Source organism: Castanea sativa, chromosome 11 (assembly GCF_040712315.1).
Source record: "Castanea sativa cultivar Marrone di Chiusa Pesio chromosome 11, ASM4071231v1".
Lineage (NCBI taxonomy): Eukaryota > Viridiplantae > Streptophyta > Magnoliopsida > Fagales > Fagaceae > Castanea > Castanea sativa.
This window is the reverse complement of record NC_134023.1, coordinates 61,037,760-61,109,848: the sequence shown is the minus strand read 5'-3', so window position 1 is coordinate 61,109,848 and position 72,089 is coordinate 61,037,760. Positions and strand designations below refer to the sequence as shown.

General features: G+C 33.8%; 5 protein-coding genes and 1 pseudogene across 6 annotated transcripts; 3 read left to right on the top strand and 3 right to left on the bottom strand.

The window, feature by feature from the left end:
- The first annotated feature begins 962 nt into the window (after positions 1–962).
- LOC142617513 (uridine 5'-monophosphate synthase) lies at positions 963–5,811 on the top strand. Its single transcript, XM_075790402.1, has 6 exons — positions 963–1,853; positions 3,343–3,426; positions 4,011–4,093; positions 4,180–4,267; positions 4,384–4,638; positions 5,487–5,811. The coding sequence occupies exons 1-6, from the start codon at positions 1,059–1,061 to the stop codon at positions 5,613–5,615; spliced, it is 1,434 nt and encodes a 477-aa protein (XP_075646517.1). The 5' UTR covers positions 963–1,058; the 3' UTR covers positions 5,616–5,811.
- A 7,914-nt stretch (positions 5,812–13,725) lies between these two features.
- Positions 13,726–21,991, top strand: LOC142617271 (putative ADP-ribosylation factor GTPase-activating protein AGD11). 2 transcript variants are annotated; one of them, XM_075790049.1, is made up of 10 exons: positions 13,726–14,042; positions 14,268–14,385; positions 16,294–16,374; positions 16,948–17,032; positions 17,664–17,739; positions 18,384–18,547; positions 18,628–18,847; positions 20,139–20,255; positions 20,348–20,443; positions 21,357–21,960. In XM_075790049.1, exons 2-10 carry the CDS (start codon positions 14,310–14,312, stop codon positions 21,636–21,638), a joined length of 1,197 nt encoding a protein of 398 aa, XP_075646164.1. In that variant the 5' UTR covers positions 13,726–14,042; positions 14,268–14,309; the 3' UTR covers positions 21,639–21,960. The 2 variants fall into 2 exon arrangements, with proteins under 2 accessions (XP_075646164.1, XP_075646165.1); XM_075790050.1 differs by having other exon boundaries at positions 13,848–14,042; positions 16,297–16,374; positions 21,357–21,991.
- A 1,305-nt stretch (positions 21,992–23,296) lies between these two features.
- LOC142618021 (uncharacterized) lies at positions 23,297–28,758 on the bottom strand (annotated as a pseudogene).
- Positions 28,759–39,580: 10,822 nt separating this feature from the next.
- LOC142617284 (uncharacterized protein At5g39865) lies at positions 39,581–41,264 on the bottom strand. The gene has a single exon (XM_075790069.1). It carries the CDS (start codon positions 40,969–40,971, stop codon positions 40,087–40,089), a length of 885 nt encoding a protein of 294 aa, XP_075646184.1. The 5' UTR covers positions 40,972–41,264; the 3' UTR covers positions 39,581–40,086.
- Positions 41,265–50,431: 9,167 nt separating this feature from the next.
- Positions 50,432–53,578, bottom strand: LOC142614781 (protein SENSITIVITY TO RED LIGHT REDUCED 1). The gene is made up of 2 exons (XM_075787416.1): positions 53,463–53,578; positions 50,432–51,601 (listed from the first exon to the last, which is right to left on the bottom strand). The coding sequence occupies exon 2, from the start codon at positions 51,538–51,540 to the stop codon at positions 50,680–50,682; it is 861 nt and encodes a 286-aa protein (XP_075643531.1). The 5' UTR covers positions 51,541–51,601; positions 53,463–53,578; the 3' UTR covers positions 50,432–50,679.
- Positions 53,579–56,514: 2,936 nt separating this feature from the next.
- Positions 56,515–71,601, top strand: LOC142617367 (flowering time control protein FY). Its single transcript, XM_075790196.1, has 18 exons — positions 56,515–56,944; positions 58,213–58,304; positions 59,847–59,915; positions 60,084–60,188; positions 61,322–61,417; positions 61,506–61,588; positions 61,729–61,800; positions 61,876–61,973; positions 62,636–62,695; positions 62,788–62,848; positions 62,932–63,019; positions 63,191–63,254; positions 65,337–65,415; positions 66,639–66,728; positions 67,781–67,869; positions 68,206–68,753; positions 69,772–70,020; positions 71,201–71,601. The coding sequence occupies exons 1-18, from the start codon at positions 56,698–56,700 to the stop codon at positions 71,270–71,272; spliced, it is 2,262 nt and encodes a 753-aa protein (XP_075646311.1). The 5' UTR covers positions 56,515–56,697; the 3' UTR covers positions 71,273–71,601.
- The last annotated feature ends 488 nt before the right edge of the window (positions 71,602–72,089 follow it).

The window sequence follows — 72,089 nt, the reverse complement described above, 5'->3', positions numbered from 1 at the left end:
TAAAAAATCAACCGTACAACTTTAGATTAGTTTCTTCAACAAATAGTTGCATAGCTACGGTATAATGCAAACCATACAGTACTACCATTATAATTAAGTTTTTTCAACTAAATTCAAATAAGTGGAATTTCTTCTTATTAAACTTAGAATACGAATGGATAGAGTATTTTTGATAAAATCCTATTCAAATTTTTTTTATAAAAAAATTGAAGGGAATATTCTCAAATTCAAGTAAATATTGGTGGCAATTTTAGCTTGCATGTCAAGCTTGTGTCATGTCGACTCATGAGTATTTGATTATATGTGTTAACACTAACTCAATATATTTATTAAACACATCAAAATTCATCAACCTTAGCACAACTTGTTTATTAAAAAAGCCAATCGTATCGACCCGTTCATCCGATTTTGTCAAGCAAAAAAAGAATACAAATTTTAGTATTAACCAAATTAATCTAACTGTTAAAACTTTTAAAAAAAAATTTAATATAAAATTCAGAACTAACAAGTAACTGCATCACAAATAATCATTTAAAACTAAAACATATTTTTATATCACAAATAATTAATCACAATATGTCAAAGAAAATTAGCAACAACAAGTCAATAATAATAAGTAAATTTTCATTTTATTAAACAGGTCAATTGTATTAACCCATAATTTAATAATTTCACGTAATGTATTACTGTACACTCTTGGTGCAGTGGTCACTTCACAAATATATAAATGCTTGTGGGGTGTAGGAAGTAAGGATTGAAGTTTAAGTTTTTAAAAGAAAGTTTCATGCACATATTCACTTAAATTAGATTAGAGTAAAAAATTTATATTTTATAATAAAAAAAATTGTGTAGTGTGGAATGTGGTTTGTGTCAAATTTTAATACTTGTTTATAATTAAAAAAAATGAGGGTGTTAATTGGAAAATATTAAAATTTAAAGTCCTTCGGAGTTATCAAAGCTTTTGTAACTTGTTTTCTATTTCCCACTCAAAAGCGCACTCCCTCACTCCCCTTCACAACACATTTCACTATCACTCTCACTCTCACAGCTTCGAAAAAATGTCATCGTCGCCGTCAATGGAGTCGCTGATCCTCCAACTCCACGAGATCTCCGCCGTGAAGTTCGGCAGCTTCAAGCTCAAATCCGGAATCACTTCCCCAATCTACATCGACCTCCGCCTCATCGTCTCCTTCCCTTCTCTCCTCTCCCAAATCTCCCAAACCCTAATCTCCTCTCTCCCTCCGACCACCGCCTACGACGTCGTCTGCGGCGTCCCCTACACGGCCCTCCCGATCGCCACCTGCGTCTCCGTCTCCCGCCAGGTCCCAATGCTCATGCGCCGCAAGGAAATCAAGGACTACGGCACCTCCAAGTCCATCGAGGGCGTTTTCGTCAAAGACCAGACCTGCCTCATCATCGAGGACCTCGTTACCAGCGGCACGTCGGTGCTGGAAACGGCGGCGCCGTTGCGCGCCGCCGGGCTGGTGGTCCGCGACGCGGTGGTGTTGATCGATCGGGAGCAAGGAGGGAGGGAGAATTTGGAGGAGAATGGGATCAAATTGCATTCGATGTTCAAGTTGACGGAGATGGTTAGGGTTTTGAGGGAGAAAGGGAAGGTGGAGGAGGAGATGGAGAAGACGGTGGCGAAGTTTTTGGAGGAGAATCGGCATGTGGCGGTGAAGGCGGTGGAGAGGCCGGTTAGGGTTAAGGGATTGGAGTTCGGAGAGAGAGCGAAGCTGACGAAGAATGCGACGGGGAAGAGGTTGTTCGAGGTGATGGTGCAGAAGGAGAGTAATCTGTGTTTGGCTGCCGATGTTGGAACTGCTAAGGAGTTGTTGGATTTGGCTGAGAAGGTATGGGAATTCTGGAATTCAAAAAAGTCTCAGTTTTTTAATTTTTTTTTTCTTCTCCAATTTTCTTGGGAAAATTTAGTTTTTGTAGGAACTGAAAATTCTAAACAAAACGGTTTTATTAAGAAAAAAAATTCTTATTGTGTTGGATTTGGATGAGAAGGTGTGGAAATTCTGATTTTGAAATTCTCAGTTTTGTTCTTTTCCCACTTTCTTGGGAAAATTTACTCTTTTTAGGAAAATGAAATTCTAGACAAACACTGAAAGTCTTATTAAAATTCTTTTCTTTTTCATAAAGGCTGATTTTTTATTTATTTATTTTTTCTCTCAGTTTCCCAGGAGAATTTAGTTTTTATAGGAAAAGGAAATTCTAAACAAACAGTGAAAAAAAAAAAAAAAAAAAACTTATTACCTACCATTACCATGACATTAATTTTTTTTTAATTACTTCTAAAATGTTCTGTTGTGATTTAAAAAAAAAATAGAATTCTGTTGTGATTGGTTTATAGTAAACGTGATGTTAGTACTGGATTGAGGTAAAAGTGATGTTATTTCAAAAATATTGTGTTTCTTGTTCTTACCCACCATGTCATCTTTGGTGAATAGCACCCATTATGATGACCAGAATGGTTTTTTTTTTTTAATTAATCTTAGGCTTTAATTTGTGTTCATAGAGGAATAGTGGGTACTATACCTCAAAAGGAAGGTATCGTAAATTTTTCTTATTTATAAATATGTTATTTTGGAGAATAATTATCTAAAGACAGGTTTTTTTTTTTTTTAATAGGTTTGACCTATAAAAAAGAAAAAAGGTTTTGTTGAGGTGTTTAGTGTAGACCTATATAAAAAAAAGGTTTTGTTGGTTGTGGTTGAATATGCGGATGACAAAATCTAAGGAAGCTGTTTTAAATGTTTTATTTTGTTAATTTATTGATGAAGACATTATACATTGACCATGCTAAGTACAAATTTAGAATATTATTTATCTATGCCTTACGTCATAAACCTCTTGTTGTCAAATGTCATGGTAACTGGAGATTTTATTTATTCTCTCATTGAAATAAAAAAGTAGACCGCGTACACAGGATGTGTATGTGGTATACAAATCTAAACAGTAAAGGAACAAGCATCAAGCATCTCAAGCATAGTATCAGGAGAGCATAGAGTGGAGAATTTATTAAGCAGGCTGCTTCTTGATTTTTGTAGTGGTACTTTTAACTAAGAAAAGTTTTTGTTTTGTAAATTACAATTTGTTTGTGAAGTTTTCATAAAAGGAAAGACCCACTTTGGGAAAATGCAGTTCAAATTTTTTAATTATTGCACAGTTCAAAAGGCACTTGAGCAAGTAAATAACTTCAGTAGTCAAACATCATAACTCATAACTCCATTTCTACAAGTGTTTCACTAAAAGCTGAGTTCATTAGTGAAGATTTGAAATACAGATTAATTGAAGTTGACCTTATTGGCTGACTCTGTTGAAATTTTAATGCAGGTTGGCCCAGAGATATGCATGTTGAAAACCCATGTTGATATATTGCCTGACTTCACCCCAGATTTTGGTTCTAAACTTCGCTCGGTATAACTTGCTTATTTCTTATTGTATTCCACTTTGACCAAGTTCTTATTTGATAATTTATAGGTCATTGTTGTATCCTTAAAGCCAATCTCTGATCATTCCTTTCATTTTTCCCTTTCCAAGGGTTAGATTTAAGTAATTTATGAAAGCATAACTTCATGGTAAATTCTGTTGGAGTGCAGATATTTTGATTTTACCTTCATGTTGAATTAACAAATGTTTTATTTCTGTCTACCCTATAGTTTTCTAGGAGTGTATATTACCCTTAACAACCATTAAAGGCTTAGGCTGATGCCTTTTTTCTAGTCTTCTTAAATTGTCAGACATTAACCTGAAAAGATGCTGTTTCGGTAGTTTTGTTTTTCCTGTAAGTTAATTAAATAACATAGTTACAAATCTCTCTTTTTGAATTGAAAACCTAGCTATTATTTCGAACTGTTTGACAGATAGTGGTCTTGCTAATATTTTGAAACTACTTACATTTCTGAATACGCTTCATCTATACTCTGTAATGTGGCTCTTATTATTTTTGTTTAATATACTTCACTGCTATTCATTGCTAATTGTGCTTTATTCTTTTGAAGATTGCCGATAAATACAATTTCTTGATCTTTGAAGATCGTAAATTTGCAGACATTGGTAACACAGTGACGATGCAGTATGAAGGGTGAATGAACTTTCCTCTATATTTTCTTAAATTCTTTTCCGTTGTATGCTTGCCCTCCTGACATCTAGTGGTTCTGTGGTTTGCAGAGGTATCTTCCATATATTGGATTGGGCTGATATAGTCAATGCTCATATAATCTCTGGTCCTGGAATTGTAGATGGACTGAAGCTGAAGGTTTAACTAATTGTTTTATGTTGACTTTAATAGCTTTTAATCTTTACTTTACTTGGTAGCTAAGGCCTCGTATGAATCTCACTCTAATTTTGAGCACTCTTTTGGACTGTACTCAGGGTTTGCCTCGTGGAAGGGGCCTCCTGTTGCTTGCTGAAATGAGCTCAGCAGGTAACCTTGCCACAGGAGATTACACAGCTGCAGCAGTAAAAATTGCAGAGGATCACTCTGATTTTGTTATTGGCTTCATCTCAGTTAATCCAGCGTCATGGCCAGGGGCACCTGTAAATCCAGCACTCATCCAGGCAACCCCTGGAGTCCAAATGGTTGCTGGTGGTGATGCCCTTGGCCAGCAATACAACACTCCATATTCTGTAAGTTCTGATCAGTGTTCCCTTGTTCTCTGCCTGTTGGTATAATTTTTTTTATTTTATTATTGTCTTGACCTGGTTGTAGAGTAATCATCATAAAGTGAATGTCATAGGTTTCAAATCCTATTCTCTTTCAAAAATATGCTTACACATGCATTCGATGGTCATGAAGACATGAACGCATGCCTCGCCTTCCATATAGAACTTATAAGGGAAGGAGGTACTAGTTCAAGTTGAGCTAGAGCTCATTGGCATACTTTTCCATCTTTATTTTCTTGGCAAAAAAGTGAAAAGACCTCTTAAGTGGAGTGGGGTTAGTGGGGGTGAGGGAGAACCAAATTCTGGCTTAGTCCAACATCATCAAGGTAGAGGGAGTTATTGTGCCTTATATGGAGGCCTTGGATTCTAATTAGTAGGAAGCATTTTAAAATCATGACGGATGAGGCTCTTTCACTCCCAAAGAGGGCAATATCTTGCCAGTAATGAGTTGGGGTGACAGAAATAACTAGTAAACCCCAAAAAATGGCAACTTGTTTTTTTGTATGTACTTTATTAAAAAAAATTATTCAAGTCCTTGAATTTGATATACTTTTTTTATTATTACTTCATAAAAAAAGATATACTTTCTTTCCTTTTGGCTAGATCTATTAGATTGCAGGACTGTTTCTCCATATGTTTTACTATTTATGATGCTTAAGTTTCATAAGTGGAACTATAAATACTTATCAAACTATGTTAGAAGATGGACTCATATTCCATGACTACTCTTCTCCTGACTTTTGAGTTGCATTTCTGTTTCTTGTTATTACAAATTGTCGCTGCTGTCATAACTGAGATAAATCATATTACAGGTCATCTATGACAGAGGTAGTGACATAATAATTGTGGGTCGAGGAATAATAAAGGCAGCAGACCCTGCACAGGCAGCTCGTGAATACCGTCTACAAGGATGGGATGCATACTTGGCTAAATGCATCTAACTATATTTAAATCTGCTCCCATGGTTTGCTTATGCTTGTATGTTTTGCTCGTTGCTGGATGAGTAAAATTTTTGCCTAATTTAATGCATTGATTGTGCAATAAGTTATATGAAAGACCTGAAGCTTGCAAGGTATTCTCAAAACATTATACGTTTAAGTGCCATAATTTTGTTGTGCTTGATAGCGTTTTTTGCAAGCATTTCTGCACTCACTGCTAGTAAATGCTTGTTAGTATGTATTTATTACTAAACCTTCGTTTTTTTTTTTTGTGGAGAATTTATTTTCTCCTTTACTTTCTCCTGCAATATATGTACATATTTGAGAGTAACCAACGACAGCTACAAAATGCCAGAGTTTTAATTTCAACTTCAACGCATAAAATAAACTATGGCATCCATTCTTGCGGTTTTATTTTTACCCTTGATTTCAGCTCTATTCCAAGGTTTTCTACTGTAACCGTTACTCCATTGCATTAGAGAGTCAGTACAGTATAGGAGACTTGGTTGAGGATTTAATTCTCTCGGATTTGTATGTCTTTTTAGGAGGGAGCTAATCTGAGGTGTGGTCTCTTGGGGTTTTATATACTTATTTTGGTTTAAATATTCCTCTTAAATATGGAGTTTAATATATGATGACTAAACAATAGGTCAAAATTTGGGTACAATTCTTTAAGTGAGAGCGTTAAAGTTCTCAAATTAAAAGAGAAGTTAGATTGTACCATCCTAAAGTATACTATTGATTATACTTTGTATCATAAACTTTTTAAATTTACGTTTTGTATTTTAAATTATGACATTTGTTACATTTTGTACCTAGACATTAAGTTATTTGTTAACTTATATGAAAAAATATGACACAATGTAGAAAAACTTAATTATTCCTCTTTTCAATACTTTAAAAACAAAAAATAAATTATACTTTACTACTATAAATTATACTCTTGATTAAAATTTACACCTTAACTTGGAAGAAAATTTAACCTTAGGGTCAAAGTGTAACAAGAGTTAGTTTAGGATGTAAAATGTGAATACAAAAAATTTAGGGTGTAAAGTGTAATATAATTATAATTTAAGGCCATAAAATTATGGCGGTAAAATATAATTTTTCCAAATTAAATTCAAACGTAGGGAAGTATTAGCCAATGCAATACAATCAGTTTTATGTTTCCTGAGGAGAATCAAATTAAATGCAGTTAGATATTTGAATGTAACTGAACAACTTAATGTTTAACACCTATCAATTTTTATAGTTTATTCACCAAAGTAACAGTACATAAGTTAAAGGCTTATCAATGTTTATAGTTTTTATACGTTCCTCTCTTTTCAACCTATCTTATTTATTTTTATAGTTTATTCACCAAAGTAACAGTACATAAGTTAAAGGCTTATCAATGTTTATAGTTTTTATACGTTCCTCTCTTTTCAACCTACCTCTAAATAAGATAAGTGATATCTTCTTTACTCTTCTCCCATCTTCTCTCTCTTTCTTTTAATTTTCCTTTTAAAATAAATATAAGAAAAAAAAAGGGACAAAGATTTGGAAACTCTTAACCCAAATCTAGATATACTCACAGCATGACTTCCCAACCGTCACAATGATTGGCCAACTCACCCCAATGCAAGCTGAACTAGCCATAATCCAAGCCATTGTACCTCTGACCTAAAATTCTCTCAAACTAAACCATCTGCCACCAATTTTGACATCATAGCAGTCTTACATGCTATCATTTGCTTCCCACCACCACCTCCTGCGGAGAAGGTCCTTGCCAATTGAAAAATCAATAATTGTGTCACACCCCCACCATTGTCGATAAACAACGCCCTTGTCATGCTTTTTGCCCAACTATTAGTTTTAGACCTCACAACCAACATCTCCCTGAAGTCCACCATTGTTGACTCTTGGACCACTACTATTCTTTTCCAGCCTGAATATGGCATTGTTTGATTGAGATCTCCAACCATACGAATTTTTAGCTAGGTACATTATTGACAATAACTTACTACTTCTTAGTATTTGTAATTTTTTTTTTTTTTTTTTTTTTTGTGTATTCAAACTAATTAATTCAAAATGCACGAAGTTTTAGGCCTTTTATAAGACAATATGAAAAAATAAAACTAAAAAAAATATCAATCGATATTTATAATGAAGTAAATAAACAATTGTAATTAGTTATCAGGAAAAATCTAATATAAAAACAAACCATAATTTATTTTTTCATTCTTAGTTTAATTTATTCAATAACTTTCAGCATTTTTTCATATTTTGAACTCATTATTATGCTCAAGATTCTCCATAATCTCAATTAACTTAAAATATATTTTTCACATCATTATAATAAGGAAACAAAGTAACCAATTCATAGATTTAAGGACATAAGATGATTTCAATAAAAAAAAAAAAAAGGACACAAGATGATAAAAACAATCATCATGGGGTGGATGCCATAGATTTAAATTTTACCCTATCTAAAAAAAATCAAAGCATGATATTGATCTAAATACATAAAGTTTAGATATTTGTTTCTATTTCTTAAAATAAATTAATATAAAAGTGTATGGAGTTGCTTTAGTAGGGTACAAGGACATTAAGTGTTTTTTTTTTTTTTTTTGTTAATTTCAAATATATTTTGTGAAAACATAGTATCATAATATGATTAAGGGGGCTAATTGTTTAATGTAGGACTCCAGGAGGATAGATTTTTGGCTTTGTCCCCTCCAGTCAAGCAATTTGGTTATAGTAATATAGTAAATGCTTTCTTGGGTCTCACTGTATTATATCAGATAATTTTTATTTTTATCTACAGTATTTTTAGTAAAAAATTTTCAATTTCAGCAAAATAAGCGGATCTCAAACCGACACTAAGTCCAAGGTTTTATCCAAAAATGTTAATATTTTGAATTTTTCTGACTTTACTTTGGATTTGTTGATACCATATTTAGCTCGGTCATAATCATTTTCTTATAGAAAATCTGAGGATTTTGAAGATTCCTTTCTCTTTGACTTCCATTTCATCATCACTACTATCAAATGATTTTGATCATTATTGTTGAAGCTTCCCACCATTTTATGCGAAACGCAAGGAAAGGATGGGGTGATACATGTTGGAGGAAAGTATTAATCTCACTCACAAATCTAAAGATACACTAAATTGGACCCCAAAAAATAAATTAAAGAAAAAGAAAAAGAATTTTGAAATTTCTATATAAAGAAATCATTGTTGTTCAAAAATTTGGAAGGATTCATTCACATATACACTGAGGCTAGATTAGAATTTATATCTTATATAAAAAAAATATAATAAAAAAAAATTGGAAGGCTTGCTTGATATGTGGGAAGCTAGATTTGCTTGCTTAATACGTGGAAACTAGATTTTAGTGACTCCGAAATCATTTCAAAAAATATTCAAAAAAGACAAAGGAAATATTATCTCTACGACATTTTTACAATATTTTTATAACAAATAATATGTAAAAGGTTATCACAAGTTGTTATAATTAGTGAATAAAAAAATAATTTCAGTAATAAATTTAAATTAGAACTCGTTACAATTTAATATTGTGGTAAAAATATCATTTTCCAAAAGATAAACCATTATACAATGGATTTTTTAATTTCTCATCGTAAAAAATAAAAATAAAAAAACTCCCATAGAAAAAGAAGACAAAAGTAAATAATAAAGAATGAAGAAATGGTCACAGCAATTGTCGTTGTTGTCGGCATTCAGACAGAAACGGTCGTTTATGAAATTGTGCAAACCAACGTGCTCAACACAATCTAATCTACACACGCGCACGTGCCAACTTGCCTGAATTTAAATTTAAATTTAAATTAATTATTAATATCAGTGGGGAATATTATTCCACTACTTGCATTGATCTCACGCGCCATTAAAGAGGGGGGGGGGGGGGGTAAGACAATATCCCTAATTTTACTAAGCTAATTGATAGTTTCCCACTATATATTCATGAACTATATAGTTTCCTAATTGTTCAGCAACTTATTTTTATTGGTTTATTTGCTTAAAAAATATGTTGAATAAAGTAAGGTTTCTACTTCTACCCAAATAAGAAAAAGAAATTATAAAAAAAAAAAAAATCTTTTTTGAAATAATATTTTTTTTTAAATTTATATATTCTCTTTTTTGATGAAAATAAGATGAAGCAAAAATACCTAAAGTAAATAATCTTATATTAGGGAGAAAAATTATGAAATTGATGCTAATTAGTTTTGTTTACCCTGTGTTTGGAAGTTTATTAAAGAATGAAATGAAATTGATGCTAATTAGTTTTATTCACTCCACTTCTCTTTGCTCCATGTGAGATTTTCCCATCCCGAAGAGGTGAAGCGGTGGGACTGTTTTTAGTTTTTACTCATCCTACATATCTTGCGCTTTGCCTTGAATGTGAATAGATGCTATTACTTAAAAAAGTTTTTTTTTTTTTGATAGGTAAAGTATTTGTTTAATACATATAAATTATATATTTTGTTTAATTTTTTTTATACATATGCTATTTATAATTGGGTCATGCTAACGGATGCCCTTAAAGCAATGGTTAACAATCCATTTTAAGAAAATTTTGACACCACTTTTATAGGAAATAGAAAAAAACTATCAAAATATTAGTTTTTTTTTATTTTCTTATAAAAACTTTCTTTAAATGAATTATTAACTATTATCTTAAGGGTATTCGTTAGTATTTCTCTTTATAATTTTATTTGTTATACATATTGAGTCCGTTTGGATAGAACTTATTTTGCTGAAACTGAAAACTGAAAACACTGTAGCAAAATAATTTTTAAATGTGTGAATAGTACCGTGGGACCCATTTTTAATGAAAAAATTGTTAAAAAGTGAAATTTGTAGGACCCATAAACAGTGCATTTGTGCACTGTTCATGGCTGAATAGTCAAACCTTGCGGCTGGGTTTGAAAAAAAAAAAAAAAAAAAAAAAGGAAGCAAAACGCAAACGCAGCCATAAAAGCTGTATCCAAACGGGCAAATTATATTACTATCTCGCAAAATGCTTATTTTCTCTTTCTTTTTCATATGTACCTCATTAATATTGAAGTCATTTGTTTATATATATATATATATATATATATATATATGAGAAATAATATGTTTACAATATTTTCACAACATTTTTATAACAAATCTTAAGTGATAGGTTATTACTAGTTGTTATTGTTGGGGCAAAATAATAATCTTAGGAATTAAAAGATTACTTCTAAACCACCCTACCTTTGACTTGCCTCGCTCTTATTGTGGATTTTCCCATCCTAAAAAGGGGACAAGGTAAATACAAATCACCCTTGATTTGACTTACCCCATCTTGGAATACAACTTAGGTTTTTTCTCTTCTCTGACATGTTTAGAACTAATTAAAGAAATCACGAAATAGAAAAGAAATTATAATTTTGCTAATGTGCTCTTTACATTTCATTTTTATTTTCTTAAAATAGTGATAAAATGGACTATTGCATGTTAGCTTGTTATAAAAGTGGACTTTTTATATTATAGATATGTTATACGCTTTTAAAGAATAGACAAGGAAGCAGGATAATATGTTCTTTCAATGTTTCTTGCCTAGAGTTGTTAATGATTAGAACTATGAAGTGAATTGGATGGTCACCAATTCGAAAGACAAAGGACTAAAATAATAGTTTTATTTTTTTATTTTGATAATGGACTAAAATAATAGTTTGTGAGCTTTTTTGTGCAACTATCATTAATCATATGACTAGACTAAATGTGAGAATCTTCAAGGAGGAAATCAGACATGAAAACGAGAACAAACTATGCATCATTTTACCAGACTACAATGTGAGAAGAGGAAATCAGAAGAATCTATGAAAATGATGTGAGATGCAAAATTATTGGCTGTTAAATTTTAAAATGACCATTCAATATTAAAAAAAAAATGTTATATTTGTAGAATTTTTGTTTGTGTTTTTAATAGAGTTTGACTGTAACAGTTTATTAGAAAGTTAACTATTGTGTATTTTGGTTGTGGCTAGTTTAGCTGTTAGTAACTTTCTATACTACTATATAATATATATTGTGAGGACCGAGAATCAAACACTGATCTAAAACCCAAGCCCACGACAATGAATTTGTAAAGAAGGAACGTTACAATAAAGGACAGTATTCTCTTGAGGATTACAATTTGACAATAACTCTTTAATCTATCTAGTCTCTCCAGAAAGTCCTGGTTACATTCAATTATCAATATCCTCTCTTGATGCTTTTTTTCCCCCTCCTCTTAGCCACCTTTGTCCCTATTTATACTCCCTGCCTTCGTTATCTCAGTCATTCATCTCTCACCTAACTACCTTCCTTTGCTGACATTTGTACACTGCTTGTAGTCGGTAATGGAAAGAAGTTCCTTAGCTGTAATTTGCATTATTCAGGTCACTTCCACATCAATACTACTGATAAAGCTGTTGTTTCCCATTTAATGCGGCCAAAAAGCTTGGTGCAGAGCATTCAATGCGACGTCCACAGATACTTACCCTTAAACACGATGTTTTCAATGTCTTTGTCATATACCATCACTTTATACCTTGTACTTTTCCCGGCCATCACACTTTCCTGTCTTCGGGTTCCCGAATCCTTGAACTTCATCTTTGGTATTCGGATCTTTATCCTTGTTCCTGGGGCTTCCATCTATGATCCTCGGGCTTTCACCTTGGTCTTCGGGCTTTCACCCTGGTCCTCGGGCTCCCACATATACCTTTATATATTTCTTATTTTGATTGAATACAAATTTTTTTTTTCCATTCAAAATGGGAAAACAATTATGAATAAACAAGGATTGTGTCATCTAGTCAAGTATAAAAAATGTCCTAGCCTTTTTTTTTCCATGTAATGATGGTGGTGGGGTTCTTCATTCCATATAAAGATATTTATATTTATATATTAAAGAGATAACAATATTAAAACAACAAATTAATATAATTTCTTATCTTTTTTTTCAAAGAATGATGCTTTTAGGGTCATATGTGTGTGTGTGCGTATAAATGTATGTATCAATATTCACCATTAAAACGTAAGTAAAAATATTAAAATGATTTTTAATTAGTAGATCAAGCAAAATGGGATATATCAACTTCTATAGTGCTTATTAAAAAAAAAAAATCAACTTCTATGGTGTATAGATTTTAATTAAAAATCTTGGTTTTTAAATTATCTCAAAATAAATGAGACCTATTAACTTTGATGGGTCTTATAATCTCTTTCTTTAGATTGCGCTATTACTACAATGATAGTTAACATTCTCAAATGGACAATTTTTTTTTTTTATAAAAAACAAAAATCGGAACACTTTAATCTTCTTTTCAAGTTTTTTATTTTTTATTTTTGGATGTGTTTTAAGTTTCAAACTATATATATATATATATATATATATATATATATATATATATATATATATATACATACATATATATTTTTGGCTGGGAAGTTTTAAACTGTTATAAAAGTATATTTAGAAGTTACTTTGAAGCATCAGTTGTACTTGTTCCTTTTTAGTTTTATTCCAGCGAAAAAGATAGTTGTGCTTGTACCTGTTTATAGTTTATTGGTGGCAACTTACCAAATACCAAAAATTTAAACTTGGCCCAATATACGTAATAAATTTAATAAAATTGAATTGGGTGATTATTTTATCAATTCAAATGTATTATTTTTAACTCATTACAATCTATTTGTTAAAAATTACAAGAAAAATTAAAACTTTTAATGAACAAAGTCAGGAAAAAATGAATAATAATAATAAAGAGCTCTTTTTTTCTTTTCTGAAAGGTTCACAAATTTTCATAATTTATTTTTTAAAATTTCTAATAACTTATGTCACAACTTATTGAGTTGTCAATTTGCTGGAGGCTGGAGCTTTCATTACAAATTTACTATTAACCACCAATCATTTGCCAAAAAACATCTAGAATTTTTTTTTTTTTTTTTTTTTTTTTTGCCACTAGATTTTTAAATGATAAAAACGTTTTTCACCAAGGTTATACGCGCTACATGAGCGCGTGGGGTAGTTCACTTTGAACATTTATCCGGTTGTTGGTGTTATCAACCACAAAAGCCGTATTTTTCTGACCTTTTGGGTGGCATACACATTCTATTATTAAAGAAACAAGAAAAACTAAATAAAACAAAAAACAATTTTAAAATGTTTAAAATTTTTGTGAAAATAAATACAATGCAGATTCCTAGTATAATTCCCTAATGATTTTTGTGAATCTTTTCTTGCGTTGTCTCTCTACAATTCCAACACTTACACACTTTAAATAAATAATCAAATATATAAACATTCCTTTTTTGGATTATCCATTTGTCTAGTACTTTTTTTCTTGACTGCATATATGATTGCAAAGTTTGAGCTTCAATTTCCAGCCAACAAATATTCCTCTTCTTAATCTGTAAGATCCCTTTTGGTTACTCAGCTTATTTGTTCATTAATCATGAATAATGTTTGTATTTGTCCTATATGTTTGATTTTGGCTTTTCTTTTGAATGCCCATTTCATAATTTCTTCAAAGAAATGTTCTTGACATTTTGTTTTTCTTGATTTCTGAATTATATGTATGTCCTGGGCAGTTGCTATATTTGGATTTTCTGTAATGCTCTTGTGTTATTGGATGCAGATAAGGAAATGATATAAAGGGTGTTTTCAAATAGCAGTTTTCATGATTTGGGCTGGAAGCATTGTAGGCATGGAGATCTCTACCCAACAAGAGAATTCTGATCCCAACAATGTTTCAGGTTTTTTGCAGAATATTCTTAATCATATGATTGATCCTTTTTTGTTTTTTTATGTTTGTCATTAGAAGCAAAGAATTTTTTTTAACAGAGAACTTAGTGGTTGCAATAGCAAATCATGGATCTTTTTTCGTGATAATGATAACATCTGCACAATACAATCATGGCAGTACTTTATCCCCCTGACAAAATTTGGTTGCATTTTTTTTGGTTGAAAATGAAATTATGCTTTTATCAAAATGCTTCTGTTGAATCATTTAGTTTGATGAATACTGGTCATGTTATTCTTATAAAATGAAGAAGCTTGTCTTATGTGATGCTCTTAAAAGCCAAAATGTAAGGCAATACATAAGTCTTGAGGAACAACGATTAAGCCTTATCTATTTGTAAAAATGTTAGAAAGATTTTTGATTAATATTTTTATGTATATTTGTCAATGAGCTCTAGCTGAAATAGGACTCTCTCTTCCCACAATGGTAGAAGGAAGGTGAGATTGTGGATTTAAAATATTTACTTTCTTTAACGTATTTTAGAAGCTTAGTAACATGATAGGACAAAGCAAATGATTGTTTCACTGTGACTAGGTTGAAAATTATTCTATTAGGAAAAATGGCTAAAAACATTAAGAAAAAAGAAAAGCTTGGTGAAGAAGGTATAAACCCAGCAACAAAAGAAGCTGATCGTGTCACCTATGTCTGTTTGTTTGCTTGTCATTATTATTTTTTCCTTAATAAAAATCAGATTCACATGAGCTGATAGATAAAAAGGCATAAAAGTTGTGTGCATTTTGAGTATGCATTGATTGATTGACTCATGGGACATGAGCTTAACAAAACTTCCCTTTAATCTTTTTGGCCTCAAAGTGTCCAAGGATGCCTCAATTTGAGTATTTTGTCGAGCCATAAGAAAGTGTCTTAAGAACTTGATCTTGTGGTATGTGTGTTCTAATGCTTCTAAAATATGCGAGTCTATGCACTGGTGCTTCTCTCTTGTACACCTTTTGAGTAATTATATAAAAAAAAAGTGTGTTTAAAAATAAGATGCATATCAATATGATATTATGATCCAACAAAGAAAATTATTGATATTCTATCATTGACCTTGCTGAAAATCATTTTGTAAGGAAAAATGCTGAAATGTATCTGCAATGCATGGTTGAAAAGTTATAAAGCAATTTACGAAAGAATTATATCACATTGAGTGTTAAAGAAAAAAAAAACATTAGTCATTTTTTTAAAGTTATAGGTGAACCTTGTATGTCGGATTGGGTGTCAATGCGTTGTATCAACTGTAGATGCCCACAACCCAATGCCTAAAATGGATACCATCCTTTAATATCATTTTGTTACCGCTCTATCTTAATACATGGTTATTTTGTTCTGTTTCTACTTTGATTTTAATGGTGATTTGCATATGAATTACATTCAATTGATGACCATAGAATGTGGACCTTCAATCATATGACAAATGTATTCACTTTCACTGCTCATTTGTTCTCTAGTTCTACCCAATAAGATAGCACTTCTTCGTGGTTCTACTATTTCCAGTTTCAATTTAGAGACCTTGTGAAGCTCGTATATATTCATCTCTTTTTTGAATGCAGATCATCTATTTAATTGTTCCAATCTTTTGTTTTTATCGATTTTTTTGAGAAGGTGTGCTTTATCAATGTATTACTAAGCTTTTTTGGTTTATGAACATGCTGTAACATCTTGATGCTTATTGTATCATTCCATTAATGCTTAAATGCTAATCAATTTGTGGTAGCATTCTACTTTTTTCTTTTTTCTTTTTTTAATATCTGAACATAGATTTCCCATAGTGCATAACTTTATGATGTGATTGTAGCTTGTTCTTTCCTTTTTTTTTTTTTTTTTAAAGATGATCTGATTAGAAATATTTGATTTGTAGTAGCTACATTGAGCTTATATGATCTCCTACGCTCAGATCCACCAAATTGGGGAAGCCAAAAGGATCAGTCGCCTTCTTCATGTATGTTGAGATTCAATGTTTGAATTTTTTGTTTAAAACTCTTTGCTTCTCTTATCAACCTTTTCCTTGTTTACCCATATGAAGGTAGTTAGTATCATTCTTAAAGTAAATCAAATTATGAATGCCAGTTAGAACAAATTGTCAACAAATTATAAGTTTCTGGTAAAGAATATCCTAAAGATTGATGCAGTTAATTAGTGTAGTAAAAGTGAGCTTATTTACCACTACAAAATGAACTATGATCTGACTTACAACGCTAGGTGTTCATTTTGTATTTTCTCAAAGATATGATATTTACCAAACTAGGTGATTATTCATGTCATATTTTCTCCAAGATCTGAACTATTTATTTCACTGAATGATCTTGTAATTCTCACAAGACTTTCTGACTGAAAATATTGACAAATGCTTGCTTTTTGTGTTTGTACTTGCCATAACGTACTTAAATGTTGTGATATTCTGCAACTCTCCATATTTAAATGAAATTTCCTTTAAGACTTGCTGAACAAAATCACATGATAAAGTTCAAGTACCCTTGTGTGACTTTCATAACCGACATTTTTCATTAATCAGGTCCACAGCTAAGGCTGGAGAGTCTGTTACGTCAATCCTGCAATAAATACTGTGCAGACTGTGGATCTCCAGATCCAAAATGGGTGTAAGTTATCATACCTGTCTAACTCTATTATGGTTCACTTCTGGTAGCAATTGTAGTTGACTTCATCAGAAAATTACTTAAAATTATTTTGAGTCCAAAGTTCTCTTATTCTAATTTAACAATATCCTTTTGCTTCTTGAGCTGACTAGTTCTGGGTTGCAACTATATGTCATGATGTAATACTCAAATTTAATTTGGAATTAGCATCAGTTTGTTTAGAGGGATAACGTAAACCACATCTTTTATTTGGAGAATTTAGCATGCTGGGAAACTTCACATATTAGAAAACAATGATAGTTAATGACAAGCAATTGTATAGTATTTATAGTGTGAGAAAGAAGAAGAAAAAAAAAAAAAAACTGCTCTAGCACTGTGAGGTGGGATAACATAGGAAATTTGTTGTTTTTCATACCTGCAGTATCCCTTGTGACCATGCTTGCATACTACGGATACTACCATCTCAATATTGATCTGAAGAGTACATTTTTCTACCTGACCTACATATTACAAAATTGTTAACATTTTCATCTACTCATGCTTTTGATGCACATAATGTTATTCAAGTTTATTATGGACAAATCAATAGCTCATATTCACTTGTGTCCTAATTATTTCATCTGGTTAATGTCAGATCTTTAAGTCTTGGAGTATTTATTTGTATCAAGTGTTCAGGTGTACATAGAAGCCTTGGTGTGCATATTTCAAAGGTATGGTTTCTAGTACTTCTTGACAGTCTGGTAAAGTACAGCAGCAATAACAGCTACATCAACAAAACCTTATGGCTTATCTGGCCCTACATCAAGTTGCTCCTAAAAAACCTTTTAGGCTCTTTTGGCAAGTTTTTGTCCTCGTTTGGAAAATTTAAAAGAACTTTTAGGTAGCTACTAAAGAGATTTAAGGCTGTTTTTGAAAAGTTGGGTTTTTGAAACTAATACCCTTAAGTGCTTTTAAGATCTACTGGTTGCAGATCCATGCAATGCGTGAGAATAGATAATATTTTGTAATTTTGGTATAATGTACAATTTGTTCTCATAAAATTTGTTGAAGATAATTTGTTCTCCCTAAAAATTAAACAATTTCTAAAAATAATTTCCATCTTGAATAGACATCTGATGTGAAAAAAAGGGCAATATAAGGTTGTTAGCAGTTTAAAAGTGAGTCATATTACAGTGGCAAAAACTCTGTAGCTCAGCCAGTAGTATGTCAATTTTAATAAGTGATTTCTGGGAATTTTTTAGGATTTCAATTGCAGATTCATTTACAATTTGAAAGGCTGATATACTCTCTCTCTCTCTCTCTCTGTGATAGTGTTGGGAATTAGATGTTCTAATTTGATCTGAAAATGTGCCAGGTTCTATCAGTGAAGTTAGATGAATGGACCAATGAAGAAGTTGATACTTTGGAAAGTTTGGGTGGAAACATTGTGGTAAACAAGAAGTATGAAGCTCATGTCCCAAACAACCTTAAAAAACCAAAACCAAACTCCTCTATAGAGGACCGCTTTGATTTTATTAGGTATGGAACTATAATACTTGTCAAAATTTTGTATGAGAAACCTATCCTATTCTAAATCTGAAACATTCTTGAATACTCAGGAGAAAATATGAGCTGCACCAATTTTTGAACTCTGATGAAAATATGTTCTGCCTCTACCCACCATCTCATAAAAGGAGCGGTTCATCCCCAAGCAGTTCTTCAAGCAATAACTCTATGCAAGATAAGAAACAATACGAGAAACAAGTAACCAGAAATCGTATTGGGCATGCATTTCGCAATAGCTGGGGAAGAAAAGACTCTAAGAAGAGAAGCTCACAGGTAAATGGCCATTCCATTTCTTTTCTTATCAGGTATCCACAGAAGTTTGGATGCACTTTTGTCTTTGCAGCTGGCTATGGAAATTCAATATGCTACTTGAAATTGCATTTTGTTTTTTAAATATTTGGTTGAAGATTTGATGCTTTTCAAGCACCAAAACACTCATTTGATAAACCAGCTGGCTGTTTTAAAATATTTGTAAATTGCAAGTTTTGATATTCGAAGGTATCTGCATACACTCACAGACAAGAGGAAGTAGGGACCAATGAAAAACTATCAAACAAATGGTTAAATGATAGTCACATACAATACAATTGTTTGTGCAACTGGCCATGACTGTCTATAGATATATAAGCAAGCCCAGTTGAGTTAGTTCAAGTCACTCATGTCCATAATCCTTTTCTCTTCAGTTAAATGATAGTCACATACAATACAATTGTTTGTGCAACTGGCCATGACTGTCTATAGATATATAAGCAAGCCCAGTTGAGTTAGTTCAAGTCACTCATGTCCATAATCCTTTTCTCTTCAGAGAATTCAGTTCAAGACATTTGACACAAATAAGTACTACTATTTTGTGGAGTTGGAAGTGTAAACTTCAAATAATGTCTTATAGACTCAAAAATCCATATTTGTAGCATTGAGATATTTGTCCCACCTCCAAGTGATAAATGATTGATTACAAAAGTCTATTATATACTCATTGTGTATAAGGACTATGAGTATTGCCTCATCACTTGCTCATTCTTCGGAAGTGCATTAACAAATATGAAGTAAATAAAAATAAAAAAAAGTCTGAAGTAGGAAGAAGTAATGACTTCTCCATAATAAGTCTACCAATGGCATGTATAGTAAACTTTCATTTTTAGGATTTGCTATGTCAGAATGTGAATGTGCTGTTTTCATGTTTGTGCATTTTAGTCTTATGCTAAGTTTGAAACATCCATAGAAAAAAATAAAAGAAGAAATTTTTTTTGTACCTTCTTCTACTCATGTTTGGTTTCCCATGGTGAGAGAGAAGAAAAGTAATGTCAGGACTTGGCTCATTGGCCCACCCAAAAAGTTCTCTCCTGAGGTCAGATTTGGAGAGAAAAGTTGCCTGTGAGGAATAAAAGATAGTAAAGCTTTATTTTCTCTGTTTTCTCTTGATAATTAAACAATAGAATATGATAATAAGTTTTCAGTTTTCTCTATCTTTCTTAATTCAATGCTCTCTCGAAGAAAACAAATCTGCTATCTAACTAATTCAAGTTTTGGTTTGATATGGGTGATAAAATTGTACTGTATATAGGCAGGTATGGTTGAATTCATTGGATTGATTAAGGTCAATGTGGTCAAAGGCACAAATCTAGCTATTCGGGATATGATGACTAGTGACCCTTATGTCATTCTTTCTTTGGGTCATCAAGTGAGCCTCTTCTCCTTGTAATCTTCTTATTTCACAAAGAAATGGATTCAACTATGTTCATAATATAAGCTCTCTATATGCATTTTTTGTAGTCAGTAAAGACTCGTGTCATCAAGAGCAACCTGAATCCAGTATGGAATGAAAGCCTAATGCTGTCAATTCCAGAACAAATACCTCCTCTAAAAGTGGTAAGTTGGTTGTTTTGCCATGAAAAAAGAAAAACCACCATATTGGACCATCACCTGCACTTTAAGCTAAATAGATTTGAACATTGTTTGAGTATGTTTACAATTTTTGGTATCCCATTGGGACCACTCTTATGGAAATATTGATCGGAGTTTATTGGCTGTTATTTAATGCCAAAGTTTCTCCCCTTTCTATTTGTAAATTAATTGATCCTTTCCTAGGTAGCACATGCAATACAGATACTAGTTGCATGCTAATCTTATTAAGCAATTAAAGAGGATAAGAGTTTCTTATGTCACCCAACATAAGTGAAGCCTTTGGAGAGGATAATAAGTGTCTTTCATTGCCAAATAAGAATGAAGCTTTGAGGCAGGATAATCTTTTCTTTGGGTCTAAAATTGAAGAAAAAAATCATTCTTAAGGCTGTCAAATGCAAGTGTCTTGGTATAATTTGGAAGGTTAAAACCGTATCATGATCTCGCATTTGAGGACCCCATCCCAGGACTGCATTGGTTGGGACCACCCAACGCTCAACAAGGACCTTTTTATTTTATCCTTTATTTTAGGCTGATAATTCTCAGTTGCTAAGGACCTAAGTAGATGAAGATTGTTTTTGAATTGATAGGCTACACAGCACCTCCTCGGAAATCCACTATTTCATTTAGCTCTAGTTCAAAGGCTGAAATTGTGGAGGATTGGTACAAGTGTTAAAAACAATCGAAGCTGAAATTTTGTAGTATACAGTCTACCACCCCACTTCCGCTCCTCCCCCAGCAATCTTTTCTTATATGTATATGTGATCATCATGCATCTATAAACGTCATTTTGTAGAAGCATGAAATGATTTCTAGTTGACACTATGATAATAATTTGCATAAGCTCCACTTTTGGTTTTTTCTGAATGGTTTTATGCAGCTTGTGTATGACAAGGATACGTTCACAACTGATGACTTTATGGGTGAGGCGGAGATTGACATTCAACCCCTGGTTGCTGCTGCCATAGCTTACGAGAAGTCCACAATCAACGAGTCAATGCAGCTTGGAAAGTGGGTGGCAAGCAAGGATAACACTCTTGTTAAAGATGGTGTCATTAACCTAGTAGATGGGAAGGTCAAACAGGAGATCAATCTCAGACTGCAGAATGTTGAGAGGGGAGTGCTGGATATTGAGCTCGAGTGTGTTCCTCTAACTCAATAACAGGGACAATTAGAATTTAACGAATACAAATTCTTGTGCTTCCGTTCTACCCATCAGCCTGGTTAAGGGTATCCCCTCCGATGTTTGGTTGTATATTGCCGTTATTCTTGTTTCATAATTCTTATGGAGATGATGAGGAATTTCTGATGTGTATTAATTTGTATTTCTGATGAGGAATTTCTGATGTCCATGGTTCAGTAGATATTAGTCAAGCTGCGATCACCTCAATTATTTAAACTGCACAGTATGGTAGGCAGTGGATGACTAATAAATGCAATGTAATGCTTGAAATGTTATCATCAAACTTATTCTTGGTAGATAAGTCAGTAGACTAAGTACTAGCCTTTTGCGAAGCTGTTGTCCCTTTTGTTATTTTTATGGATGAGGCAATCTATTGTCCATAAATAGTGGTGGTGATGGGTATAAATGATCGCATCCAAGAAATTTTTAAAGGGTTATATTTATTGTGCACAAACTGTTTTACATACACCCTCAAAAGCAACTGAAATCATGATGATTTCCAGTCACGGTTTCAGTGAAGTTTTGAGAACTATATTATATTGAGAAGTCATTGGGAATCTAAAAGTTTATACTTTATTGTTCAAATTCAACCAAGGACGAAACTGATCAAGCTGGATTTGAGTATTATGACATGTAAACAATTAGAATTATCCAAAAAGAAAATCAAGAGCCAAACACTAAAGATTTTATGTCAACTGTAAAATTCATGAAAACCTTCTTTTATAGAGTTTTTCAGCCTAATCGTTTAGCTAGGGGTAATCTTTTAGAATTCATGGGAATCTAAAAGAATTCTTGCGAATTCTCATGTTTAGTTGCAAATTACTCAAGGAAATCTAGATGCCTTTAGACATATCGACTCCCACCAAATTCACTTTTGTAAGGCTGTGGATTTCTTAAAAATTTGAGTATCTACATTCCCATGACTTAGGAATGTTCTATTATTCTAAAGTGGCAATTATACTTTCAATCTAAAACATTAACAGTAAATATAACTCTTTTTTAAACAAAAAATGACGTAAAGTGTGAAGAAAAAGAGTTGCCAACTCCAGCATAAGGGATCGCAAAATCGCTCCTTTGGTTGCATAAACCAAAAGAGAAAAAGAAAGGGGAAAAACAATGTCTAAGAACCTACCAAAAGATTTGGCTTGTCAGTAGTAGCTTATAATAGTAAAACGATGATGAACAAGCCATAGCCATCATGAAATGTGGTGAAAGCATCCAAATGATTATATGGGTCATAAGTATTATCCTTTTCATGGTTAAGAATTAATGATGAGCTGCCTTAATAATTACAAACTTTGGTGATGAACTAAATGAAAAAAAGGAAAACGAAAATATTTCAAAACAATAGCAAAGTTAATTAGAATATGGGGAAAAAAATCAGGAAAGGAATTTTTTCAAGATTCAGTTGTGAAGTTGTGATTTTATCCAGTCCAAAAACCATGTGCTAAACAATATGCAATGTTTACCAGAATCAGTCAAAATTAATTTTGATACCATAGACTCATGTTGCAATACTTCTAAAGGGGAGAAATAAAATTAATCCCCTGAAGTTGAACATTTCACTAGAGACCCTGGTTTTAAAATTCAAAAAATCAAATCAAATCAAAACCAACCCCAAACTGATGCCCACATCATATATACATACATAGTTCTGTTATTCAACATCAACAAAAGCACATCCAAGTGCATAAACTGGTGTGAATGGGGCATTAAACAGACCCATTCTCATTCAAAGTATGTTTTGGCTATGTCTATATCCTGTAGAGGGGGGGAACCCGTTTGTACAATCATAATGGCAAAAAGGATATTCTGCCCAATCCCCCCCGTTTCTTTTTCTTTTTTTAATTTTTAATTTTCTGCTTGTATTTCTTACATCAAAAACACCCATGTACGTGTATCATATGAAGTTCTCTGACTGCAATTATTTTCTGCTTTGCAGAGACTCTGACAGCAACAAGTTCATCAGTTGCTAATCCATGGAGATTTCTTCTTGGATGGACTACAAAGCAAGGAGGAAAGAAAAAGAACGTTAGGGAATTTAAAAGGTAATAAAATCAACTCTAGAAAATGCGTATGTTTGCAAGAATTAGAGTGCAGATTAACCATACCTTCTTGTATGATTAGGATCAAAAGGTGGAAACTCCTTCACATTAGGAAGATCCACGCGTACAGCCTGACAAACGTCATGCCATGGGAACATATCGATTTTCTCCACTTTCAAATCACACAACACACATCTCTGATCGGAAGCTCCAGCCACCTGTATGGCCTGTAGTCTGCAATCACTGCACCACAGCAAGTGTTGGCATGGAAAGTTTGCCCAAAGCATCTTACGCTGGTTGCAAGCAAAGCAAATTCCCCGGTTGAGGTTTTTCATATAATCCTACATACATACACCAGCCTCAGGTCAACAGAATTAAAACAATTATATGCAATATTAACAGAATAGCAATGAATGTCAGCACTAAAACTGAATCTAGTTCACTGCTTACTGTGTAGAAGCCAGGGTCACGAAGAAAAAAAACTGATTTGTTGTTCCTTTTTCTAATAAGGGCATCCAAAACCAAATGTCCTTGTTGATGCCTAAAATTGTTCTGTTCAATTCCCTCTACAAACCCTCCTCTTTCACCATAAATGTCTCCAACCATGTTGCTTCCATTTCGTAGCCATGGTCGACCATGGAAGAGATGGTCTGGCTTCAAGAAGGAAATTAGCCTCATTGGCACACCAGGCATTTTATTGTTCTGATCTGAATTCACTTCAGGGTACTCATGGGCTAGGTTCTCTTTAATGTTGCTATCAGCAAAGATAGCCTTTTCACAAGAGCCAGAAAGAAGGTCCTGACAACACTTGGATTTTTCAGAATCAGCACTCTCATTAATTGATGTAGCATTAGAGGGTGTGTATGGCATTGTGAGTGTATGCTTCATTTTGTCATGAGGCTTAGGAAGATTAGGTTTGAGGACCAAGTGAGTGGCAGTTCCACATTTTCCTATGGGGCCAACTTTCATGTGACAAATATCAGGGAAAGATCTCATGAAGTCACTAAGCTTAGGGTAGCCAAGAGAGGCATGATCCAATTCCAGGCCGAATTTTGCTCTGAAATCCCCTTTGAGAGATGAGAGAGCATATTCTCCTTCCCTCAATTTTGATTGTTCTTTTAAGTGGAACGGTAGCCACTTCTTGAAATTCTTGAACCATGCAGGCATGCTTTGATCTACACGGCTTGGGCTAATGTGGCCTTGAACTTGAAGCTCATTGGAACATGTCTTTGGTTGGCCATGGAGTAATCTATCAGCCCAAGACATTTGTTCAGGTTTAGCCTCTTCTGTAATCTTCTCATTGAGTGTCTCTGGTTGAGGTTGATTATCGTGATTCTGTTCTTTGTCATGTTGTCCCGGTGACAGTTTCTGGTTCTCAATGAGTAAAAGACATTTCGGAAGTACAGATTTCATCTCAACTTGCTTGCCCATAATGCTGACAAAGTGTGTTTCAACAGCTGCTGAAACAGTTTTTTCTTCTTTAAAAGTGACAAATCCGAATCCTCGAGATCTCAATTCATTTCCTACTTGCATACCAAGAACTAAAGCATCTTCCACTGCACCAAATTGTTCTTCAAAAAATTTACGCAACAATTCTGCTTCACAACAGTGAAAGAAGAGAGTATTGTCATCCTAAACAGATACAACAATGAAAATAATTTTCATTTTTCAATTAAACTCCCATGCTTGATTACTTAAAAGTCTATACAGCTTAAAAATGCACTTCATAAAGCTTTTGATAGGTTACTAACCAGAGTCCAACGTAGGAGGGAGACCTCCAACAAAGATTTTCCTTCTAAGGTCCTTGGTGGTAGTAGGGGAATGAGTCGGATGTGTTCCCTGTTTCTTTTGCCGAAGTTCCTTCTCATTATGTGCATAAAAGCACTTATCTCCTCTGACACATCCACGAGGAGATGCAAAGTATTTACAGATCTCAGTCTTTGTGCTAGAGCAGCTACTGAAATTTCACAAGCAGTAGAAAACTATGAGAGCATGTAGACAAAGGGAGGGGGAAAGGGACAAAAAGTTCATACTAATATTGATGCTTTAATAAGGGAGGCCACCTTTCTGTAGTGTTTTCTTCTGTCAAGATTAGAAGTGCATCACAGGTGCCTGAAATTATCTCATCACCTTGAAAATAAGTGGTATAATTTGGTTGATCCGGCGAGGTACGATTTACTGCACATTACAACTCAGGGCATAAGATCGTAGGAAAGCAATGACATTGATAAGCAACAGTGGCTTCATTTCTCTGTATTATAGTATAGCATTCACAGATTCTACTTACAGTGGCTAATATTGGTTGGACTCAGCTTGTAACGCATATCTTGAGACTTTGCCAAATCTATAGGTCTCTGTCTACTGGTAATGATAAGAGTTGGTACACACACGCAGATAAAATATGTCAACATTGGAAATGGAATTCACAACTAATTTAACAGAAAATGACAATGATGAACTGCATGGAAAGGCATCAACTATTTCCTACCGCAAGTTGAGGACTTCATTACTTGCTCCCCATCGCAAAAGAGCCTCAGCACATTTCATATGGTCATTCTTTACTGCAAAAAACAGTGGGGTTTCTTTCATTTCTGTTCTATAGTTGATAGCATCTGGGTCTTCCAATAGAAAGACCTGTTGGGTCAATGTCAAAAATACAAAAATCTTTCAGATATAAAATAATAAAATTCCAAACTTTGGTTGCCAATAATGCAGTTGATGAATTACAAAGATTCGAAGAGCTAGCAGTCATATTCACACCTGGAGTGCATCTACATTGCCATTGGCGGCAGCAATATGAAGAGCAGTCAACCCCAACTTATTCCTTTGGCTGACTTTGGCGCCGTTGTCCAGCAGTAGCCATACAATTCTGGGTACAAGTGCACAATCATAATTAGTATGTATATTTACATGCTTTTATGCGTGCGTATGTATTTGAGAGAGAGAGAGAGACATTGTCTGGTGAGTGAAATTCTTGAGGTTGAGAGACCAATGAAGTGCAGAGTTTCCTTCAGCATCGGTCTCGTTCACATCAATGTTTGTCTTTAGAAGCAACTCAATGACGGCGACATCACCAGCCTACAACAAGCAGCCAAATCTATAATTACCTCACCAAAATTTAACAAGGTTACAAACACAACAATTTCACAACTTATTCTCTCATAATAATAAATTAATTATTAAGATAATATATTTATTTTTCTTTTTTTACAAAAAAAAAACTATAAAATCGGCTTAAATTACGTGATAAAGATGAGGTGGAACTTCTTCCGTCCACAAAAACTATATTCCTTGTCTAGTAAAGTTGGACTACAGAGTATTATAGTTAACTGTATCTAATCTAAAATCAAGCCATATTCGTGCAAATTTATACAAAAATAACCTTATCCATAAATTAGAGATACGTAGCTACCCAGTCAAATTAAAACTAGGAAGTCCAATCGGTCACATACATGAATTTACGAAATTACCCATATAAAACCAACCGAATAGACATATAAATGTTTGGGCAAATATGTCTTTGTGCTGTGTACTTCATCATATTTTAATGCCATCTCTCATGCATGTTTTGCTTCATTTATTCCCATAGGTTTTTAGCTTTTTAACACAAAAAGACAATATCTTTTTTTTTTTTTTTTCTCTGTTCATTCTCACCTGCACTGCACGGATCAGTAGTGACGTCACCTTCTTGTCCGTACAACTCCCACTACTGCTGCTGCTGCAAGACACGGCTCCGAACAGCTGCAACAACTCAATCTCTCGGATCAAGAGCTTCCTCCTCTCCGCCGCCACGTCACCATCACCCTCTACCACCACCTCAGCTCCTCCTAACGACGCCGTTTCGGGTGCCAACGACAACGCCTTCCTTACCACGCCCTCGTACACGGTGGCTTTCTCCTTACTATTATTACAACTCACCTCCACAACCGCCTCGTTAATCTTACTCGCCGCAACAACGAGAAGCGCGGCTAACGGAACTATGCGGCCGTTAACGGCGTTAGCGTACGCCACCTCAGCTAGTTCCTTCGTTTTCTCGCTCAACAGTTTCACTGCCGTCAAATCCTAACGAAAAATGTCACAATCAAAACAAAAACAAAACTTTTACTACAACGACGCGCATTTCACGAAATTGGTAACGAATACTTGTCAGAATGTAAATGAGTTGTTGAACCCTATAGAACCAAAATAGAAATACACAACGACACCGTTTTTGGTTTTTAATAAAATAAATAAACCTTTTCGCTGAGAAGAACCAGCAATTCTTCAACGGAGAAATCATCAGGATTCCAAATCAGTTCCAATCTGAAATCACGAAGAGAGAGAAAGTAATCAAAATATTCAAAAATATTAGTACAATAATGAAAAAGCGAATCGTTTTCTATTCTAAGCCAGTTTCTGCGTAGTGTTACATTGGGAAGGTGAAGCTTTTTCCATTTTTGTTCATTTTTGTTCAAAAAAGCGAAAACGACGTGCTTTTGAATTTTTTTTTTTTTGGTTTTTTATTTTTTTACCTTCTGCTAAAAAAGGACAGCTCCAGAGGGATCAGAGAGTGACCGTCCTTGGATTTCAGGTCCGTACGACCGCGTTTCTTGAGGAGCAGCTCAACGCAGCGTTTCGAGTGAGACTCGGCCGCCGTGTGGAGCGGCGAGCGGCCTGTCTCGTCATCGAACTCGTTGACGAGCGGCAGAGTTCCGAGCTCTCCGTTGAGCAATGCGGCTGCGGAGTCGGCGGAGTCCGAGGTGCAGCAGAGGTGGAGGAGCTTGGACACTACTCGCCGGTCTAGTGGATCAGAGCCTGTTTTGAAGAGCCGGTTCGCGTACGTGATGAGCTCGGCCTTGTTGTCCTCAAATATGGCTCTGATTATGCTCTGTTTCGCCTCGTTCTTTGTGTTTGTGAGCTCGGTCACAGTTGAGCTTCGTTTCTCCGGCGAAAAACTAGGGTTTCCGCAAATAACTTCCATAGAAAGTGAAACTCGCTACAACGCCAGAAAAGCAAGTGTACTAACCATAAGCAAGAAAACAAAGTACATCTGCCGAGAAACTGGCAGATTTTCCGAGAAAACGCACAGAAAGTTTGAAAAGCTTTGGTGCAAAAACTTCACTTTTAACACTTTCAGTCGCTGATTCAGCAAAAAGCTAACGTATTTTCCGTGGAAAATCAAAGATCAACGAAAGCTCCATCCACGCCTTGCAAAGAATCATCCATATCTGAAACCGAAACCCTAATTTTTCAGCTCCAAAATCAAACCTAACCGAGTGTAAAAATGCACACTTTTTTTTAACGCCAAATCGAGCTTGATCTTGAAGAGCGAACTGCGAATCTGAAATCCTAACTTTCTAAAGCTTACGGTGAAAGAATCTGTATGAGCTCAGAGAGAGAGAGAGAGTTTCATTGTGAAAAAGTTTGGTTTTTCTGTGATGAAACAAGAGGAGGGAAATATGAACTTGAAGCTTTGTAATGCTAGAGAACAAAGATGAGGAAGATGGTATTTATAGGCGCGGATTTGAAAGGGATTTATTGAACTGGATTGGTGGATGGGGGTTTTCGCGTCCGCAAATGCGACTTGTTGGACTAAAATGCCCCCTTATATAGAGCGTAGTCTCTGGGTGAAATGAAGTAAATGCCAAAAGAGTATGGGGTTAAATTGGGAACAAAAATTTGTGTACAAAATAATGAGCGGATTGGTAGTAATATTGATCCTATAAAATCTAAAAAATTTAGAATCACAACTTTTTTATGCCACAATCCATAAGTGGGAAACTATGAATGGTGGGAAAAAAAAATTGTAAGTATATAAAGAGTAATTATAAAATTACAATTTATTTTATAGACTTTGCCACAATTTTTTATGTGGCAATGGGTGATTGGTTGTCGGTTATTTTTACATGGACTACCACTTTTTATCCACCACTCATAATCTGCCACATAATAGAGTTGTGGTAAAGTATGTGGAATAAGTTGTGATCTTAGAACTTTTTGCCATGTGAAAGGAAAAATGCTAAAAGTATTATAAATTTTACTACATAAAGCTTATAAAATTGATATGACAATAAATATGATTATTGGGTTTCAACTACCTTACAAATGAATATTTGAATCAAATTGTCTCTTTGTGATTGATGATATCAACTTGTAAGCTATGGTCAAAATTCAAAATTGTAGTATTAGTGGTACTCATGTGAAAGTGATAAACAACCGCTCACAATCTGCCACATCAGAATAGTGGCAAAGTTATGATACAAAAAGTTGTGATCCTATAATTAATTTATGCATCAATACCAAATGAGTAAAGAGTAAGGAGATGCTCTTGTTAAAGTGTTTTTTTTATGCAATTAATTTGAAGGAAAAAAAGTATAAAAAAAAAAGCTTATTATTTTCAATCTTAAACTTATTGAAATGAATTACTTCTATTTAGATTTTTTTTTTTTTTTTTTGGAGAAAGAAACACACACAAGGGAGAGGGATTCTATTTAGATAGTTAATTAATAATCATCTAGGAAAGAAAAAGAAAAAAAAAAGGTTTAAACTAACAATCATTCTTTCTATTTTAAACTAATTATCCATATATGGGTTGTAAATTTCTAATATGTGTGGATAAAAAGGGAAGGAAAAAAAAAAACACTAACACCACCGGTATATTATAATTAGACTTAATATAGTCGATTTTCAAGAATTATTGGTACTTCACTCTTAATATAATTCTTAAAAATAAAATGACGGAGTGTCAATTAGTTTGATCACTTAGTGGCAAATAGTTATTTTTTGAAAATTAGGTATGGTAACTTGGCAAGTCTAACTTTGGTATACCTTGAGGGAGACCGTTTTATCTACCATAGAAAATATTATGCAGGCTTGTTGGCATACAAAAATGTGTAGATTAATGCTCTCACCTTCTTTGTTGATCAACATGTAATGTTGGAAGGAAACAAATTAGTGAATATGAATATATGACAAAATAAATTTTTTTTTTTCATAAATTCAAAATGATCAAAGTAATAATGTAATATAAAGATGGAGTTCTACATGTTTTAAGGCATGCAAGCGTCACTGTCCATTATGTTGTTAGTTAGGTCTCTAACTGTAACGTTCGTGAATCGCTTCCTATTTTCTCTGTCATTTTCTCTACTTTAAGAGTTTTCAATAAGGATAAACTGTGATCCCCTTTTTTGAAATAAAATTTTTTTTATTGAAAAAAAATGGATCCAACCTTGGAAATGTCGCAATAATTTTGTTCCTAGTAATTTAAAGAAGGAGAAAACACAAACAAAAGTTATTAATTATAGTCTAAACTTATATAAATTGGAAAATAATTCAATACTTTGATAGCAATACTTCTCTCTCTCACATAATTTAAGGGATCCCACAAAGGAAGAGGTCATATTGTTTCTAAAGTATTGACCAATTACTCTTTTAAAGAAATACTTTTGCCAAGAGACATGTAGTTCAATTAGCACTCTCTGATATTTCTAACGGAAATATTTAGAATTTAAATCTACTCACCTTTGTTGTAACTATCAAGTTAAAAAATAAAATTAAAAATGTACTTTTATTTAGATAATTACTAAAAGGCAAAAATGCAAAACTGACCCTCTAACTTTCAGCTTTTGTCATTTCAGTCTTCTAACTTTCAACTTTGTCATTTCAGTTCTCTAAGTTTCAATTTTTGTTAATTTAGTCTTCCGTTAAAACTCAGTTATCATTTTCTGTAGTCAAAACTACACCGTTTTGACTTTTTTTTTTTTAATAATAATTTTCATAGTTAAAAGAAAAGTAAAAAAAAAAAAAAAAAGCTTTAAAAAAAATTGTCGGAAATGGCGAACGCAAATGACAGAATTGAAAGAAAAACATTACCATTTTGCCATAGCCTTCAATCAACTTAGAAAAATCAACTTTATCCCTTTCCCTTTCTTTATCTTCACTTCTAGTCTTCTCCGATCTCCTCCTCTCTCGCGGCAACACGCTCCTCCTTCTCTTCCTTTCTCTGTCCCTATCCCTATCCCTATCCCTATCTCTGTCTCTGTCTCTGTCGATTTTCTCAGAAGCCCTAGAGTGTTTATCTGAGGTGGGTTTCTTCTTGAGCTTGTTTTGAATGGATTCGAGCTGAGCTTGCTTTTCAAGCTCGGAGGCCTGGGAGGGGCTAGAGGCTCTGACGAAGGAGCTGTGGAAAGAGGAAGCGGAAGGCAAAGCCGAGCCTCTCGACGGCGGAGCCTTGGACTCTGAGACAGAAGAAGAGGAGGAGGAGGAAAAGCCGAGGCCTTGTTTGAACCTGGCGGCGCCTTGGCCTTTGTGACTCAGCTCGTCGTAGTACGCCGCGGCTTGGCCATTTCCGACATTTTTTTTTTGTTACAACTTTTTTTTTTTTTTAGTTTTCTTATAACTATGAAAATTATTTTTTTTTAAAATCAAAACGGTGTAGTTTTTATCACTTAACAGAAAAAGATAACTGAGTTCTAACGGAAGACTATATTGACAAAAATTGAAACTTAGAGGATTGAAATGACAAAACTGAAAATTAGAGGACTGAAATAACAAAAGCTGAAAGTTAGAGAGTCAGTTTTGCATTTTTGCCTTACTAAAATATCATCATTACTTTCTCATTAACGAATTGCTCCTATATAGGTATATGAAAGTTAAAAAAGCGATCAAGAGGCTAATAGAGACAATGTTGTGTAAATCAATGCACTCACCAAATTGGTTTAAAGTTATTTATATTGTTTCAGAGACCATTTTGGTTTGTCCATTCAAACAAGAAATTTTGATACTAATTTATTTTGCCATACAATTTTGGAGTTATTGCTAATTTTCATATAACATATATAATAAGATTCAATCACAATGACAAATTAAATCCATATTAAAAGCATGATTTGAACTAAACATGAAATATGTAATAAATATAATAATCATGAATCGATAGCTCAAACTCATTAATCAACCCCCTCAAAAAAAAAAAAAAAAAAAACTCATTAATCAGTAACTCTAGTGTTAAATAAACAAAGACCGTAGTATCAAATCAAATTCAAATATCATATTCTAAGGGGAAAAATATGACCAGGAAAAAAATTGTTCAAATTTCTTAATTGGAAACCCAAACTAAATCAAGTCAATAACCATTATTCAATAGCTTAATTAAGAAGCATTCGATTGTAAAAGAGATGCGAAAATAAAAATACCTGCAAAATAAAGAATAAATCAAATGGGTCCAGACTAGTGATCTCGATCTTTACAAGAGGGATAGGTAGGTTTTAAAAGGTTATATATATAGGAAAAATGGGTTGATAAGTGACTTAAAAAAAAAAAAAAAAAAAGGGAATTGGCCAAAATTCGAGGTTGTTTTAAGTTTTGAGTGGGTATTAGTTGAAATTTGCATACTTGCCATATATTGAAATGAACCAAAAATGGGTTGAAATTTTGGTCAAGATGGAACATGAGGTTATGTATATGGATTTATTGACAAGTACAAACGTTTTATCTGTGTTTTGACTGGAACATAATGAAATTGACATTTTTTATTTGGTTAAAAAGTGAAAAAAAAAAAAATAGAATGTATGAATACATAAAGGAACATATTGAAAGTTTAATATGTATAAAATCAAAATGTCTAAACTAATCAGCAAGATGGTGCCCTCAACATTGATGTAGTTTCATTTCTCAATTTATTTTATAATTAATTGTGTAACAATGGGGGGTTGGGGAATTTGAGACGTGACTATTTATGTGGGAAACACCAAGACATGCTAGTTGAGTTATAAAGATTGTTGGCTATTTTTGAATTAATTCAAAAAATCATAAAAATAGAAATTTTATTATCATGAGTTTAATTATGATAACAACAAAGTATTAATCTTAAAAAAATGTGTATATATATATATATATATATTCATATTCTCACCTTTTTTGTTGTCCAACACACTTTAAAGTTTAAATGGTAAAAAAAAAAAAGCTAGAATTTACAAAAAGGAAGGGATTTAAAGGTTAGCATGCATAAACTCGATATGACCAAAGCAATAATATTAATGGATCAACATTTCCATTTTGCTATGCAGTTTTGACTCTCTTCTATAGCTTGTCTACATTTGTTTCTACTTTTTGGGGTTAATCCACAAACAATGTTAATCACCTTCTCCACCCGAACATATACATACTACTCCAACCCGAACCCAGCCCAACCACACACTGAGTTTCTCAACCTGGGCCCATCCACATGTAAATCCCTTTCACATACCTAACTGGGCCCAACTAAAGTAAATTTATCGCCTAGCTAACTTTCAATTTAAATGGCTAGTTTAAATTTTGGAGGGAGAATATATAATTTTATTAATCCAAATTTTCATATGCACACACTAATAGAATTTCTTTATGAAAATTTCATGTTTGTGTCCTTGGAATCATGTTTGGAACAATTTTCAACCCTAGTAGCCAAACTCAAAGCATACTATTAACGGATTAAATATGTGTTTTTTTTTATTTGTTTAATTTGATATAATTTGAATTTTATAACTTACTTTAAATTTTCTAATTTATTTATTTTGGTATTTGAAAGAAATATTTTTGATGAAATTGGAATATTATGCCAAATTACATAAATTATATATACATATATACTTATTGAATAATAGGCTCGAATAGCTAAATGAATATTTAAAAACCGATTTTTTTACTAAGCACGAGAAAATGGTCAACACAACCCAACCTTATCCCGACATATTGGATTTGATTGGAGTTTCATTTTGAGAAAGTTGGGTAAGGTTAAAATTACTTCAAACCCAATTTGACCCAACCAGTGCACATTGCTGAATTACCTAATAATTCATCGGTGTAACCAAAAGATTCAAACCCCATTGCCCATTTTTGTCGCAAAATTAACATGATAATTCTATAGAGATGTATTATACAATATTCACCCGGTTGGCAAATGTGTTCATGTACCAAAAATGAATAGTTAAAAAGAGATTTCCAATTCTTCTCTCAAAAAAAGAAAGAAAAAAAATCTCCAATTCAATTAGACAGGAAATGCCTAATCCTAACCATCGTTGGTTTTGGAAGTGAAGCTCCTCAACTTTCTACTGAAAAAGGTGGTGTAAATGTGTAATACAACGAGAGGTATATAGTGGAATAAAAATGAGATGAAGAGAAAAGTGCATGAAACGTTAATAGCGTTGTCATGACATTATTTCTTGAAAGCTCAATTAGTGTAGAAACACTAATGCTTGTTTAGATCCAAATTTTAAATTACGGCTTAGTTGCTTTTACTCTAACTTAACTAAATGTGGAACAAGAGTAAAAGATGTGCAATAAACCAAAACACTACTCTAATGCATAAGCAAGTACAATAAGTGATAAATGTAAAGTTTAAAGAGTAGGGAGCGAGATGCAAATACAAGATAACACCGAGACATGTTATCGAAGAGGAAAGCAACGTGCTCGGCGAAAAATTGCTCCACGGCCCTCTAACCGAAATCAATCCACTAGTGAATAAGTTGAAGTACACAAATTTCAAAAAGATCCTCCAAACCTAATCTACCCAATATACTTGAGCTTTTCAAGTTCCAGCTACCAATGGAATTCTCAAAATCTTGTCTTCACTAGTTATCCGGATCTCGCAATTTCATCCGATTGCATCCACCACTCAATGGTTTTTTCCAACGCTTCCCATAGGCACCAAAACTTATTTCAACACTCAGATTAGGTGAGGTAAGTGTTTGGACTAAGAACTTCTCAAGATGTATAGATGAAGAGGTAAAAGTAAAGGAAACTATAGAGAAATGATGTAGAGGATTATGAGTAAACAATCTCTAACTCTCAAGTGTTTAGTTAGAGTTTTCTCTCTCAAAAGTTTCCTGTAAAGACTCCTTGTTCTTCTTTTACATTTTGTGGGTAATGAGAGTTATATAAAATTAGTAGAGGTATGTGAAAAGAAGCACTCACAATAATCAAAGTAGAGAGTTTCGTGGGTTACTCGCAACTTGACCTGAGTTATAAATGACTCACAAAATCCAGCATGTCAAAGACTCTTCAAATTCCAGCATGTGCTTCTCACGTGGCCTGTTTCGCGGGTTGGCACTCATAAGCCACTCACAAGGCACTCACAAGCTAGTCGCAAAATCCTCATCTTCACAGAATCTTCACCAAACTTTCACACACAACTCTTACATTAAATCTCACAAAAATACATGGAAATGATTGAAGAGAATTACAATCAAATTTGACACGAAATTAGAGCCAATATAAAACATAGTTGTAAAACACAACTTTACATTTCTAAACTGGCCCAATTGTTTTGAAGTCCACCTTTTGACACTACCATGATGTTTCGTACATTTAGCTAGGTTTTATCATTTATTATTTTAGGCTGAGATTCACATTCAATCCCATGGCTGCTGCTGCCAAAGCCTAAGAGAATTCCAGGAACATCAATGAGTCATTGCAGCTTGATTAATGGGTTGCAAGTAAGTTGTGTTATTAACCAATAAACTACCGTTTGTTCCAAAAGTTTAAACTGATTGAAAATGATTCAATTACTCTTTTATTCTAGCATGAACCTAGTCATGAGAAGGTTAGAAACTAAGGAAATTAGTCTTGGTCCTCTTGGACTGTATTTTGGAGGGTGATACCAAGGTGATTATTCAAGCGATTTGGACAAAGAACCCAACACACCCGAAGTAAGGCCATGTAATCAATGATGTTCTTATTTTAGCTGGTTATTTTCATTTTTGCAATTTCTCATGTAAAACGTATAGGCAATTCAGTTGTCCATTTTTTAGCTAGAAGATCTAAGTTTAGTAGTGAGCTACAGGACTAGTATAAATATAGCTCCCCTGGTCAAACATGACCCCGTAGTTTGTTAATTGTTTATCTTTTCAATAATATAGAAACTTTGGGTCTGGTTTCTCAGAAAAAGAAAAAAAGAAATTAGTCTTGGAATGCAAGCATAATTATAAAAAGAATACAATTCTTGTGCTTTCCTTTGACCCAACAGTCTGGTAAGTGTATACACCATCCCTTCAGATGCTTTGCTTGTTCATTGTATGTACTGTTGTTACTCTTGTTTCGTCTGATATACAAAGAGGAATTTATTGATTTGTGGATGCATTTGTATTTATGTCAACATGCATGGCTCAAAAAATGGTAGCCAAGCTGTGATTGCCTCTAAATTCATAGTGCACACTGTTCATAAGTCAACACAAAGTACAAGCCTCTGAGAAGCCTTTGTCCCTCTGTTCTGTTTATGGATAGGCAATTCATATGAAGTAATGAGTTCTTTGTACATAAATAGTAGAGATGGTTATAAATGATTCAGCATAATGAATTGTTCAAGTATTGAATCTGGACCATATTGTAAGGATTCGTGTTACAAAGGTTAAAGCATCCAATGTTGAGAACTTTATTTTATTGACAAGCCATTAGGAATCTAAGTTTATACTTTACTGATCAAATCAATTAAATTTGGTACTTGACCAAATTATTGTTTCTCAATTTCTCTTGACTACTGAGCTGAATTTGAGTCATGGAATAATATGACATATAAACATGAGTGATTCTTACCTTCCAACTAGTGCTTTAAAGATTTCCAAACAAAGATGTGTAGAACACTCATAAATCTCTATCAACATATAAAGCCACCTAGACATGATTGACCCAACTGCACTAACTATTTAATTCAGCAAACATAATTGGGCAAGTTTTTCACCAATATCAGGTTGTTCCTTCTGCAGCAAAATGACATCAAGTGTAGAGAAAAACAAGTAGCATAAGGAAGCACAATAATTCTCCTTTGGTTACCTGTAGGCCATATTAAAACAATGAAGTTCCTTTAGGTGCTGTCCTTGAAAAAGTAACTAGTTTTTACCCTATTGATCAATACAACCAAGCGGTACCAAGTGGTTGAATTCAATTGGGGAACCTTAATTACAACACCTACAAGATTTTTCCTAAAACACTAAGTCCAAAGGATACAATTTTTTTCTTAATATTTTTCACAACTGTTAAGAAGGCATTTTATGATTGGTTTTAATAAAAATGATGCCAATGGCAGCATTATATAAACATGATGTTACTATAATTGAGTAATTCTTAGGTACTCCCGAAACACGGAGAATAGTGTTTCCTCCTTTCACATACATGATAATATTTATTCATTAAATTTACGATAGGGTCTATATTCTGAAAGTACCTAAAAAATTTTCACTAGAATTATAACTTACCTTCTCAACATCTCAATAATTATTAAAAAGAATGTGAAAATTTATATATTCTTAACATTACTCAAAAGAAGGGGAAAAGGTTGAAAAGTAAGAAGGGTAGAGAGAGTTAAAGAAATAGGGAGATATAAGAGTGAGTTCAGAAAATTCAGGACATTGGAGGAGATAAAGAAAGTGGACAAAGAATGTTGTATGAAAACTGCCAAAAGATTTGGTAGTAGAAGATAATGGTAGTAAAACAATGATGAAGAGGCCCTAGCCATCATGAAATGGTGGTGAAAGCATCCAAATCATAAATGGGTTCAAAGTTCAGTACTTTTATAACTAAGAAAAGATGACTGACTGCCTTTAATAATTAAAAACAAAGATAATGAACCATTTGAGAATTGAAAGGAGTAGAATATTACTTGAAAACAGAACCAGAGTAAACTAGAATGTGAAACAAAGACGAATTTGATCAAAATTCAGCTGTGATTCTGTATCCAATGTAAAAACCACGGGTCAGAAACCCTGTACTAAACAATGTACAATATTTACCAAAAGGGAATTGAAGGATACGGAAAGAATTTACTAATGCATTATCAGCTCACTTTCATCGATTGTCAATTTTCATCTGAGGCACACAATATATCAATAACAAATGCAGTACAACAAATTTGCACTGCAATTAAGATGGACAAACAATAGTGAAGTCCTTGACAAATACTCACATATGTAGTCTTTGATAACATATAATACTGTCAATCATAGCTTTCTGGGAGATGAACATATCATTACCGCAATGCACAATATATTAAAATTCATCAATCCAAGAAGAATTTGAATTGAAGACCTAGTCTGATCCACACAGTTACCGGGATGGTCCTGCAGTATTCAGTAACTATCTACAGAAACAAAATAATCTCAGTAAAAAGCAGAAAATGATTTAAAAGGAAAAGAAAGAGAATCAGAAGCATCAGTTCTATCCATTCTTCTTCTTCCTTTTTTTTTTTTTTTTTTTTTTTCATTCTGATAACATGTACTGCTAAGGGACAATGAAAATAATGCCCTGCAGGTGAACATTTCACAAGAGACTGTGGTTAAAATATATATATATATATATATATATTAATCCAGCCCCAAATTAATACCCAAATCATTTAAAAAGAAATAGTGCAGTTATTCAGAACCAACAAAAGCACATCTAAATGCATGCACTAGTGTTAATATAGCATTAAACAGACACATTCCCAATCAAAAAAATCTGTTGACAACTTACACTTCATTTCATAATGCTACTAATCACGGAATTGAAACCCTAAAACAAGCTTCTATGCTTCATCTCATAAGTCGATAGAGGGATATCATATACCATTCACAAGACATCATGAATTCTGACCCCAAAAAAAAAAAAAAAAGTGCTGAAATTCCAACCAAAAAGTCATCTTTACATCATATATATGAATATCATTCCAATATTCAACCTCAACAGTAGCACATCTAAATATACACTTACCGAACTGCCAGTCCGAAGTAACCAGACATAAAACAAACTCATTCTCATTGCAAATACAACCCTGTGAACCATTCACAAGCCTGCATCAATTCATACAAACAAAAAAAAAGTGATAAAAATCCAACCAAAACTACATATTCAACATCAACAAAAGCAAATTCAAATTATAAATATACTAAATTACTACCACAAACCATATAGTATTCAAGAACACAAGTCACAGGGCATAAAAATAAACCCAGCCTCGTTACAAATTACAACATACAACAACATTTGCAAACCCTTTTGGTAAACAATAATAATAACAATATCTAAATTATATTTACATCCCATATAGGAGAACACCCTAGCTCCCCTATATGAATTGCACTCACTCAAGAAAAAAAAAAACAAAAACACCCAAAACCCCTATTTTTCTTTTTGCACTTTGACATGAAGGTTACACCATTACACTCAAAATGCATTGCTGTTCAGAGAGTCATTGAACACCAGTCCCCCCCAAAAAACTGATGATATGACCAAACTTTTGAATCCAAAATAGATTTTTGAACTCAAAAACTCTACAAACTACCACCCAATTTTCCAAACACCAAACTATCAAATCACAGTTCCAATTTTTTTTTGCTTTTTTTCTTCTTCTTCAAATTTATTTATCAACAACAATGCAATTCCAAATCCAATTTTTTTCAAGAACTACAATCCGGGCACCGAATCAAACCATTTTCATTGCACTCCAAGCATCTCTGGACTCTGTCTTCTTCTTCATCAAACACCTTCCTACTCCCATTGCAGTTCGTGCACGGAGCGAACCGGACATCGCCGCAGCTGTCGCAGCCGAAGCTGAACCCGAGTTTCTGAACCGGAAAACCTTCGAGCAGTTTCGCCAGCTCGCCGGTTTCGAACAGGTGCTTGATCGTCTCGGCCCCTCCGATATGCTTCCCTCTGATGAAAACTTGCGGCAGAGTCATCAGGTTCTTGCTGTTCTTGTTGTTGTTGGTCTCGCCCGATAACACGCTCTGCAATTCTTTCCTGTACGCCGAGTCGAGCGACACGTCTCGCTCGTCGACCCAAACCCGAAACCCACGAAATATCATCCTCACCGAGTAGCAATCCTCGTAGGTCCGCCGAATCCCGCGCAAGCTAGTGAAATACACGACGATTCTGTCCGCGGTGCCGGGCAAACGAATCGGACCCGAAATATCGGGCGAGAGCGAAGAAATCCGAAACTCCGGGTCGGGTTGTTTTTGGCCCGGTTTGAGCTTAGAAGGCAAATGGGTTTGCGACTCTTCGATGCTTTTCGGGGTTTCGAAGAAGCTGCAGAGCTTCTTCACTTTTCCCTTGAAGGAATTGCTGGCGGACCGGACCGATTCGAAGGAGGAGTAGAACTTCGTGAACGAGCCCGAACCGGACCGGTCTAGACCGGTTTGGAGGTGGGATTTCGGAGAAAAATCGTCGGCGGCGGTGGTGGTGATGGATGGGTTTAAAGTGAGAGAGCGGTTGAAGAAGAAAGAACCAGTTGTTGATGGCTTCGATTTGCCCGAGAATTCAACGCTATTTTCAAACTCTGCCATCGGAGAAAATAAACGATCTTGACCGTTCAAAAGATTGGAAATGATAATCGGAAACGATCCAAGCCGTTGGTGGCGGTGGTGGCGGTGAGGAGATATCAGCTGTATTTTTTTGTTTTTGTTTTTTGGGTTCTTTGTTTGTTTGTTTGTTTAATTAATGTGTTTTTGATGCTTTGGGGTGGTGGTGATGATGATGATGTTGTTGTGGGTGTTTTTGTTTTTTCAAAAAAAGAGTTTTGGGATTGTGAGAGAGAGAAGGTGGAGCTGGATGCCTCAAAGATTGCTTTTTGAGAATAGGAGACGTAGATATAAAGAAAGGATTTTTTTTTTTAATTTAATTTTAATTTTTTAAGCTTTGGGTGAGTTTTTATTGTTGGTGCTGATGATGTTATTGTTGGGTTTTACTTATATATAGTATAGGACCCACAGAGAGAGAGAGAATCAAAGAAAACAATGTCTTGTTTTCAAAAAAAAAAAAAAAAAAACTCTGTTTATTAGGTAACTTAGAGCATTTAATAATTGACAATTTTAGGGGGGAAAAAAATTAATACCATTTTTACTAGATATATAAAAAGTAATTCAAAAGGTCAAAATTTTTTTTATTCTTATAAAAAATTTCTAAAAATATCATCTAAACAACTAAGGTGCCAGTGTGCTAACTAATGTGCTTAGAGTATCCCTTAACTTATTCGGGTCAAGTTTAATTTAATAGATATGGCAACAGACTATTAGGTTTGACAATTGAAAAAAAATAAAAAAGATAGGGTTATTGCTAATGTTGATGTCGGACTGGTTTAACATTTATGTATTTGACATTTTTCTATGCTTTTGAATTAAAGACGCGGTTAGACTTTTTGGTTTGTTTAATTGGGGGTGGCTTGTAGTGTAGCTACCTACGTCTGGTATGGGATGACACATGACAGGAATGAAATCTAGTACATTTTAATATTTTTATCTAGTGGGCTTGGGCCTACTATTTGGGTTTTTTTTATTATATTCTTTTTCGGCATGTGATTTGTTTTTGGGATAAAATAAAAATAAAAAGTCCATGTTTTATTTTCTTTGCATAATTTCTTTTCATTTTATGATACTTAATTCTACCAATTCATTGCATTATAAATTATTTAATACAATTATCACAATTTTTTAGAGCCAATAAGATAATTATTGTTTTTTCTCACCTATACTAAACTTGCCAATCTTTTTTCTATTATCTTGTTTTTTGTACAAAATTCATGTATTAACCCTTTTCTGTGGTATATATTTCCATGGATTTTTTATGGATGAATTTCCACAGGTTAAAATATCTAGAATTATTAAGATAATTATGCCATAAAATTATTATAATCTTGATCATTTATTGATAAATGAATAGTAGTTCAATATTTAACATAATGGAGTGTATATCATCAATGTTTAAATAAATATCTCATAAAAAAATGTTTAAATAAATATTATTTAACATCATTTCTCAATTCTCACAATATTCAACATAATCCTTGCTTATTTATATGGTATTCTATTTAACTGTACAATGTTTTTAAAACCATGTTCAACTTAATCCTTGCTTCTTTTCCACAAAAAAAAAAAGCCCTTGCTTATATGGTATTCTATTTAACTGTACAATGTTTTTTAAAACCACGCATGTTCAATTTAAATTCTTGCTTATATGGTATTCTATTTAAGTGTACAATTGTTTTTAAAACCATGTTCAAATAAATTTCTAAAAATATCATCATATTAAATAAATTTATTTATATTTGGCATGTTTGAATATAGGAAGTGCATGATATCAAATTATCAATCCTTATCTCTAAATTTTTTTATTTTTGGAGGAAAATCTCTGAATTATATATACAAGAGTCCTTTAAAAAAAAATACTTAGAGATTATCCTCTTCAATGGTTCAAATCTAATTATAAATATTAATACATTTCATTTTGCTTAATATATGTTTTTATTTTCATAACTTTTCTCACAGTTTACAAAAGTGGCAAATTGCAATTTGTGCAACATTGCTTTCGCATTAACCTACCACTAACACAATTTGAATGATACACACCGATCACAATATAGTGAATATACAATCAACAATTGTGAAAAAAAAAATTGTGAAAAAGAAAAAAGAAAAAGTCCCTTAAAACCAACCCTAATCTTCTTCGTCTTCTTCTTTTTTATAATTTCATTATTGTTCTTAATTTCTCTCTCCTATGTGGCAGATTTCTCTTTCAAGTGAATCTAATGAGTAAAATTTATGGTAAGTTTTATAATTCATGTAATAGATAAGAGAATGTTTTTTTTTTTAAAGAAATAAACACACATAAAAAGAGAATGAAATTCTAATACAAAATCACGTCATAAATATTCTTAAAAGTCATGATAATTTTTAAAAGAAAATAAAACAATTTATACTGCACATAAGTGATAAGACACTCTCTTAAGAAATGTGAGAAGATTTTTTTTTTTTTTTTTTTGAGAAAAAGAAATGTGAGAAGATGAGAGACTATTACTCATGCATTGAATTATTTTCTTAAATAAGCACATACTAATTAAAGTCTAAAACTCTACCAGTCAAGTTCAACCAACTAATTATGTCATGCCTCCCATATTTGTTCGTTTCATTACTCGATTACTTGCTTGACAGTTGAGTCAGTTGACACTTAATGAGCTTATAAATACAGACAAATTAAACCTTAACAGGTCAGGTCTTACCATCATAATGGCCATTTTGATTTCATGCACTTATTGGTTCCATTATACTAACTAATAAGTCGGCTCTAAATTATCTAAAGGGATACAAGATATTCTAGACTCTAGAGTAATCTCCATTATTAAATTCCTATTAATTCATTTTGAAATAAATAGATTAAAATTTTCTACATCAGTAATATTTTAAAAAATATTTATTATCACCATATTGATATTTGTTTAAATTATTGATGACGTGGTAAATCCAATCTACTAGTTTCAAAATAAATGAATAAAATTTTAATAACTTTGTGGTGAAATTAGAGAATCCTAATCCCATAAAAAGTAAAATTTTCTCGTAAAGTCATGTTTGACAAATTAAATAATTGGGAGTAGATCATAATATCTTATCTTGTGTTTGGCATTTTGCCTAACAACAATGGGGACTTGTAAAAATTCAAAGAAAATGGCTTTGGAAGAAGAAAACATTATTTTTTGCCACCTGTGTTTGTACTGAACTATGTATTCTGATTTGTGGTCCAAATATGTATGAGAGGGAACTAGAAATACACAGTATTGTCTATATGTGTTGTACATTCCATTTTTCATAAACCAATTTTCATTTGTATAAGCAAATGAACCCAAATTGTTTACTATGTTTGAGAAGTGAAATATGCATGTTATTTCGATAGGAAATCATTATTTGAATATAGCTTTTTACTTATTGATTATTTATTGAAAATTAATTAAAATAGAATTGTAAATTGAAAAGAAGAAGCTTTAAAAAGCTACACATAAAGTCAGAAACAAATACTATAATAAAAAGCTCAAGAAAAAAAAAACTAATGACAAACAAACACGAAATTCTATATGCTTTTACTATTGCAGGAACATGTAAAGGAAATAGTTTGTCTCATAGTATTTTAGTAAGTTACTATGTCTATGACCTAAGATTACAGTGCAATAATTTTATAATGCATTTAATTAATTGTTGAGTATTAAATTCCCTAAATAATAACCATCACTTGCTTTTCCATTGTACCTTTCTGAGTTTTTAGTAAAGTGATGTTGTGTAATGATCAGATTCTAAGAGAAATTATATTTTATTAATATAGGGGCCTGCCATTTGTATTCCATCTTCACATTTGATAACTCATATATAAAATATATGAACATGATAAAGTTCTTTCATGCAGGTGTACATAATTAGAGAATATGAAGGAGAAAACTCTTGCAGGGAATGTATGCATAAAAAATAAAATAAAAAATTGACAGAATACTTTGAATGAAAGAAAAGTGACTGATCAAATTCATTTCTTTATACTTAACAAATTAATTAAATTATCTAATTGAATTTCCTTGGTGAAGGTTATTGGTGTTTGTCTTCTTCTAAAGTAACTTTTTTGGACCTTAATTGTTGCTACTTTTTATGTGTTGTAAAAGAGTAAAGGGTCCAATCAGATTTGATATAGTAGCGAAGTCCTAATCTCCCAATTTTGACCAACGTAAGATTTGTCTTAAGCTTTAAGAAATGAATAATAAACTACAGCACCCACAAAAGCCATAAGGCCAACTAATTTTTTAGCACCTAACATATTTCTATACCATTTTAGCATATATCAGCAAATAAGTCAATGTAGCTAGCCTATTTTAAACACATACATATGTAGAAAATTTTAAAGTATTCTTTTCGAAATATGACTGTGTTCTTAACAAGATTACAAACTTTGGTAAGTGCAAGTTAGGCACAGCTTGACAACTGAATTTGACTCTTCTAATGTCCTCTTGCAAGACCTTAACCCTTAAGTCAATAGAATATAGTATCATTCCCAAAAATTCATGCCCCACCAAATTAGTAAGCTTGATTGAACCAACAGGTGAAACTTTCAAAGCTATATTTCCAAGCAGGACAATGTTATTCAACAACTCGATCCACATTCTACACACCAATTTACACAAAAGATGTTCAAAGTTCATACAAAAGTATTGTGCAGTGTGGCATGAAGAACATTGTGGGTTACTTATCAAAGCCTGTCTCCAATTAAGCATCCTCATTTGCATACAAAATGCCACAGCCTAATGCTTTGATAACCGGCATTTTGCAGAGAGACATGGGTCAAACACCTTTCTATGTAATTACAAACATTTCTCTTAGAATAATGGTTAAATATATGATTAAATTCATAATTTCATAATAACTCAAACTTTTGGAATAAAATTATAATATCATAGTAAATGGTCTTAACTTTTAAGGATAACTTGTTAGTTGATTAAAAAACACGTGATAAAATTTCTAGTTCTCGAGCTTCCTATTACACACACCTACATGTTTTGCATCAATCTTCACTCTCTTTCAGTCTTTTGGGATTGAATTCTTGGTCAGTTTGTGTTAAGAATTTAAATTTGTAGTAGTTCATATTACTAGTATTGAAATCAACTTTCAAAAAGCAGAATGATAACAAGAAAAAATTGTTATTGTTTAGAAAGCAAGAAGAACAACGAGAGAAGAAGACCAATGGGTTTTCATATATATTAATTCTTCGAAGAATTGGAGTTTTGCTTAAATCCCCTACTTTGTTTTGCTTAAAACCCTAAAAGTTTTTTTCCCAAGGTACGAATGAGCCCTAGTCAAGTGAGCCCAATGTGCGGCAAGTTTGTTTTTCTCTTTTTATCTCCACGTCCCAATGTCACCACAAACAAACGTGCATGCATGATTTTGTTTGTGTTTTTGGATATTCTTGTGTTTGACCCTTGTGCCTTTATCCTATTGGTTTTGGGGATGAGATTTGATCACGATTCTGTGTTCGGACAATGTAGTACTTATGCTGTTCCACCTCGATACCCTAAAAATTGTAGGACTTGTAAATTGTGGGTAAAAAAGTGTATTAAAATACGTGTAAAATTATTTAAAATGTGTAAAAATTTAGCTACCAAACACCCTCTTATTATATCCTTCAACTCCTAAAAACTCTAAAACCATCATTGAAAAAACATACTTTTATTAACTGATGCCAAAGGTTACAAAGGCATTCGTTAATAGGATCTTAAAAATAAAAAACCAACTAATTCATTATTTCTCGCCACCTGCCCGCTCTAGTTTGAATGGAATTGACTTGCTACAAACAGAGTTGTATAACAAATCAAGGTGATTGTAATTTGTTAAGTGCCCAAGGGAATAGTTAAATGTGAACAACTTAATGCTATGTTTAGTTGGGGGCCGGGTAAAAGGAAAGTGATGGAAAATAGGGAAGGAAAAGTGAGAAAAAAATGTGATTTTTTATTGTTTGGTTAGAGTGAAAAATGAAAAAAAAAAAAAGAAATTGGGGTGGATGAAATTTTCCACCCAAGCCCACCAATTTATTCCCTCCAAATTAGAAATAAAAGAGAAATAAAAATGATATTAAAAAAAAAATACAAAATTACCACCATTTTTTTTCTATTTTTAATAGTAGGGACATAATAGTTATTAGATTTTCATCCTCTCTACCAAATATATTTAGTGAAAAATACAAATTTTTTTTTTATCATCCCGACTAAACAGAGCTTAAGGGCCTATTTGGTAGAGTGGTTCAAATCCATTCTACCAAATTTTAAACAACCTTACACACATTTTCACACATTTTTTCACCAACATGTATTTCAAAAAACTACAAACAACTCAATTCAAGCTCTTCTGCCAAACAGGCCCTAAGTAGCCACAATCAGGTTTGTTCCTAACTGAACCAAGTTTTGAAGCTCTATATTAGTCAATGAATCAAGTTTGTATAAAGCCAAACTCAGCTCAATAGGTCCATAAACATAAAAATATATATATATATATATTTACTATTTTTATAAAGGATACAGTTTTAATATTTGTTTTACTAAAATTAGTAGTCTTGGATAGTAGATAAATAAATAAATTCGTAAATTTTCAATATAGAATTTGAATGGCTACCAGGCAGCAAGACAGAAAGGTTTTTTTTTTTTTTAATTTCTAATGTTAAAATTTTATTAAATCAATATTCTTAACCAACCTTGTAGAGTTTGTAATAAACTAGAGTTCCTTCCAAAAATTTACAAATTAAGTCTTTGTTTTTTTTTTTTTTTTTTTGGGAGAAGCAAATTAAGTTTGAATATAACAGTTGAGCATAATCTTAAGATTAAGTTGACTCAAGCACTTTTCTATTAAAAAAAAAAAAAGGAGTTGACTGAAGCTCCAAACCAAAATAAACGAACCAATCTCTCTCTCTCTCTCTCTCTCTCTCTCTCACCAAGCTTAAACACCTTAATTTATTCTAAAACTCAATTTGGCTCATGAATTTACAATTCCAATTAAATACTAGTTTCATATGATACGTGTTGTGTCCAATGGTGCACATTGTGTAACTACCTTGCGTCTTTATCATACAGAAAAAGGACATAACCTTTGTCATTGATATAAAAATGAAATACTGAAAGAAAAAAAAAGGAAGTAGTTATTTTCTTAATAAAAGTTGACACTCTACTTACAATTTTTTATTGGAAATGGCAGAGTATATTATTATGAAAGGGTGTATTACATTCACATCTTTGGTCACTGCCTCCAACAGAAAAGTACGAGATTCCTCAAGCCAAACTCTTGCATCAGCCACATTCCTAGCATATTTTGCTAAGTCACAAGCTATACAACACCTCAACGCCTATGAATACAACTGATCTGCCATTGTTGAAATGTTCTGAGTGGATGCCTGGTTTCCTGAATAACATGTTCACACTTGAGAAGCATAGCTGATTTTGATACAGAGTTGGATAATGTTGCCTTCCAACACAATATCTTGAATTCCGACGTCTCTAACAAACATCAAAGCTAACAATAATGCTACGGCTACAATATTTTTTACAATTGTTAACATGATTTGTTGTTATTGGAACAATATTACTTTCACTTAGGTCCACTATCAACATCATTTTTATTATGCGCCAATTACAAGAGATTATGCCAGTCTTGAAAAATGTTGGGTCCCCAGGCTTGTTGAATAGCTATAAGCCTAAAACTACTGCACAGGTCTTGGTCTCTTGGGAATTAGACATGACATTTCCTTTCTGGTCGAGCGCTGCAGTAACTCATCCAAGGTGATCATGTATGAAGATCCCAATTACAGCATACAGCATTGTTATGGACAAACTTCCTAATTGGCCTTGAGGAAATCCATTGGTGAGGGCCTCAATCAGTACTACATTATTAGGCTCATGATCAGAGTACTGATGTGGCAAAGGAGTACTCTAGTGCTGCTGATACTACTGCAACAGTTTCTGTGCACAATCTGAAAGGAATTTTGGATTATCAATCCAACCTCCATGAATGTAATAATTCCCTTGGTACCATATGAAGTATGCAACAGCCACTACAGATTCCATTCTATGAAGTATGACACTCTAATTACAATTTTGAGAACAATATCCTTGCATAAAAAAAGTTAAATGTGCTCAGAGAAACCATATGATAATACTGAAATTATTTTGAAGTTCCCATTTGCAAGACACCAAGCTGGACCAACCATAATAAAACACATACAAAGAAAAAGAAGGAAGAAGAGTAGCATCCCAAGTAAGGCATATTAATAATTAATCCTACTTACCTACAACCCAATGTCAAATCTTCAATAATAATTGATTACATAAAAAATGATACTCAATATCAATCAGCCAAAAACATCCACTATCAACAACATAGTTGATCAATATTTTCACGAAGGTTATAATGGGATCAAAGGGAAGATCCATGAGAAAGAAGAATATGTTGAATTGAGGAGGCTGCATTTGGATGCTATATAGATGTGAACACCCACTTGACAAGATCCAGACTTTAATGGATCTAGAAGTATTCTCAAGTAAAGGGCAGTAGGGAACCAAAGGAAGTGCCAACCTGAATCGTGAGAAGCACCAAATAATCATTCTGAATTCGTATGTGAATCTTGAAACATCCCAGTTTCATGAGTGATGCTTCCTCATAACGCTGCATAATACATTTTTGGCTCTTGAGCCCCTTTATCAACATTGGTTGATCATGGATAAAGACATTAAAAACAAAGAGCTTCCTCAACTAATTGCTGGGGAAAAAAAAGGCAACTTATTCTGCACGCCTATATCACCCTGACCATGCTTGATTTAGATCAGTGCAAAGTCCTGAAATCAATGCAAGTTCTCTAGATTCAGGGAGCTCTCCAATATATCTCCTGAATTGATTTTAATGCTTTGTCAGGATTTTCGAGAGGAAGAGAACAAGGTTATATGCCTACAGATTGGATCATTGGAATCTGTTAAATTCCACTTTCAGAGGAATAGCAATAAACTTCAGCCAACTGTAGTGTTGGAACAACCAATTTTACATTCCGAGAAGGAATCACAAATTTGGTACCTAGTTTTGACAGATATTATAGGAGTTCATAACTTTTCATATCAAGACTAGTTTGAGGAATCAGCCAGTAAAACCAAACATACTTCCAAATGAAAAGGCAAAATCCTCCACAGGTAACAATCAATAAAGAACTCCTTCAAGGTAAGCCAGAAACTGGTACTACTTCCTAATAGACACAACTAAAACACACATACCTACCGAGACACACATCCATTCACACCCCCAAACCCACCACACAAGAGCAAGTCTGTCATCCTCACCAATATAAAGTACCCACATCTGGATTTTCAGTCTAACATTGTCTAACATCCATAGGAGGTTAGGAATAATATCAAATATATAATATATTGGCAGAATGGGATATATATATAAAAAAAAAAAAAAAACACTTTCCATCTGAAGAAAGAAGAGATCGATGATGTTACATATATTGGTAATCAAAAGTTCTAATATCAGGCGATTTCTGATATGCAGACTTGACATTGGCTTGTTTAGGTCCTTAATCCAACCAACTAAAAACAAAAAAACTCATTCTGCATGCATTTGGATTTATAATAATAGTTCTCAAGAATCATTTCCAACAAAAGTTGGAAAGAAAAAATATGCTTTCAGACATCATCCAATTACTGAAACCAATTTGATTTTTTAATCAATGTACTGTAGCTCTGTCTCAAGAACAGGGCTGAAAAAATGCCAACTTGAAGTATGGAAAGCACCAAAATAATCATCTGAAACTGTCTGGATTCCGAACTCCTTTGTAAATTGTCGAATAGCCAAGATATGCCTTGTTGAATCAACCATAGCTGAGTTCTTAGAGTATGAGACATTCTTTTCATATGCATCAAAGCTATTCCCAAACAAGACTACATGATTCAACAGTTCCACTCTCCAATTTGCTCGTAATAGATTGTCATACAACATTGACTCACAGTGTGGCATAAAGAACATTGTTGGCTTTTGAGCACATCGCTGCCCTTGCTCATTTATTGATAGAACAGAGCAACCTAGGGCTTCCAGTACCTGACATTCAGTTGTAGAAAGAACAGGATCAAAAACCTCGATATCTCCAATCCAACTGAACTTCCTCTTCAGCAAGATTGCAAGGCTAAGCTGCAATCGAGGGGGTTCATATGATTCAATGCTACCTATACCATAAATCACCATTTGCATTTTCATCTCAGAGCCTAAGACCCTATGAAAGCAACAAAAGATTTCTGGGGTTTGGATTTGATCCAGTAAAGTATGATAGAACGGAGAGTTCTCCATTTTCTTCATGCAGATCTGCATCTTCTGCATTAATTTTAATTTCCTGACAGCGTCAGTTTCAAGATCGATTGGGGCCCATGGTTGTTGTTGTTGTTGTTGTTGTTGTTGTTGTTGTAGTTGTTCTGGAGATCTCATTCTGAATGAATGTCTTCTCTGTTTGCCACGACGGGGTAAAACAACCGTCCAGTCACCATCTAAAGTATGATTGTCAATGGTGAGGGTTTTTGCAGAAGCTGCCATCTTTTGTCAAGGAACCTATTGTCTCTTTCTCTTATAATTAAACACCACTTTTAGGGATATGCTGAGACAAAGTTACAAGGAAAGAACGTGAGTGGTGGGGCAGATTCCATCTTCATTTACATAAAAGGAAAGGGAGGAGGTGCATTTCTCATTCAAGGGGAATGGAGGACACTAGATATATCATATATCAAGTGAGATATTCTAACTATCCAGCAATATTTCACATAATCACAAATAATCAGCGGAGGGTGATCTCATGGGTTCAAGTTCACTGAATGTGTTTGTAATTTTCTTTCTTTTTCCATACAACAACTAGGGAGGGGGATTTGAATTTAGGTTCTTCTCATGAACAGTTGATCACAACGCTTACCAACCAATTAAAAAAAAAAATGCAATGAAGAAGTAAAATTAATTCCCTCCTTTACAACTGTAAGAGCACTAGCATTGGTCTAGGGAAAGTTTTAGGCAAATATTAATATAAGAAACTACTTTCGTATCATAGCTAGCCACTTTTCAAAACACTCCACATCCAACTCTCTATTATAAACTCTATTCTATTTTCATATTATTTTTTCATTCCTTTTTTTTTATAGTTAAAACCATTAAAAACACAAATACATGAAAAGCCAGGTACTACAATAGCATCAGTAAAACCATCAAACTGCACTAGATGAATATAAAAGACTACAATGCAATTTGCTCAAGCTTTGAAAAAATATTTAAAAGGTTCTAGATTTTGGAAAAAAAAATGAAAGAAAACAAGAAAAATGTATGATATGACGATACTAATCAAGCAGTCACTAAGAAGAGCAAGGAAAATAATCCACCATCTCCAAAGATTATAGCAGAAACCATTGAGAAATAACTGCATATAGTACACATACAAGAATCACTCTTAACACAAATAAAGAAATATTGCATGAATTTGATAACTGACTCATTAAATTGAATTGAATTAGAAACCTACATTTGAAAGCGTAATAACTACAGAACCTAAATGTATCTCAATGGGCTACACATATAATCCTCTTTTGTCTGAATCCATCTCAGTTAGTTCAATCTAGAATGAATAAAACATATGGGGCATTATTCAAATATGTCCACTACCTATAAAACCAGAAAAAGCTACCAAGAGAAGATGAAAGAAATCTTATTGAATTCCAATCAGCTAATAGAATAGAACAACAATATAAAATTGAATGACAAAGAGATATATATCAGGCACAGATATAGAAAAACCTTGAAGATCACCAAGAACCAAAAGGAAATGAAGAGAAAAAGAAACCCATTTGGGGCAAACTAAAATGCAATAAATAAAAAACCCAATTTTGCTAAGATACAGTACTATGGATTAGCAATGTAGCTGGTGGGTGTTTCCAATGCTATCATTTTTTCTAGGAAGCATGCACACTGACACGGGTACGAATACGGGCACGATCAATTTCTGAAAAATTATAGCATGAACTGGCCAGCACGACACGGGTACCACATGGATACGGCATCCTAATTGAATTGTCCGTGCTTTCTAGACTTTTTGTGGGTTGTTTGTCAAATTTAAGCTAAATTAACCAAATGCCTTTCAAGGGTCTTTACCAACCATTACAAATATAGATACAGATATAAAATTTTAGTGCTTATCTAGCAAACTCTAACCCTCCAGGAATTTGAAAAAGAGGGCTGAGATCAATGGTGGGATTTAAATAAATAAAAAAACCATTTTTTGATAAAATTTTAGGAAAACCCATATGCATTATCCTATAAATTGACACACAAAATTCAGATTTTCATGGGTTTTTCTTTCTATTTGATTTTGTTTTGCCCAGCACCAAGAAAAGTCTTTACAAAAAAGATTGTAGTAACAAAAAGACAAAGTAATTATGAATTGGAAAATGAAACCAATTTGGGGAGTGAGTTGATGATACCTCGGCGATGGCGAAGCGTTGGTTAGACAGGAAGAGTGTGAGGCTGTAAGACAAGTTTGACCAAAGATGGTGAACCAATCACCTACGCCGCGTTTTGTAATCAGGTTGAAGTTTTTTTTTTAAATAATTTATTTGGTAAAGTCGAGTAACGCGAGGTTTGGTAATATCAACTAAGGCTCCGTTTACGGTTTATTGTTGAAAACTGAAAACAGTATAATAAAATAATTTTTAAATATGTAAATAGTATCGTAGAACTCAGTTTTTAAAAAAAGTTCCTGAATAAAGGTACTTGTAGATCTTGTAAACAGTGCATGAGACCCACAAAAAAACTCTTTCGCTGAGAAACGTGCAAAACGCGCCTCCCAAACGGAGGCTAAGTGTGAGTTTGGATAGCAAACACGGCTTTGCGTGTTTCCCAAACAGAGGCTAAGTGTGAGTTTGGATAGCAAACATGGCAGGCATTTGTGTTTTTTCCTGGTTCCTATGCACTATTTACGGAACTCGCAAGTACGGAGAAACGCAAATTTAACTTTATAACTGGGTTCCACGGGCACTATTTATAGTTTTAAAATTATTTTGTTACAGTGTTTTTAGTAATAAGTTTTCAGTTTTTAGCAATAAGCGATATCCAAACGGACCCTAAGTCATAAACTTTTCAAAAGTGACTATCTTGGCCCCTAAACACTATTAGGGACCATTATTTGTTAACATCTATCTGCTGAAACTGAAAAAATTTTGCTGAAATTAGTTGAAATAGTATAGTGAAACTCATAAATAGTACCAAATATAATAGGACCAATAAATAGTATAAAAAATAAGCTGAATAGTAAAATAAGTTAGCAAAAATAATATTTACCAAACAGACACTATACAAGCTGTTTCAAACAAACACTAAGCCATATAAGACCTAAAACCCCTAAAAATCTCTGATTACTAAGCATACAAACATATCTATAATATCATTCATACTCCAACAAAAACACCATATAAGACCAATTTCCAGACAAAATCCAAAAAAAAAAAAAAAAAACCCACATATCCACAAATGACCATACTCAAGTCCCACCTTTCAAACCCAAATCGAAAATCACCCCACTAAACCAACAATGGGGGATGAGAACAACCGGTGGCCAATGGTGGCGTTTCTGGCGTGATTCGTTACTTATGGCGATTGCAGAGGTTGTGGGTCTATCTCTGCCGAACATTCCTTTAACGTTTGGCAACACAAGCCTAAACTCAAATCCAAATAGAAGCACAAATGCAAACTCTCTCTTCCATGGCTGAGAGGAACACCAAAGCTAGTGTCGGGAGCACCTGATCGGAGCCTTCAGTGAGGAACAAAAGCAATGGTGGTGAGGGAAAAAGCTCGAAAATTCCTAGCCAATTGTTTTCATGGCATTGATTCGTAGAGAGAGTGCAAGATGGTAGTTTTGCCGTTGTGGGTAAGAGAGAATAGAGAGAGTATGAGAAAGAGAGAGAGGATAGGAGAAGTTGAGAATGAGTAACGGGCCTAAATGTCGTTTAGGGACCAATTGTATTAGGGGACCAACTTGGTCACTTTTAAAAAGTTTTGGTCACTCTACAAGTATAAATACTTGTAGGATGTGGGGAGTAAAGGTCAGGGTTCAAGTCTCAAGGAGGGAGTTTCACACACATATACATTATATTATACTAGAATAGAAATTCTATCTTGTATTAAAAAAAAAAAAAAGTTTTGGACCTGGTTGGTTGCCAAACGTGGACGTTTTTTAACCTTTGGTTTTTTTGTCTACTACGTGTCAATCATCTAAATTTTTTTTAGAGTGATAAACATGCTTAATACACCTAAAGTTTGTGGGTTTCTAGATTTTATATATCTTAGACTTTTATGATTTGAATTTTATGTCTGAAATTATATTTTATTTTCATCAATAGGTTTAGTATTTTTCCTTGAGTGTCATGTAAGTTTATAATGTGTGTTTAGTTTAACTAATAATTAAAGTTTTTTTTTAGACTACAAAAATTACGAGACATAATTTTATTGAATGAATTAAACATGTGTAATACTTAACAAAAAACATGGACGGAAAGGTTATTGATGCAAGCAAAATATAACTTAGAGCATTTTCATTAGTTTGTTTAAATTCTTTTTTATCTATTTTAGCATACAAATCTACATTTTCTATTTTACATACTCATTTTTCAAAACATCCTACAATATATTATTTATTTTACATTACATTTCATTAAAATATCAAAATTTCTTGATTCAAAAATATTTTATCTTTCTTGACATACAAGTTACGAAAACCATTATTTACTTTCTTCATTTGTTCTCAGGATATGTAGAGAATGAATAAAAAATTAATAGTACTAGTATAAATTTACATGATTATTGTAGAAAATTTGTAAATTTACACCATTGTGGGTCATTTTTAAGCAAACATATGTAAATTGTATACATTTTTCTATGAGTATGTTTACAACCACAACAAATTCTACAATTTTTGCCACAACTTGTCTACATGATGAGTTGTAAGTGGTGAAAAAAATGGTGAATCCAGAATTCCGCCACTCACAAATTATCATGTGGACAAGTTGTGGCAAAATTGTGAAAATAGTTGCGGTACTAGTTTTACTCTTATTCTTTATTTTTTTGAGAGAGAGTTTCAACCTATCATCAGACCAAAACATCAATTAGTTTTTGCTGTAGACGGGGATTAAACCCTAAATTTTTTATTCAACCATCAGAGACTTTACTAGTTGAACTAGCTAGAACCCACTTACTCTTATTCTATTGTACATCAAAGTAATTTTTAGATACTTATGAAACACTGCAAATGATTCTCTCTTTTCTCATTTTCAAGTTGGAGTCTACCCGTTAAAAAAGAAGTACAATTTCATTACACTTTTGGAGCAAGAAAAATGGTGAGCCCTCCAGTCGCGGGTCAGTCAAAATGTAACTAAAATCTAGAGACAATAAAAACCGTTAAAAAAAAAAAAAATAGTTAGGGTCACGCGCAAGTTCTTAAAAGCCACGTGCACATTCACACACACACACACGCACACACACAGTCTTCTCTTCCCACTCTCTTTCCCGCTTCTTCACTCTCTCTCTCTCTCTCTCTCTCTCTCTCAATTTGGGGGTTTAGGGTTTTTCTTATCCCATCCCAGTTCTACATTTTCCTCTCTCTCTCTCTGAATTTGGTCTCTCGCATTTCAATTCAATTCCAGTAATACCTACCTCATCGGAAAGATGATGTACGGTGATCCTCAACAGCACCAGCACCAGCACCAACAGTACAATCCGCAACAACAACAGCAGCAACAGCAACAACAACAACAACAACAACAACAACAACAACAGCAACAGCAGCAAGGCGGAGACTTTCACAGAGGCCCACCGCCACCGCCGCCGCAGATGATGAGGCAACCTTCCGCTTCTTCCAGTACACTCAATACGGAGTACCACCACCCCTCCGGCCCTCCTCCGCCGTACGACGGTAATGGGTTTCTTTTTTCTTCTCTCTTTCTTTGCTCTCTTTTTGCTTTCATTACTAAAGAAATTAGCAATAACCCAAATTTATGGTTTTTTTTTTTGACATATGGTTGTAATTTGAGTGAAATGTACTAAATTTCAAGATGTGGGTTACCTTTACTTTTAGCGTTTTAATTTAAGAAATTGGATATGGTTTATTTTTTGGTTATAGCGGAAATTTAGAATTAAAAGATGGTTGTTTTGATGGGTTAAGGTTAAAAATAGGTTATGATTTATGGAAGTATGATTCAATCATATCTTTTAAGTATCGAGGATATGAGACGAGTTGCATTTGCTTTTCCGTGGAGCTTGTTGTCGTTTAAATTTTGAATATTAAATTTAATTCAATGAGAAAGAAATTGAAAAGAATAGGTAAGTGTTATGAGGGTGACTTGTTGAATTTTTTTTATTTTATTGGGGATGGCTTATGAGTTTGCTTTTGGCATGACCTATGGTGTGAAGTTTTTATCATAAGCACCTCTTACTTGACCTTTACACCTTGGGTGTGGATAAGAATGCTTAAGTTTTGGGGAGGCTTATTGGTGTTGTATGTGCAAAAGCTGTGTGGGAGTCGATCGATTGAGCATCTCTTACTTCATTGTTTTAGTTTAGCAGCAAGGGTACTTGGTCATGTGTTTTCATTCTTTGGTGCATCTTGGTAATGTTGAAGACTTTGATTCAGATGTTCAAGAATCTGGAAGGCTGTTCCTTTCTGTGTACTGTGTATTATGGAGGTTTTGGAAAGTGAGGAATAGTAGGAATTTTGAAGGTTTTGAATGCTCCTGGTGTTATTTAACAGTCTTTTATTGAGGTATTTCCGTATTTGTAGTTTGTGCGATTAGATGACTGAGTATTCTTCCATTACTTATCAAAAAAAAAAAAAAAGACTGAGTATCCTTCCTTATACTTTTTAGATATTTTAAGATTTGTTGAACTTCAGATATTAATCTTTAATACCAGTTCTGGCACATTTCATTGTATTGAAACTATCTCCTTTGTCAAATAAACATGTATTTTTAAAAAGGATTTTATGAGTCTCAAGGTCTGAGGAATTGCTTAGCAAGATCCTACCATGTTGGACCTTGAAATTGAGGCTAAGGTGTAAAATTATGATTGTTTTGTCTCATATTGAGAATATTGAAAGAATTTTGTTACAAAATGTAGATGGTCTAGACCATAATGATTGTTCCTTTGGTTTATTTTGTTTTAATGAGTAACACATGGTTGTTGCAGCACATGGCGATAGTTTTGCTGCAAAACGAATGAGGAAGCTTACCCAGAGGAGGGCAGTTGATTATACTAGCACTGTTGTGCGATATATGCAGGTAATGTTTGTCATGGAAAATCATCCACAATTTTTGGGTTATATCCGAAGTTCTTGTCACACCTCAGCTACATGTGGCATATTTTTGTTGTTGAAATTTTGACGTTTTGTTTGAATTCTTCTGTTGACACTTGTGTCATCTTTATCATTAATGGGATGTTTGGTATGGGCATCAATTGTTATTTGAAATGAAACTTTACCAAAATTTTTCATATGGATTTTGTTGAAATCCCATGATGCAAGTGTTTTGTTGGATTCTTTCTCTTCTTTCCTCTGGGTTTTCTTTATGTGCCTTTTCTAAAACAAGTGTTGCCCTTCTCTTCCTCCATATTATATGATTTTGTTATGTCCTGCAACAGACGGATGAAGAAACTAATGTTGAAATTTCGAGGGATTAGGTGAATTTATGAAATTACCTTTTCCTCACTGTCATTGCCTTTCACTGGCCTTTTTGTTTTTTGTTTTTCTTTTATTGAGCAAATCTATAGTGTGTGTTGTTTAGATCATATTTGAATGGTGTCAAAGTGTATTTTTTTTTCCTTAATTTTAATTTTTTTTCCTGGTAGCATCTTGTGGATTTGGCTGGATTTGTCTTAAGGATCTGATTCTGAACTAAGGAGTCATCTATAATAAGGGCCTGTTTGGTACTGTTGTTTAAACAATAGTACACATATTTCCACAACACTTAAAAAAAGTTACTAGAAATCTCTTACCAAAAGGGCCAGTAACTGCAGACTGATATAACTAAGCCAATCAGCAGTCCATACTACCTATGTGACTTCACATCTTCTAGTTCTCTGTCAACACAATTTCCATCTTTGATAGTATCAACACACCATTTGGTTATCTTTTAGATGGTTTATTTTGATAATCAATGTGAAGTATTTCCTTGTTCAATAGATTTCCACTTCCTAGTGTATTCTGTTTTTGCAGTACTTACTTTGCTATTGCATGGGAGTTAATAATTTTCTTATTGATGGATCATACTGAATGTTGGGCTATTAAAAAGTGACATGTTGATAAAATGAGTGTACCTGAAATGAGAGTATTAAGATGGATAAGTGAAAATACAAGGAAAGGTTACAAAATGAAGTCATTCATCTAAAGATGGGGTGACTTCTATCGACGAAAAGGTGAGGAGAGTCAATTAAAAGGCCTGGTCATGTGCAAAGGAGAGCAATTAATGTACCAGTGAGAACAAGTCATTTGATTCAAGTTGAGAGAATGAAATGATGGGGAGAAAGACCTAAAATAACATTTTTAGAAGTAGTAAAAGATGATATATTGATTTAGGATGTGATAGAATGACTGAGAAGGAACATATGGTTAACCTTGATTAGTTTGTTGATGATCCATAACTGATATCAAAAGTTTTGGGACTAAGGCTTTGTTTTTTTTATTGTATGACTTGTATCTATTTTCATTTTCAGTCTCTGATTCCCTTTGAGGGATGTTGGTATAAATTATCTTTTTTTTATTTTTTTTATTTTAATGATTTCCTACAGTGGGTCAAATAACTTATTTTATATCAACATCTCTGCAGATTCGTATGTGGCAGCGAGATTCAAGGGACAGGACAGCATTGCAACCTACCCCAGCTGCAGCGATTGATGTCAGTAACATGCCATTTGATCCACACTATATATAGTTTGTTGTAATTTGAAAAAAAACCTGGTTGACTTAAGCATGATGGTGGAAGTATCATTATTCTGAACTTGGTGTATGTTCACTGACAATATTTAAAAAATTAAATTTTATCTCATGTTAATCCTCGGTGCAGATGTTGCCAACAGTTGCATATTCAGATAATCCATCTACAAGCTTTGCCGCAAAATTTGTACATACATCTTTGAACAAAAACCGTTGTTCGATTAATCGGGTTTTGGTAAGTTAGGACGAAACTTAATTTCCCCAAATTATATACTTAGTAAATAATTTTTCTGAACTGTTTGTTTTCATCTCAATGCGTTTCTTCTCTTTTTGAATTCTACCTTTGCTCATTAATGAGTGTTGATGTATTTCTATTTGGAGTTTGGAGTGATTTGTATTTATAAAATAAGCATATTAGCTGTTGGATGCTTTTATCTGTGTAACAACTAACAACACATTTGTGAGCCTATGCATGTTACATGGATACACCAATTTGTTGAAAGGTTTTATAAACATGCAAACATTGTAATTACAAATGATATGGAGGTAAAATACTGTTAATATGGCTTGCACTTGGTAGCTTGGGCATGGCTTTGACTGTGTTCTAGGGTAAGGTAGAAGGGATTATAGACTTAGTATAGTATAAAGTCACTCTTAGTTTGAAAATACACAATGTATTTGATACAATAAAAAGGTAAAGAAAGAAAGGTCAACATAATGTGTTTTCAAGCAATTTTGATGCAAGAAAAATGGTCCCAAAAAAGAAAAGTGCAGTGGTGCTGAAAAATTGCCAATTGGATGTGGGCTCTGTGATTATAATGCCTCCCCTTGCTTTAATTCACTGGGGAATCCTGGAAGTAAATTTATTGACAATAAGATGATCATCCCAGGATTTGAAGTGGGCCCCCAAGGGATGATTGGTAGATTCTTCTTACGTCTGTTGGCTTGGCAGACTTATGAAGTCATGAGTTCCTTGATTTGTAGTTTTATATTAACATGCTTATATAAAAAAAGGTTTTATACTAAAATGTCCTACGATCTACTGCCCCAAACTAGTGTTATTTTTGGCTAATGGTAAAATTAATGTGACATATAGATGTTGAAATTCGGAAATATAAGCAAATGGGAAGTCTTAACGTCATCCATAAATCTTATGTGACTATTATGGAGTTATTTTGAATGAGGCCAGTTAGATGGTATGTCCTAATTCATATTTTGATGCTGGCATATTAGCTATTTTAATTTTACTTTTTGGTTGCTGAGTGCTGACCAAACATTGTATGGATAATTTTTGTCTTCTTGTATCACTAGATTGCAGTTAATTGAGTTGCTGTCATTCTGATGTGTGTTCTTTTCCTTCTTTCAAAGTGGACTCCTACAGGTAGGCGACTAATCACAGGCTCTCAAAGTGGGGAATTCACTCTCTGGAATGGACAGTCATTTAATTTTGAAATGATTCTTCAGGTACATAATTGTATAAAGTTACACGTTCTCCTTTTTTTGCCTTCAAATAGAAGCCATGTTGATGGCTTTTGGAATTTCTACTTTGTAGGCCCATGATCAAGCAATCAGGTCAATGGTATGGAGTCATAATGACAACTGGATGGTTTCTGGTGATGATGGGGGCGCAATAAAGTAAATATATTTCTTTAGAGAATTTGCAGTGCTGTTCAGCCACGATTTTTTTTTAAAAATATTTATTTGAATTTTGTTGGATGAAAACTTGACTTCATTCAAATTTACAAATGTATTGGATTTTTGGTGGGCATTTCTAGGTATTGGCAGAACAACATGAATAACGTTAAGGCTAATAAATCTGCTCATAAAGAATCTGTCCGGGACTTAAGGTAGCTAACCTTATGTATTATATTTTCTAGATAAGTATTCTCCATGCGTTATATCATTTATGACTATTTGAACAGCTTTTGTAGGACAGACCTGAAGTTTTGCTCCTGCTCAGATGATACAACTGTTAAAGTTTGGGATTTTGCGCGGTGCCAAGAAGAGCGTTCATTGTCCGGTAATGTGCTTTGAAGAATAATGTGCTTTGAAGACTCAAAAGAATGAAGAATATATATTTTCATTAAAGTTACACATGCACCCACTGGGTTTTGAACCAAATACCGCACTCTCCATCCCATTTTACTGATTTCCTGATTTGCAGTTATGTCTGATTTCATCTCCTACCGAAGATATGCAATGGCATAGAGCAAGCCTTTGTTTGCTTGAGATGAACATATATGATGCATAAAAAGGCGTCTAATGCTTCTTTTTTTAAGTTTCTTTGTATATTGTTTTGTGTAAAACATTCTATACATCAATGAAATAAATGAAGCCTTTTTTTTTTTGGGATAAATGAAGCTTGGTTCTTATGTAGGAGTATATTTTTATGCTTTAAAAATAAAAAAATATATTTTAATTGATTTTGTTTTATTTTTGTGTGGAATATATGTCCGTTAGTACCTTGCTTCACACATATGTAGTTTCCCATTTGGTGGGATTGGTTGTTTTCATATTCTTCTAACAGATTGTTCCTCTTATTCTTTAGCTGAACAATGTGATAAATTTTTTCTTGCTTGCATGTAAAATTTCTTCCTTTACTATGTTCCTTATTGTCATATAGCTGTTTAATGTGCATGAAGTAACCTAAGAATATTCTATGTGGGATTTGAACTCAGGCAGGCCATGGTTGGGATGTGAAGAGCGTTGACTGGCACCCTACAAAATCTCTACTAGTTTCAGGTGTTTACTACAGCTCTGTTGTGAACTTTGTTAAAATCTTCATGTAGGTTGTAATTGAAAAATTTATTGCTGCTTGATTGGTTGTTATGTAGGTGGTAAAGACAACCTTGTGAAACTCTGGGACGCCAAATCGGGAAGAGAGCTTTGTTCGTTGTCAGTACAATATTTTCATTGTTAAGCCCTTATTCTAGTTAATTAGTTGAATTCTTATGAGGACTCATACATTTTTTTTGCAGCCATGGCCACAAAAACATGGTTCTTTGTGTCAAATGGAATGAAAATGGAAACTGGGTGCTAACTGCTTCAAAGGATCAAATCATCAAGGTTGATAACATGTTTCTCACTTTAAAATTGTCAGTCAAGTTGATAGGGCCTATATTGTTTGTTACTTTTTTGTTCTTATTTTTTATAGCTATCCTTTTTAATCACTGTTCCTCTCTCTCTCTCTCTCTCTCTCTCTCTCTCATAATGATGTTATTGCATCTGCATTTGTAGCTCTACGACATTAGGGCTATGAAGGAGCTTGAATCTTTCCGTGGGCATAGGAAAGATGTGACTGGTAAGTGACAGCCTTCTGTACAAGTCCTTGCGCGAAAAGAATTGTGGAAAAATGCTATATTTATTATGTTAATTTTACTAAAGCATTTGACCATGTTGCAAATTGATGTGAGCATGTGTAAATATATGGAATAATGCCATGTACTTGTGATCGAAAATTATGAGGTTTTTGCATTGCCTGCGTTGTTTATTCTGCTGTTATTGCATTCTAGCATTTCTTTTTGTGCCTTAATTATATGGGACTTTCCCGTTCTAACTTAGGCATCATATCATGATTTGAATATAGTGATGTGGCTTTCTAAATATCATATGCCTCAAATACATTTTAAAAACTCTGTAGTCTGTGTTGGTGTTGTTGTTGATAATAATTTAAGTAATCTAGGTATTTAATGCTGACAACATAGTTAACCTATTCCAAATGTGGCTCTTCAAAGGGATTTTTAATGAATTACCGGTAATGTGATTGTAAAAGCAGTAAATCCATTCCAAATGTGAACCATTTGTCAATACTGAAAGCTACTATTGTTCAGTAATACTTGATGTTCACCAATAGTGGTGGTTAAAGGTAGTGGGTGGGATTCCTGATATTGTCATGTTACCTACCTTAAGTTAACAGGGTCTCTCATAGAGCCTTGACATTTGTTAATTTTAGTCCTTGATTGGATTTAATTACTAAAATTAGAAAATTTAGGGAAGAAAATTTTCTTGAGGCCTAACTGTAAGGACATGGTTGAAACCTGCCCTCAATCATTGTATATTTGTATAATAAGATGTGTCTAATCCGTAATTATAAAAAAAAGTTGTGTCTAATCCTTATTATCATTATTACTATTTGTTTTCTATCTGGTTGCTGTCTTCGATAAATCTTTGGATGTGCATCTTGTACATATCTTAAAGTCTGTCAGGACACTAATGTGAAGTCTACAAAGTATAGTCATTATATCTGTTGTCTTGTGACTACATGATAACATAACATAAAAAGAAGTAACTTAAAAATTCCTCCCTAAACAGGGAACAAACATGCATTTTAATTTTTAAGGAGTAGTATGGAGAGAATAATAATAGGATTTGAAAACTGTAACTATTTAAACTAAATACTATACCCTAAAAGGAACTTATGCTATATATTGATCCAAAAATAATTCATAAGATTGAGGTTATTGCTGAAACGATCTTGGTGGGGGCTGGGTATTTTTATTGTCAAATATTAGCTGCTTGGAATCTGAATCTTGGTTGAGTGAAGTACTAGACATAATCATGGCGAATAGAAGTGATTGGATCAGATTCTACATCTATAAGAATTGACGTATGATCCAGGTTGCATTGTATTTATATCCCATAGCCATATCAGTGCTTCATGGGGTATAATATAACCTCAAAAGTGGTTTGTTTTGCATGAGAAATTAGCACCACTCATAAAAAATGTTGCAGTTTCTAGTTGCATGCCATTTATTTTTAGCAACTCATTCTTTGTGGCTAAGTTAGTATGGGTGGACTATTTACTTGAAAATTTCATGTAAATTTGCTGAAAAGATGCATTTAACTGGCTTTGGCTTCTAAAAATTGAATATTGGAGTGGTTTTGTTCAGTAATTTGCAAGTTACTTAAGTTGCACTGGGCCCATGTGTTTTGATAGTCTGATACTGGACCATGAGTAGGGTGGGGGGGGGGGGTGGGAAATTCATGCTAATCTGTTGCTATTACCTTTAGATGCTTACATTAAGAAATATTTCATTATTTTTTTTGTTAAATTAACAGCTGTGTGAGTAAGTCTTATTCATAAGAAAAAACAGCTCTTCACAATTGTGGTACTGCATATTAACCATTCTGCTGAACTTTGAGGTCTTATTTGGTTGTGGACTAAAGTTAGGGTTGTCATGCTTCTGTACTAGTGGCAAAGCTATTGATGAGCAAGTTTTTGACCAACATCACTAACAACTCACTTGTTTTATATGCTAATAATGCATTTCTTGCGTAATTTGCATGACATTAATTTCTGCACACCCCCCCCCCCCCCCCCAAAAAAAAAAAGTAATTTTTGAGACATTGATACTTATGTTGCTTTTTTGTTTTCAATTGTCAGCTTTGGCTTGGCACCCATTCCACGAGGAATACTTTGTTAGTGGGAGTTTTGATGGGTCCATTTTCCACTGGCTTGTTGGGTAAAGTATTCTTTTAATTCAGGACAGTTTCCTTTACTGGTTGCATAGAATTTATTGTTCCTTGGGGTTTTTTAAAAATGTGTGTAATGACTTCAAGTTTTACCTCTTGTATTCTTCCATTGTTCCTTCCTGTGCAGTGCATTGAATATTTTTTACAAGAAAGAATCCATATTAGGGGAGGAAACCTATTGCTATTTATCTATTTTGGATTTGTTTAGTAATGTTATAAAATTGAATGAGGATTTAGATGAATTTGGTGAGAACTTTGCAATGAAATTACTCTCTATATGCTAACAGAAGTTCAATCAGATGAATCAGATTGTTGTTAAGCAGGGTAAGGGAAGAGCAGAATAGAGTTCTTTTTTTTTTTTGAGGGGGGGGGGGGGGGCGCGTTGTTGGGGGAAGTGGGCTGGGAGAGGATTCTTAAATTGTGGTACATGGTCTCGTTGTCTTTTTAATATTAGAATGTAAGATTTAGGAGGCGTTTGAGCACACACCCCTCTATCACTGGTTTATTTTCCTTTGTTATTGGCAAATATTTTACATGTTCATAAAGTAAGATCGTTTGCATAGAGGTCTTATAGAATTCAAATAGGTGTATTTCTCTACTAATGAGGGAAAAGAGGAGAGAGAATTAGGGTACATCTGATAGTTGAGAATAAAAGAATTTGGATTAAAAAAATAGTATAAAATAAGGGATATGCATAAGGGAGACTTGATCAACTATTGTGTATTGATTATGACAGAATGTGGTGAATATAAAATAGGTGTTAAGTTTTTTAGGGGAGAAGGATCACTCTCATTAAAAGTATACTATCTTCCCTTCCTACAAATTTCATGTCACTTCTTACAATGCCAATTTATATAGCAAACATACTGGAAAAACTTGTGATATTCTTTGTGGGAGGGAAGGCAGCCAAACTTAATGTGTTTGCTCCCCTTTTTGTATGACCAAAATAGATGAGTGATGTCACCTACTAGTCCTCTTAATACTCTTAGTTTCCTATTTGGGTTTCTTTGGGTTCTATTTACATGCTTAATGCTCTGTGTATATTCCTGCTGGAAATTTGTGTCTTAACAATGTTTTTGATCCTCGTGAAGCAGAGGTCACTAGTTTGAATCCCCCCCTCCCCCTTCCCTTTGGTTCAAAAACTTACATATAAAAAACCAAAAAAAGAAAAAGAAAAAAGTGAAGGTATCTTATGACTGTTTCTGTTGCACAGGCATGAAACTCCCCAGGTAGAAATTCCCAATGCACATGATAATGCTGTGTGGGACCTTGCATGGCATCCTATTGGATATCTTCTCTGCAGGTGAACTCAGTCTTCTTGTTTATGATCATTTTGGCGGTCCTTATTTTTATGTTTAGAGTTATGAATAATCTTTTACAGTGGCCTTGTTTTGTTATCTTTCCTGATAGTCGACCATATTATTAGAATATGTGATGTTAAATTCATTTAGAGTGAATTCTATGATACTTATAAATAGACTTAATTACTTTTTTTATCCTTTATGGGGGAGAAAGAAAATTAGAGAACGCACAAATATTGAAAAAAATTTAACTATGGTTATCTAAGGAAAATAACTTGTAGTAAATTAGTGCTTCAAAAAAGAATATAATATGGCCAAAGATTTTAGAGGCCTGGCCAAATTGATATATTGCTTTCTTCTTTAGGTGACTTTTCAAGGTTCAAGTTGAGTAGAAAATTATATGACAATGCCTTATTGGCTAGGGCCTGTCCTAAACTATTTTTCTGGCCATTAGTTTGCTAGCTATGGTGAAGGATATAAATTAACAGAACAAACGTCGAGCTAGGTGGGTTTTTTGGGTTTTTTTTTTATACTAAATAATAATAGCCAATGGCCTTTGGGTTAAATGGCAACTCCACCCTCATAAGCATTGGGTTGCGGGCAAAGGTGGGACTTCAAATCTCCTTTGGTGTGTGAGTCTTTACCTAGAGGAAAAAAATAGTTTGTGATTTTTGTTTCTTTTAGATAAGTAAATAAAGAAGTTTGTGGTTTTTTTTATTATCATATTTATCAAAAATGGTCTTAACTGTATTAGTGGTGTTATACCTTAAGGTCTTGTGTTTGAGTCCTGGACTTGCCTGATATCTGTGGTTGTATCTAGGTTTACCCTGGCCCCAATAAGTGGGGTCTGGGGGTTCCTAGTCATCAAAAAAGGTAATGCCAATAAAGGCCGCCTTTGGTAGAGTATAAATCAAGAGGAGCTCTATTGAAGGCTTCATGTTGTTTCTATTTTAATTATCTATAGGTTTTTTTCATATTTATGTTTTAGTTTTATATTGGTGCATACATCATCAAGTTGCAGCTGTTTATCAAACTTGTGTGGTTTCTTCTGCAGTGGTAGCAATGATCATACAACAAAGTTCTGGTGCAGAAATAGGCCAGGAGACACTGCTCGTGATAAATTTAGCATGGGTCAGGCCCAAGGTTGTAACTCCCTTCCACACCCACCTAGAGAGCTGACCCTTTGGTCTTCTGTGATTGGGTTTATCAGGCTCAATATTCCATATTTGACTTGTTGGACTGTGCGGTCCAATGGAAAGTAAAAACTTTCCTCGAGTATTGTCATGACTAAAAATGGAAAATTTTATTCTTCTTTTTTCCACTTCCAATTCATTTTGGTGTATGGTTAAGGTGTTTGTGAATTTATGAGAAAGTATGCTATACATTCCTGAGTAGAACTGTAAAAATTTTATGAAAATTTAGAATTGAGGTAGAAATGGGGAACATGTCTCATCATCTTAGTATTTTCATCTGTATCAGGTTATGGTGAGCAAAACCCTGTTATTGGTGGTCGCATGACTGGTAATTTCCCAGTACCTGAAGGGCCAGCGACTCCAGGACCATTTCCTCCTGGGTTGACTCGAAATGAAGGAACCATTCCTGGTGTTGGAGTTGCGATGCCATTACAAATTCCTCTTGATGCATCAGCTCAGGGAGATCAAAAGCAGCCTCTTCCACTTTCAATGCCATTAGGGGCTCCTCCTCTCCCTCCTGGTCCACATCCCTCTCTTCTTGCTTCCAATCAACAGCAAGCATATCAGCAAAATCCACAGATCCAGCAACAACACCACCACCAACAACACCAGCCACTCCCACAACAAATGGCTCCTTTGCCTATGCCCCCTCCAAATATGGGACAGCTACAGCCTCCATCTCATTTACCGTTGCTTCCGCATCCCCATTTACCTCGCCCACCACCCCAAATGTCCCCACTTGGTATGCCTTCATCAATCCCATCTTCAATGCCAGGATCAATGTCCATGCCTTCTTCAGGACCTGCCTCGCATCCATTGTCAATGCCTCCAGTGGTATGATTTAGTGTGCAGTTTTACTTTTTGTTTAACCTTTTGAAACTCAGGTTTCCAGTGTGGCAGTCAGTGTGATCTGCTTGCGGGCAAGGCTTCATGTGCAAATGTGTGCACTTGCTTAGAAAAAGAAGATTGTTAGTTGGTCTGCATGTGCTGCTTAGTAATCACTAGGACACTCTATTCTCCAGGCTTAGTGCAGGCCTTGAAGTACCTCAAGCTGGACCACCTTTAGGAACTCCATTTTTTGCATTTGTTTTATTTGCAGCTGCATGTGAATAAGATGTGTGTATTTCCAGTGTGGCAGTCAGTTTGATCTGCTTGTGAGCAAGGCTTCATGTGCAAATGTGTGCTCACTTAAAAAAAGAAGATTGTTGGTTGGTCTGCATTTTCTGCTTCGTAATTACTAGGTGCTGCTGGGTGTCCTTTAGAAACTCCATTTTTTTTTTTGCATTTGTTTTATTCGCAGCTGAATGTGAATAAGATGTGTGTATTAGCAAAATTATTGAATTCAAGCATTTCAGTTCTCCTCCCACCCCCCACCACATAAAGGTTTACCCCTCAAATTAAACAATTTGTGAAATGAAGGATTCAAAGTGGACCATTTCTTTTTAACAGTAATGGTTATAAGGCTTATCTGCAACAGTTCACCCTCCCCCACTCTTACGACGTCTCTTCTTTTTGTGGATGGGTGATACTATGGGCAATGGCATTGGATATTTACTGGCATGCTTATGTGTGACAACATCAAAATCATTTTATAATTTGATGCGGCATGTAGCTTTTTGAAGAAGGTTATACTTTCAAAAAGTTCTCTCTATGGATTTGTACTGTCATCACTCATCAACATGATTCTCTTTAGTGTATACTTGCAAACTACCCTAGTGACTTTTTATTTCACATATTATTCAGAAAAATCATTCATCATTGCTAGTTTCAAGCATGTTGCTTATTGAGTGTACCTCTTTCTCATGTTTGAAAAATTCTATTATTGATACTGAAAAAAAAAATCTCACTTCAGGGAATGCAAGGTACAATGAATCAGATTGTTCCTCCATTGCCACAGGGCCATTTCATGGGCATGAACCCTATGCACTCCGGGCCCTTGTCTACAAGTGGAGTACCTCCAGTTGGAGGTTTTCCGAATGGCTTGCCAAATATGCAGGCACCATCAAATGCAAGTGGGCCCCAAATGTATCCTCAGGGTGGGACATTTAACCGGCCACAAGCTGGACAGATGTCAATGATGCAAGGGTATAATCCCTACCAGGTAAGATAGAGAGGTTTGTTGTTTTTGTGAACTGCTAATTGTAGGAGTTTATGGACAAATTTCTAGCATTATAAAATTTTCTTGCTTTTGGTGGCTGTTCTTGTTTCAAGAATCCCTAGCTAAACCCCCTTTTTGTTTTCAAAAACTGATATGCTTCAACATTCTTGTTATTTAGCCCACCAAAGTTATCATTGTTTCTATATGGCCTTGATTTTTGTGGGACTTGGATTGGAAATTGGAACCAAGAGTACTTATTATCAGTTATAAAAAGAAAAAAGAAAAAAAAGGAGAATACTGTGTATAAAGGAAGGTTAATAGTGGTGAGAACATGGCTATAAAATTTTCAATTGGATAAGTGTAAAGGGGTAAATTTAATCATACATGAAAAAACTATCTTAAGCTATAAAATTTTCATTTGTGTAAGTGCAAAGGGGTAGATTTAAGCATACATGGAAAAACTATCTTAAGGTCCTTTCCTGTTTACACCTTGCCTTAGGAAGGATCTTTCATTAGCATTTTGACACAAAATAACCCCTGGCTTTGACTTCAGTGTTATGACTATCACATTCTGCCCTTCCCTACTTTTATGGCTTGGCCTGTTAGGTGAAGGCCCTTAGATTATCCAGCAACTAGTTTTGGAGGGTAGAATCAATTGCCTATAGGTTTTATTGGTTAGAGGCTAGTCCAAAAAGCTCTTCTTTAGAAAGGTTTCCGATGTTAAGAGTGTGTGTGTGTATAAATATCTCCAATGCCTCGAAAGAAAAAGGAAAACCTTGGCTCTAAGTGGAAAAGGGTGGGGTTGTCTTTGTTTAGGTTTGTAGTTCAGATCTTACCAATATATTAATCACTACCGTCAGCTATAGTGATTTGTTATGAGGTTTATAGCATTTTAGATTGCCAGATCTGAATCATGTTTACTTCTTCTTCTTTTAATTATTATTATTATTATTTTTTTACTTGCAATAAGTGGGAGTGGGGGAGATTTGTTTTTTAACATTGGTTTGTTGGTCATTATTGATGATGTGGGTGGCATTCTTTGCCAAAATTTATAGGTAGTAAATGTATAACTCAATTTTGTGAAGTAGGGGGTCCTATTTCTAGACCTCCCCGAGATTGGGCTTGTGTGCAATTGTAAAATAGTCTGGCTGAAACTAATGTGTTCTACTCTTGCTTATTACAGTCTGGGAATCAAGCTGGTCTGCATCCACCTCCACCACCAGGTCCGCCACCTCATGGCCAAACACCTCAGTAGACCATTTTTTGCATTGGATTTTTTTTTCATTGCAACTGCTGCCATCTATCCCAGAAGAACGCAATCCTCTGTTAGAGAATTTTTATCAGAGTTATTCCTCTCATTTTGTCTCTGTTTTTTTTTTTTTTTGGTAGTCCTTGGTCAATAACTCATTATTATTTTTAGTCTATGAAATCATTCTAATATTTGAAGAATTTCCTTTAGTTGAGCTATAGATTCATCGTATTTTGTTAATTTGATAGGATTCTCATGTGGTTGAGCTCTTCCTTGTTTGCTGTATGGCTATGCCTGGTTTATATCAATGAGAGGCCCAGAATGGTTCAAAAGTACCCTTTTTTCCCACCCCCTTCCCAAAGCAACTTGGATCAATTGCATGACTGTTACACAATTTATTATAGAGCAGCCCAACTACTAACATGGCAAACTTCCTCACATTTTGTTTTCCTTGGTATGATCTATGACCCAATTATTAATAGGAACTCTTGAACTTTTTATTATTTTTTAATAGAAAATAAAAATGAAATAGAGGTTCTGGAATTATGCAATAAATAAATTATTTTAGGGTGTTAAGTAGCTCTTAATAACCATGCCCACATTTGTTGTTTCGTGTCTATGTACTAACTTAAAAATAATTGCCAAGAGCTTGTAGTTCAACGTATTTTTTGATGTTTCTAATTGATAAATTTAGGGTTCAAATATCTTCTCTTATTGTAACTATTGAATTTAAAAAAAAAAAAAATTTATCCACCCTACAAACTACGGGTTTTTGGTTTGAAACTTTATTGAAAGTTAGTTTTTTTTTTTTTTCCAAAATTTA

Coding starts and splice junctions, on each gene's coding strand:
- LOC142617284 (XM_075790069.1), bottom strand. CDS start 40,971: ATGGCAGAGTTTGAAAATAGCGTTGAATTCTCGGGCAAATCGAAGCCA.
- LOC142617271 (XM_075790049.1), top strand. CDS start 14,310: ATGATTTGGGCTGGAAGCATTGTAGGCATGGAGATCTCTACCCAACAA. Junction 17,740..18,383: donor TTGGTGTGCATATTTCAAAG/GTATGGTTTCTA, acceptor AAAATGTGCCAG/GTTCTATCAGTGAAGTTAGA. Junction 20,256..20,347: donor TTCTTTCTTTGGGTCATCAA/GTGAGCCTCTTC, acceptor CATTTTTTGTAG/TCAGTAAAGACTCGTGTCAT.
- LOC142617367 (XM_075790196.1), top strand. CDS start 56,698: ATGATGTACGGTGATCCTCAACAGCACCAGCACCAGCACCAACAGTAC. Junction 58,305..59,846: donor CTGTTGTGCGATATATGCAG/GTAATGTTTGTC, acceptor ACATCTCTGCAG/ATTCGTATGTGGCAGCGAGA. Junction 65,416..66,638: donor ATTTTCCACTGGCTTGTTGG/GTAAAGTATTCT, acceptor TCTGTTGCACAG/GCATGAAACTCCCCAGGTAG.
- LOC142614781 (XM_075787416.1), bottom strand. CDS start 51,540: ATGGCAGCTTCTGCAAAAACCCTCACCATTGACAATCATACTTTAGAT.
- LOC142617513 (XM_075790402.1), top strand. CDS start 1,059: ATGTCATCGTCGCCGTCAATGGAGTCGCTGATCCTCCAACTCCACGAG. Junction 3,427..4,010: donor TTGGTTCTAAACTTCGCTCG/GTATAACTTGCT, acceptor ATTCTTTTGAAG/ATTGCCGATAAATACAATTT. Junction 4,639..5,486: donor AATACAACACTCCATATTCT/GTAAGTTCTGAT, acceptor ATCATATTACAG/GTCATCTATGACAGAGGTAG.